The sequence below is a fragment of the Triturus cristatus genome, chromosome 3_1 (assembly GCF_964204655.1).
Source record: "Triturus cristatus chromosome 3_1, aTriCri1.1, whole genome shotgun sequence".
Lineage (NCBI taxonomy): Eukaryota > Metazoa > Chordata > Amphibia > Caudata > Salamandridae > Triturus > Triturus cristatus.
Window position 1 is genome coordinate 112989680 of NC_140583.1, and position 72089 is coordinate 113061768.

At 48.1% G+C, this 72089-nt stretch overlaps 1 protein-coding gene across 1 annotated transcript; it reads right to left on the reverse strand.

The window, feature by feature from the left end:
* Nucleotides 1-21444: 21444 nt before the first annotated feature.
* On the reverse strand, nt 21445-59920 carry LMO2 (LIM domain only 2). The gene is made up of 3 exons (XM_085643520.1): nt 57960-59920; nt 34893-35108; nt 21445-24318 (listed from the first exon to the last, which is right to left on the reverse strand). The coding sequence occupies exons 1-3, from the start codon at nt 58109-58111 to the stop codon at nt 24099-24101; spliced, it is 588 nt and encodes a 195-aa protein (XP_085499646.1). The 5' UTR covers nt 58112-59920; the 3' UTR covers nt 21445-24098.
* Between the last annotated feature and the right edge of the window lie 12169 nt (nt 59921-72089).

A 72089-nucleotide genomic window follows, 5' to 3' on the forward strand; every position in this document is an offset into this window, starting at 1 on the left:
AGTGATGTCATTTCAGATGTCATCAGTGATGTCATCAGTGATGTCACTGACCATGTCATGAGTGATGTAATATGTGACGTCATCAGCAGTGCATTGCGGGGGCGCGAGTTATAGTTAGCTGAACTAACTATAACGGGGGAATTTCTAGGGTTTTGTACGAGGGAAATGTCCAGCTAACTATAACGCCCCTGAAACCTATGGTTTTTTCAGTGAATTTCTAAGGTTTTTTAAATGCTAATTCCTAACTATATCAGGCCTGAAACCTATGGTTTTTTCATTGAATTTCAAAGGTTTTGTAAATGACAATTTTGAATGTATTAATTGTTATACTGATTTTTTTTATACTGATTTACTAAATTTTTAAACTATTTATTTTTAGATAGATTTTTTTTAATTACATTATAATTACATTATACATTACAATACAAAATAAACTTTCTCAGAATGAATTAATTTAGTTTAAATACTTGGCAAATAGGCAACAGACTTTTAAGTACAGTAGTTACAGTTGTTGCAATGGGCAACACAATTTCAAACACAAAGCAACATTGAGCTCAATGTGAATTTCTAGTGAAATGCAATTAGTTACTTTATGGATTACTTTTCTAACCACAGGACTGGATCCTAGATTCAGTCCTATGACATCTCCTGTAAACAGTTGAGTAAAAGCGCTTTGGTTACAGTAGTTATTTTTAAGGAATATTATTGTATTTTAAAAGTTGACACTTAGAAATTTTTTCACATAGAATCACCAATGTTATCCTATGGCAGAAAATTTACTTAGCAGGTAAGTAGTGTTATCATTACTTTTTCTTACTCAGTGGTGGATCCTGGATCCAGCACTGGCCAACCTCCTGTAAACAGTTGAAAGAATGTGTTTAAGTCAGACAGACGATTTTTAGAAATATTTTTAGTTTGTGAAAATAGACACTTAGAAACTTTTCTGGTGAAAACCACACAATGGATTCCTATGGAAGGAAATACAAGTTACTGGTAAGTACGCTTAGAATTACTCTTCCGGGTCAGTGCTGGGCTAAAAGACGCAGCCCTGGGTCCTCTCCTGATAACAGGTGAGTAAATCGGAATTCGTAGTTCGGCTGATTTTAGAGGAATATTTGTACGTTTCAAAAATGGACACTGAACATTTTCTGGTGAAAACCACACAATGGATTCCTATGGAAGAATATACAAGTTACTGGTAAGTACGCTTAGAATTACTTTTCAGGGTCTGTGCTGGGCTAAAAGATGCAGCACCGGGTTCTCTCCTGATAACAGGTGAGTAAATCGGAATTCGTAGTTCGGCTGATTTTTGAGGAATATTTCTACGTTTCAAAAATTGACACTGAAAATTTTCTGGTGAAAACCACACAATGGATTCCTATGGAAGGAACTACAAGTTACTGGTAAGTACGCTTAGAATTACATTTCAGGGTCAGTGCTGGGCTAAAACATGCAGCCCTGGGTTCTCTCCTGATAACAGGTGAGTAAATTGCAATTCATAGTTCGGCTGATTGTAGAGGAATATTTGTACATTTCAAAAATGGACACTTTGAACATTTTCTGCTGAATACCACACAATGGATTCCTATGGAAGGAAATACAAGTTACTGGTAAGTACGCTTAGAATTACTTTTCAGGGTCAGTGCTGGGCTAAAAGATGCAGCACTGGGTCCTCTCCTGATTACAGGTGACTAAATCTGAATTCGTCGTTCGGCTGATTTTAGAGGAATATTTGTACGTTTCAAAAATGGACACTTAGAAACTTTTCTGCTGAAAACCACACAATGGATTCCTATGGAAGGAAATACAAGTTACTGGTAAGTACGCTTAGAATTATTTTTCAGGGTCAGTGCTGGGCTAAAAGATGTAGCCCTGGGTTCTCTCCTGATAACAGGTGAGTAAATCCGAATTCGTAGTTCGGCTGATTTTAGAGGAATATTTGTACAATGGTAAAGGAAGGGGGCGGGGCCTGAGGTGACGTGTGCAAACACGCCCTGCGGCGCGTTTTAAGTTGGGGAATTAATTCCTCTGCAATCCTGCGGTCCCCTGGGGGCCAACTAGCCCACCAGGTACCTCCAGTATGCGTCAGGGAGCTGCGTTGCAGAGCGGTGTTCAGAGGCCACTCCCCTTTTTACAACACTCTGCAACGCATCTCCGTGGCGCTTACTGGAGGTACCTGGTGGGCTAGTTGACCCCTAGGGGACCTCTCGATTGAAGAGGAATGAATTCCCCAACTTAAAACGTGCCACAGGGCGTGTTTGCACAGTATCACCTCAGGCCCCGCCCCCTACCTTCACCACTGTGCAAACGCGCCCCGTGGCGCATTTTAAGTTGGGGGATTAAGTCCCCTTAAATCCTGAGGTTCCCTTGCGGCCAACTAGGCCACCAGATACCTCCAGTAAGCGCCACGGAGCTGCGTTGCAGAGAGGTGTAAAAAGGGGTGTGGCCTCATTACACCTCTCTGCAAAGCAGCCCCCTGGCACATACTGGAGGTTCCTGGTGGGCTAGTTGGCCCACAGGGACCCCCAGTATTCAAGGGGAATTAGTTCCCCCTCTGCAAACGCGCCAGGGGGCGCGTTTGCCGAGTGGTGTAAGGAGGGGGTGTGGCCTCTGGCCCGATCTCGATCTTTTCTGCCGGCATTGCTTTTCGACATGGGGAGCAGCTAACATGCTGCTCCCCATGTGGAAAAGCAATCAGCTTTGCTTCATTGAAGCGAGAGCAGGTTTCCCTGCTCTCGCATCAATGAAGCAAAGCATTTTGCAATGACAGGGTGGGAGCCGCGAGGCTCCCGTCCTGTCATTGCAAACAGCAGTGTCCCAGGGGTGGGCACCCCGGGACACTGCAGGAGCCGGCCCTGGGGGGTGGTGGTCCCCAGGGCCATCATTGGCTCCAGGAGGGGGGCCGCGTGGCCCCCCTCCCACACAGACAAGTTGCCCCGGGGGGTGGCGGTCCCCGGGCTGGGGGTGCCTGAGAGCCCCCCCATCGCAAATACTTTCAAGCCCCGGGGGGTGGCGGTCCCCGGGCCCGGGGGGGCTGCGAGCCCCCCCACCCATTTTCTATAAGCCCGGGGGGTGGTGGTCCCCGGGGCTGTGTGGGGGGGATTGGGACCCCCCCACACTTTTTTATTTCTGCCCCCGGGATTTGGCCCCCCCAGGGGCCAATTACCAAAGAAGCGCGGGAGCCCCGCGCTTCTTTTTTATTTTTTTGGCCGACATTCACGCTGGGTGCGCGAATATCGCAGATTATTTAAAAAACAAACAAACATTTTTTGGCCCTGGGGGTCCTTGTGGGACCCCCTGAGCAGGCCTAGGGGGTCAGGGTGTTTCTACCCTGCCCCCTTGTCGCGATTTGCGCCTTTGTTTTTGTGCTTTCTTGTGCCTCGGTTCTACCGAGGCACAAGATGGCTGCCAACACTTCCTGATTCAGAGTGCTGGCAGCCAATTAGCATTCAGCTCGTGCTCGTGAGGGTTCGGGGAGGGTGCGGGGAGGATCCGCGGATCCTCCCCGGCCATAGATATCACTAACTTTTAACTCTAATTTTCTCAGGAACTACTGAATGGATTTACACCATTTAAGCAAAAGGCACGAGTCTGAATTGAGGACTACCTCCTTGCCAAATTTGGTGTAATTCCGTTCAGCAGTTCGGGCTGTAGCTGCGACAACAGGTCCTGTGGGAAATTGCATGGGGAAAATGCGTTTTGGGACCCCCCTTTTTTCTCGGCCCCCGCTTGACGAATCACCATGAAACTTTCAGGGTAGGAGCGGAGCGGAGCTGGCCAAAAGTTTGGAAAATTTCGCGAAGATTCATCAACCGGCGCCAAAGATATTCCCAATAGAATGTTGCGGATTGCCTATGGAAAATAGGTCCTAACTATAACTATCTACTGGCGACCGCCAGTAGGTAATATATATATATATATATATATATATATATATATATATATATATATATATACACACACACACACAGATGGATATCTTAAACTAGGTATCTCAGGTACTACTTTAGCCTGGATTACCAGTTCTCTGTTTAAACACCAGACAACCAAGCCCATTCATTTTGCATCCCATAGGCCGCCATAGTATAACCCAACCTTTTTTATATCTATATGTGGCCTTTAGTCAAGCTCTTCCATCAACTTGTCCTGAGATTTTACATGTATGATAATGACATACAGCTCATGCTTGGCTTCTCTTAGGATACAAACCACTCCAAAAAAGCTCCTGCCTGATCCTAATTTTCTGGTGAATGTCACAAAAGTATTTGAAACTCAATAGCAGCAAGACTGAAGTGCTCTTGACTTATTCCAAAATCCAGATGTATGATCTTTCTTCTTTAAGCTCCCAAGGTGCCCCTCCTGCTGCAGCCTCAGTGGTAAATACAATCTAAAGATCTATACTTACTAAAAATAATATATCCAAGTTCTGCTTTTTTTCATCTTGTAGGAAAGTAGGATCTGCTTCTATGGTCACCCCATCTTTTTGCCTGGTGCTAAGCTGTTATTGACTCATCTGACTGGGTTCCTGCTAAGCAGGACCCCAGTCTATCTGCTTTCTCCCTAAAATGTTTGTATTCACTACTTAGGTATATCCCATATTGGATACTGGGGTACCCTTATAAGTCCCTAGTATATGGTACTAAGGTACCCAGGGCATAGGTACCCCCGAGGTCTCCCATGGGCTGAAGCATGTATTATGCCACCCACGAGAGACCATTCCAAATGGAACTACAGGCCTGCCATTGCAGCCTGTGGAAGTTGGTGCTAGTACTACTTGCGAAAGATATAGATTTCCTATATGTAGGGTCACTGCACTTAAAACCTATGTCACCCCTATAGCAGGCCTTTGCAATCCTGAAGGCAGGGTGTGTGGTTCTAAGTGTGAGGGTGCCCCTGCATGAGCAGTACACCCCTACAGCCTACAGAGTCCATTCTCCCGGATTGTAAGTGAAGCACCCATATACTACATAGAGGGGCACAGCGTAATTACGCATTGACCATCTCGAAACAGGCTGCATGAATCCTATCATGTTTGGTATCAAACATGTTGGAATCATACCCACACACCGTAAACGGTGTGGGAGGTATGATTCCAAGCACTGGAAGAGCCCTCCACTAGGCTCTCAGTGTTACCGGTACCAGCCTTCTTGACCCGGACAGCACAAAATGGTTGCTGCCGACCAGCGACACAATTCTGCCCTCCTGCTGCTGAGCCAACTCGAACAGAGGAAGGCAGAACAATAGGTATCCTGTCACAGGGAGGTGTGACCACCTCCCAGACAGAATTTAGTGTATTGGGGTAAAGTGGGTGCGCTGGCCAGTGCCACTCAGTCTACATGAGGGGCACATTTGGTGCCTCCTTGCATAGTCCACTTCAAACTAGTCATGGGAGCCGTTGGCTCCCGCTCTGGCGCAAAACTGGCAAAGGACATCAGAGTAACCTCCCCCCGGTCCAGAACCTCCCCTGGCAGTGTCCCCTGAATCGTCCCAACCCTTTCCTTTGGGTACATAAGGGCTTATTTAGGTGTTGGTCCGTAGATTCGTCATGGGACAAGATTCAGATCATCAGACACCACTTCTTTTACCGTCTGGGCACTCTGGACTATGCTGGACTTCGTTTGGGCTCACCTACATCTCCCTTTCAGTCTGCTGCATCGTCTGTGCCTATGCACCATACAGGAACCTTCCAAGGCCTGTGGGCATCAAAGACACCTGCAGAAATCTCCCTTGGAGTGAATGAGTCACTCCTCTGCATTTGTGGGCACTGCAGCTAAATCAACCAGTCTGCTGATCCGGAGCTCCTCCAGACTCCGTAAGGTTCTGCAAAACTGGTGGTGATTTTCCACAGCTCCTGAAGGCCTGCCCTGCCCTCTCACCATGTTTAAGGCCAGTATCCCTCATGGGGGTTGCAATAATCGAACCCCTATGCACTGCATCAACTTGCAGTTGCAAAGGCTTGTTAGCTTCCTTCCAAGAAGATCTTCAAGCTCCAAGTAGCCCCAACCTCGAGCATCTCCAGTGACCAGAATCTTGGGCCACACCACATCGTGTGCATCGTGGCCTGCATTATTTGGTGAGCTGCTTGAGGTCCTCTTGCGACTCCAGTGCCTCCGGCCTGTGGGTCAACTTGAAGGTCACCTTTGTTTCTTTTGGGCTCCCCTGATTTGTCGAGCCTGTCCTGACTCCCCTGCTTGTGGTGAGTCCCCTGGACCTTGCTAGTCCTAACGGTGCTACTTCTTCAACTCCTGCATTGGTTGCATTTGCCAAGGCCTGTTGATGCACTCGCCGGACACCATCCCCTCAGCACTTGACATCCTTAGTGGGACAGCTCGTGCATGGCTCCTGGTCTTTCTCAGCGTCGCCACCTGGTCTTATTAGCTGCAGAGTCAAGGTCACCGTCAACTCTTCTGCAACTCCCGACATTGGTGGGCATTCATCTTCCAGATCTCCTGGTCACTCATGAGTGACATAAACTCTGTCCTCTATGCTTGCAGGTACCTCTCAACTAGAATACACCCTCAGATTCCACCGGACTCTTTCTCCTTCTTCAGAAGCTGCACTTTCCTGAAGTCCGCCATTGGGTTCGACTGCAGTTCCCGACACCACTTCACACCTATGCACCCAGCTTCCCTGGTGTAGGTAACATGGGTATTAGTGTATCTACAGTTGGGGTGGCTCTCAAACCTTCCATCTTCCACTGGGTTTCTTCAGGGTCCACTGGGAAGGGTCCTTAATCTTTAAAAATCCAACCGCGACGTACCCGTAGAGTTGTACGGCGCACGCTGTCATGTTCCCACACTGCACACGCTCTCAGTGGGGTTCCTAGTCACTTACCTTGGGTGGTTCCTTGGGTCCCCAGCACTTATACGTCCTCTCGACATTGTCTTGACCCGAGTCGTGGTTCTTATACCACCTTTTTGGTATATGGTTTGAACCCCCTTGGGGTTCACTGTGTATTTCATGCTATTTACTGTATTTCTATGCAAAGTAATGTGTGCATTGTGCTGATCTCCATGTAGGAGATATCTAAACATGTTAGAGAGTATTATATAAGAAATACATATTTTTATGAATACCTTGTGTGTTTCCTTTTCACTTAATCTATACATATAAGATTGTATTCTGGTAAAACAAGATGCTTTACACTCCTTCTGGAATAAGCCTGAAGGCTGCTGTCCACAGCTACCACTTAGAGAGCTTTCTAAGGTTGTCTAAGACCACTTAAATCACCATAAGGGTTGTCTGGCCTGGTGCAAGGTGTCCACTTACATAAGTGTACATCATATAACAGGTCAGCTTCTCACACATCTGAAAATTATTTTTCCGATGCTTCAAGCTTCCACACATACAGGGGAGCTCCTGTGGGCCTGGATTTTTATCCTGAGTCAAACCACATATGCAGATTATTTATTTTGCCACACTTTTAGCATTAGCTATCCTTCAATGTGAGATTCAGTCAAACTTTCTTTTTAAGCTTAATTAAGGCTGTGATATTTTGGAACTGTTGACCACACCCACTCCCACCCAATCTAATGTTTTGCCGGCTGAGGTTTACCATTAACAGCCTTTCCGGTTATCTTGTTTTCACGCGTCTTTTTACAGGTTTTATACAACATTTGACAAATGTCACTGGTCAGGCTCCCTCAGAGGAAGGAACCCCACAACCTCACGGTTGGGATCGGTTTGCATGGGAGAATGAATAAATACTTGGGAGGTGCCACGCTTGAGCAGTAGTTCAGACCAGCCGAGTGTGTGACTGGCTTCTTTATTGCTGGTGCTGCGTCTCCCTGAATCGTGACCGGGTCATGCTGCTTGGTGCACCCCAAGGAAGAAAAACACTCTAGACAAGTAGAACTTGTACTTGGAAATGTGAGGCACCACACACCGACCAGGGCAGATGATGCTTAATACCATTCCAATTCAGAGGCTGAATCAGAAATGAGGCGCTAAATCATAAAGGGGTGCAAATCCTCAACAATGAGGTGGCTCATCCTGAGGGAACCTCTGGGTCACTCCCTCAAGTTGTTTCACTTGTGAGCCTCAAGGATGGAATCATATGAACATGTCCATGAAACAGAAGCCATGACTGTATGAGTAGAAAGGTTCATCTGTCATGACATCGCCTTGAGAAACGCTCGCACTAGTCATCACAGAGAAAAATGCAACAAGATGGGCATTAACTACTGGTGGGGGAAGGGGGTAGGTAGGGGGAGGGTACAGCTGCAACAAATAACACCTGGTTGAAAATATGAACTCCGTTGATATTGATAAAGTAGCTTTTAAATTGGAATACATGCGTGCCACATGTGGATGACGTCACAAAGTGAGAACGGACAGTGGCCCATCCATTCAAGGCGCTGGCTTTGCCGGATATCTACAGAATATAAACAACCATCCTTTGCTAAACCTTCCCCGCTGGCTTCAAGCCAACAGAGAGGTGGTAAAATCAATTGAAGCTCTCAGTGAAGGGACTTGGGGTAAAAGTAAAAAAATGAAGAGGCTCACTGAACACCCTGGAGACCTGGAACAAAAAACGGAAGCATGTGGATGGGGCGCTCGTCAGCAGTTTTATTAGGCGCTAAACTAATGCCACGATTCCGCCATCCTGCATGGAAACTCACGGCGCTATCCGAATGTGCCGCATGGGCTGAAACTGAAAGCGGAAGTAGGGTGGTAACAACAGATGCTAGGTGTCTCGAGGCAATCTGAAGCAAGCAGCCACCAAGGTCACCCAAAGCAAGTGGCCTGCGGGGAAACCCAGAACTAGTCAAAATGAGCCACTGGTCATTCTGGAGGGTGGATGTGGGCTGAGGTGGGGTGGTCGTAACAGCCCCCGGGCCGCTGGTCGACGGGGAACTAGTTGCGGCCGCTTGGTTAGCATCTGCTAGTGGTGTCGCCAGTTGGCTGCCCCCTTGACCGGTGGCTGGAATGGCTGTTGGTGTGGGGTCTGGCACCAACACTGGGTTAGACCCTGGCCCCGTAGTGTTCCTAGACCCCACCACCCTGGCAGCTGTGATTGCGCAACTTGCCTGCCCCCCCCAAACCTGCAATACTGTGGGTGCCCCCGATGCCGCAGGCGCTACAGCCAGCAATGGAGTTGTTGATGCCATGGCGTCTAGCCGCGTCTGGAATTGCCTCATCAATATCAGGATATTGTCCATCACCTTACCCATTTTCTCAAAGTTCTCGATGCCTGTTGCGATAGTGTTTGGTACGGTCGCCGGTACCCCTGAGGGTTCTGGTTCTCACGGGGTGTTCACTACCCTGCTTTTCGCTGGGGGCATGTCCATAGGAAATTCCTTGATGGTGGGCTGGTGCACCCGCTTAGATGTAGCTGGTCCTTGATCCACGAGCCCTGCCTGTGTCACCTCTGGGATGTCGGCCACCACCCCAGAATCCTCCTGCCCTCGGGCGTCAATGAATCCTTGTGCCCATTCCGGTCCTTTAGCCTTGGCCATGGCCATGGCCATGAAGTTCTCCCATAGTGCCTCCTGCGACATGCTGGGCTGAGACTCGTCTACACAGCTGATCTGTGAGAACAGTGGGGCGGGAGTTCCCTGGCTGTCCATGTCTCTGTATTGTCTAGCCGACTGCCTAGTCGTGCCTTCGCTTCTAGATTCCTGCAACCTAAACTCTTGAACGGTCGCGGGAAGACAGTCGGAGCTGTGGGTAGTCGGCGCACTTGTGGGGGGCGAAGCGCCCACGACAACGGAACCAAGGGTGATTAGGTTGCTGCAATTCAAATAGTAAAATGAGACACTTCACCACAAACCAATTCCATTCCTGAGGGTGCCGCCACACCGCTGGGCCACAGGGAGCCCCATTTCCCATCCCCGGCGCGTGTCCAACCCACTCGTGCCCCAGTACTTACTTCACTTCTGGATTACCGACACCTAAACGCTTGTGCGGTCGCAGGAAGAACATATCGGAGCGGTGGGTGGTCGGTGCGTTTGCGGGGGCGAAGCGTCAACAACTTTCTGGAAAGAAGAACGATTAGCTTGGACATTGCATGGCGGCTTGGTACAAAACCAACCCTCTGCCCTGCCCCTTCACCCTCAGCTGGCCCAACCTCCCCAACTCACTGATTCCGACGCTTGCGCGGCCCGGTGGCTTCCGTCCGTCCTCTTGGTCGGGGTATGGGCGATTTTTCCGTAACCTTGGTGAGAAAATTTACAGAGGTTATGTCCCTACAGGTGCTGCCTCAGTGTCCCCCTGTTTTGGCGGACCCCTGCATGAACTTCTATGCCATGTCTCCAATCCACCCTTGGTGCCCCCCCCACGAAGGGACCCCCCAACTCTGCTTGTCACCCCCGAATACCTCTGTGCGTCTGCAGCCCTGTCCCGCTTTCTGCCTTGCCTTCGGCTGTTAGCCTGAACCTGGAGCCTCCACTCGCTGTACTCGACCATAATCTCTGGGGGGTGGCAAAGACAGCATGTTTTGTTAGGCATTGAAGCATCATGGACTCCCTCTTGAGTCACGTAACATAAGGCGCACCACAGAGAACATGTTTAAAACCTAAAATATTGGCGGGGCAGAGGGCCCAGATAAGGCCCTGCAGGCCACCATGGACAAGCAGTATGTTTGGGCGAGGGGGAGGGGGGGTTGGAAATTACACCACAATCAACACATCCAATGTAACTTGGTGGGGAGCCCCAGGGATCCCCGGTGAGTCACCTCACCTGTATTGCTAAGGCAATGTTGCAAGTAGCCCCCAATGCTCCCCCCCTGGTGAATGGTCCTACAAAGCCTTTACTGGTGAGTAGGATGGGCGCGCTGGACCCAATGGCCCCCCTGGCGAGGACCACCCGGGCAAAGGGGCACGCAAACCATTCTGGGATCGGCAATTGGTGCATGCATATCCCTGCCCCCCGCCCATGCTCGCGCCCCTGCTCTTTTTTTTTTTCTTTGCATCTTTTATATAGCGCGAACTCGAGCCGAAGGAATTGGAGCGCTGTACATGAGCACCGTATTTACATTACATATTCAGGCACGGGGAGATTAAGTGATTTGCCCAGAATCACAGGATGTGGACGCGACCTCGAGCCTCGAACCCTGGTTTCCTGCACCAAAGTCGGCAGTTTAAGCCGACGGACCACTGCATCCCCTCTGCTCTCGGACCACATTTTCAGCAGCCTCCCCCTTCTGCCCCACCCATGCCGCCTCCCTAGCTGGGGCATACCCGCATGACTCCCCACCAATGCACCCGAGATCATTTGAGACACACCCCCGCCAGAGGGACCGTGCCAAAACCATTCATGAAACCATCCCCGGGGGGGGAAATACTCCGCCGCAACCCGCGGCTCACTCTTCCCCCGTGCAACCAGGGTGGGGAGGGTGGAGGAAGGAATCTAACATGTGACCTCCGCCACACGTGCAAATAGAGGCGGGGAGGGCGGAGCAAGAAATGTGCCGTGGGACATCTGCCATCCGCGACTCCAATTTCGTCGGGATGGCGGGAAATCAGTGTGTGAAACAGAGGGCTAGGGGGACTCGATACCTTGCCCATAAGTGTATGGTTAATTCCCACTCAACATATTATCCTACCCCTAAATAGCTGCATGGGCGGACTCAGACATATGAGCCTACGGCCTCGGATCGGGCCCAACCGGCAAACCTCACTGCCTGCAGCACCCGGTGTTTATTCCGAGGCGGTCTGGAACCTGCAGTAGATCGACCTCTGTGACCCCGCGGGTCCGAGATGGACTAATAAATTACCATTTCCTAAACCTTTTAATTGAAGAAATTGAACACTTAACCTTGAGAGTAAGAGACTCAGACCTTAACCACTGGGCCACAGGGGCTCTCGAAAACTCTGGGGCATGAGGGAAAGGGGCGCGCAGCGTGAGGCCGTTTAGCATGGGCCCCCTAATCCGCCCAGGCATAAACCCTACCTCCAGCTCCTACCACGGACATGGCCACAGACCTCCTGTGGGGCCGGGCTAGAGAAATTGCTGCTGAGGTGGGATCCCACACTGCCATAGCCACCATGGTGAGATCAGAAGGGTGGTGAAATATGTTGGGTAGCAACTGTGTTGCATATTTATATAGCGCGCTCGACCCGAAGGTATTGGAGCGCTATCCACGAGCACTGCAATTACCTCAAACCTTCAGGCACGGGGCGAATAAGTAATTTGCCCGCATAACCAGCTGTGGACGCGATCCTGAGGCCCGAACCCTGGTTTCCAGCCCCCTAGTCGGCAGTCTAGCCGACGGACCACATCCCCTCCCCGAGAGTTCTGCAATAGGGACGGGACACAAACCGTATCTGTGCGTGGACAAGTCCGCCCTGTACGTGTGCTATCCGAGCCGTCCCGGGGGGATGAGGGGGGGACTCACCTCACCACCCAGCGAACAAATCGCACGACCCTACCAACAACAAGCCCCCCTGGCCGCACGATCTGGATGGCGTGTTTGGGGCGGAGAGGTAGCTGGGGCAGGCCGCATCCCCACAGGCCTGCTAGCCGCCACCTGCCGGACAGCCTCTATGGCTATACGTGTGCCGGTGCTGGGCTTGACCTGGCTGGAGGAAAGCGGGGCTCAAAAGCTCCCTGGCTGGGACCCGGCTCCCCGGCTTGCCGCCAAGCAACATGGAAACCCCTCTCTCCCTCTGCCCCCATTGAGGTCCCTCACCGCAAGCATGCCAGCGTGGATAACCCCGAGGGCCTCAGTGGTCGGGCCGGCCCGAAACAGATTGAGTGGGGGGCAGAGGTTAAAAGGGGGGGCGGGGGCCAGCACTAACCTCGCTTCCAATGCACCGGGCATGACCAAACAACGACGGACAATCCTCTAGACGGCGTGGACGAACAAACCCTCCAGACGGTGTGGCTGGTGGACAGAGGCCGCCAGGAGGGGCGGGGGAGGCTTATATGCCCTCCCCCCACCTGGCGCACTGGAACTGACGCCACCATGGCGACATGGCGAGTGGGCTCCTGCTGGAACCCCCACCACTAGAACGGGGCAAGTGGCGCCCAAAATGGTACTAAAGGGCCTCCCTCTGTATTGGCCCACTGTGGGGGCCGCGGACAGCCGCATTCTGTCAGACGCATCCCACAGCCCGGGGCCGGGCTCATCCTGATCGGCGGAATAAAATGGGGGCTTGAGGGGCAGCCGAGCACGGCGAGGTCTGCCCCCCGGGCAGATTGGGAAGGGGGGGAGTGGCCGGCTCGCAGCCATTTTGCATGATTTGGGCTACATTGGGAATAGCCCAAATGTAGCCCAATTTGTAGGATGTAGCCCAAGGGGTACTTAACGGTTTTTCGCACTTCCCCAGCCACCATTTTAGGTTTGGTGACCTGGTGCCTGGGAGCGCTTTGTAGGACAGGTTTTTGTCAGGCCTAGTGTTTCTTTGCGTTGGTGGTAGTCGATTTCTGTGCGTGTTTCCAACATGTCTGGTGGCGAATACCGTGCCCTGGAAGCTCTGAGGCTTCTTAGTGAGGCTGGGAGGATGGATCTTGTCATTCGGGATGCGGCGATGGCCGGGATGGCGGCCGCCGTTGCGGCTTGCTCACCCCCACGGAAAGCTGTTGGACATCAGGTGAGTGTACGGGGCCGCGCATATGTCAGGAGCGTGGCCCCGGGTGGTATGGAGGCGGCGGGCATTGTCGCAGGTGGTGCGTGGCTGGGGGGGTTGAGTGGGGATCCGGGGCGCGGGAAGTTATCTTGGCGGGGAGCGCGTCGGGTGTCCCCCCGCCGCGTGCGTGACCTGTTGGGGGCCGCTCGTCTGCCAAAGGAGCGGCCCCGGCGATGGGTGCAAAGGACGTCTTGTCTGGTGGGGGACGCGGGGATGCGAACGGAGCGGCCCCCGCTTTGTTGGTGTCGGCGTCGCTGCGGGGCAGCGCGGTGCAGGGGAGCACTGCCCGGAAGGCTGTGGGGAGGCGGGAGAGCAAGGGGAAGGTTCCGAGGCCTTTAAAGGCGGTGGGATTGAGGCATCGGAGCGGGAGCGCGTCGCGTGGCTCCCCTCCGCGGTGCCAAACTGAGAGGGGCCTCTCTTATGCTAGAAGAGCGGACCCCATTAGGAAGTCAAGGCAGCCAGGTCAGCAGGGGGTACAGGAGGGGCTGCTATGTCATAGGGGTGAGGAGGATTTGAGGGACAGTGGGGTTGGGGGTGAGCAGGCCTCTGTGGTTGTGGGTGCGCAGGGTGGGAGGATTGGAGGGGTGCAGGCCCTTGGAGTAAAGATGGTGGGCTCCACGGCTCAAGGGGGTATGGGGCCTACATCAGGGCAGGAAGGGGGTGGGGCGGCGGGGGGGATTCGCCTTTGTTGATAGAGTCAGACAGGAGTGAGCGGGACTTAGCAGGCCTGGACATTTTTGAGTCCTGGTCGGAAGGGGTGTCTGGGGCGCAGGGGATTGGGGCAGGGGAGGGGTTTGGGGAGGGTGTAGGGTCTGGGGCAGTGAGGGGGGGTGAGGTTGACGCGGGGCGTTTCGCGAATGCAGGGGTGTAGATAGATTGGGGGTGTGATGCGGAGGATGCGGAGGCCGGGCCGAGCTTTCAGGGAGGATATGGGGCAGGGTGTTTGGAGTGGAGTGACAGGGAGGATGAGGTGGGCGACGAGGAGGAGGTGGTTGATCTGGGGGCAGTGGGTCGGGCCTGGGTGGCTAGCACGTTAGGCGCAAGTAAGAGGGGATGGGATGGTAGGCAGAAGAGAGGTGGGCCCAGCACACCAGACCATTCCTTTTTGTTACAGGCGGTGGACCGACAACCTGACCTTCGCGGGGTGCCAGACTTAGTAGGGCTGAGAGCGGCCCAGTGGCACCAAGAAGGGAGGGTGGAGCCTCGGGCGGCGTGCCCAGTACCGGCGGGGGATCCCGGCATGGCTGGTACAACGACGGAGCAACGCCGAAGAGGATTTTTATTTGTTGCGAAGGGTTCAGTCTGCACCACCAGCGGGGAGTGCTGGGGGTTTGAGGCAGGAGGAGCTTGATTATGAGGAAGATAGTATGGAAGAGAGAGAGGTGCGGGATGTTGAAGAGGACAGGGTGAGGGGGCCGAGTAATGTTGTGTCTAGTGTCTTTCAGGTGTCACGATGCCAGGCGAGGCCCACGGGTCGGACATCGAGATGGGAGACCAGCTCCGCCCCTAGGCCAGGACATAGAGTTGAACGGCGGACGGAGTCCTTGGCGCCAGGTAAACTGTCTTTGCTCGGGCGCCTGGTGATGGTATCCGTGGGTGTGGGGGGCACTGACAGAGAGGGGCGGTTGGGGGGAGGTTGCACAAGAGCGCTTATGTGGTGGATGTGGGAGCAGGAACAGAGGACTCGCATAAGGGCAAAGGGTCAGGGAAAGGGGCCAGGGACATGGAGAGCATGTCGGACAAGAAGGTGACGGTGGGTGGACAGGCGGGGGAGGGGGAGACAAAATTGGAGAGTAAGGAGGTGAAAATAAAACGCTTGCCATACATGGGGGTGACAAAACCTTTAGGCGCATATTTGATGCTGTCTACCAAGGAACGGATTTGAAAAGGGGAATATGTAGAGATGCTCCTCGACAGGGAAGTGCCGGTCAAAAGAGGGTTCGAAGGAGGAGGAATTTGAGTTGGCTAAACGGCCTAAGGTTCGGTTGACGATTGAAAATTGGACTGCGGCGTTCCTCATTTACACTAGCGTGTATTGCGAAAAGTTCCCGGAGAGGTCCGTGGCCATGTTTAAATACATGGATGTGATACGGAAGGCACAGATTACGGGGGGCGGATATGCCTGGGCGCAATATGATGAAGAGTTCCGGGCGCGCATGGCGTGGGACCAGCTTGACAAGGGAGTGCGTGAGGGCCGCAAGGCAGGTCCCTTTCGGGAATGGCCGTTGCCAAATTCAATTGTGTCACCCATTGGAGTGGTGCCTAAAAAAGAGGAGGGTCAGTTTCGCCTCATCCAGCATTTCTCGTGGTCGGAAGGAGGGTCGGTGAATGATTTCATTGACGAACGGGAGGCCACTGTATCTTACTCATCTGTTGACGTAGCCATGTCACTAGTGGTGACCGCGGGCGCAACAGCAAAAATGGCAAAGTGCGACATAAAGTCAGCTTTCCGGCTGCTTCCAGTTCACCCTGATGACTGGGATCTTTTGGGCATCCAATTTGGCGGTCACTGGTACGTGGACAAAGCGTTGTCGATGGGCTGCTCCATGTCATGCGCGCTTTTTGAATGTTTCAGCACGTTCCTACAATGGTTATTTACGGAACGGACGGGTCACCAAGGAGTTACGCACTACCTGGATGACTTCTTTTTTGTGGGCACCTCAGGCTCCACGGACTGCCAGAGGCTCTGGACAGTTTCAATGAGATCATGAGGGAACTGGGCGTGCTGTTGGCCCCAGAGAAAACGATGGGACCCAGTAAGGCCCTTGCCTTTCTAGGAATTGAGTTGGATTCACGGTTGATGTAGGCACGCCTTCCTGCGGACAAAAAGCAGCAAATGTTGGGGCTGCTGGAAATCATTTTGGCAAAATCAAAGGTTACGGTTAAGGACATACAGGTTCTGCTGGGCCATCTCAATTTCGCCTGTCGGGTGGTCAGAGTAGGGAGGACGTTCTGTAGGCGACTGTGTCGGGCATTGGCGGGTAGAGGCCTCCACATCATCATGTATGTCTGTCAGCCGGGGTGAGGGAAGACTTGAGGATGTGGCAGTTTTTCTTGCACCATTTCAACAGGATACCTTTGATGAGGGAGGTACACATGGTGTGGGACGTTCAGATTTTTTCAGACGCGGCAGGGAGTACTGGTTTTGGTCTTTACTGGCAGGGGAGGTGATGTGCCGAACCCTGGCCAGTGGAATGGTTGGATGGTGGCAGGAGCATTGCCTTTTTGGAGTTTTTCCCCTGGTGGTGGCCATCACGCTGTGGGGGGCTCTGTTGGCTCACAAGAAGGTCACTTTCAGGATTGACAACATGGTAGTGGTGCATATTGTCAATCGACAGTCTGCTAGAGATGAACAGGTTCTGAAATTGTTGAGAGTCTTCGTGTTGGGGTGCTTGAAGCATGATATTGCTTTTCGCGCGGTGCATGTGCCAGATGTGGACAATGACATTGCGGATGCTTTGTCTCGTTCACAGTGGGGGAGATTCCGTGGGCTCGCCAAGGACGCGGATGGGACCCCGACCAGAATGCGGCACCAGCTGTGGTACGCAGGCAACACAGGATGTTGCAACTGGTTTTAGGCTCATTAGCCCACTCCACGAGGACAGCATATAGGGCAGCATGGGAGGAATTCTTACGTTCCGGGGCACGGCGGCGGGCCTCTTGGGTAGCTCGACAGGAGGATGTGATAAAGTTTATTTTGGACTTGGTGGAGAAGGGTCTTACGAAAGTCACGATTGTGGGCAAGCTGGCGGGAATTGCTTTAGTCGAGAAATTGTTGTTGGGCTATGCCCCCTCCGCGGGTGAACTTGGGGCACGGATTTTGGAGGGCTGGGTGCGGGAATGTTGGCGCGCTACCCGAGTCATGGGAACTGTTGGAAGGTGTGCTGGGGGTGTTGCCTGGGGTGTGTTTTGATACAGGGAAACCAACCCTTTTTTCCACGCTCATGTCCTGGATGTTTTTCGGGGCCTTTAGGGTCTCAGAGTTGTTGGGGTCCAAAGGGGAGCGGGGTTTGTCTTGGGGGGAGGTTTACTTCAGTACAGAGGAGGTCAATATCTGGCTCAGGAAGGCGAAAACGGATCAGAGGGGCAAAGGGAAATGGGTATCTTTGAAAAGGGGGCACACATCGCCAGTTTGTCCCTTCCGGTGGGGTTTGCGGTGGAGATCCCTTTCAGGGGGGTTGGGAGGGTTGGTTTTTGCTCATGGGGATGGGCGGTGCGTCAAGGCTTCACAGCTTTTAGCGGTACAGCGGAAAGCGCTGGGTCGACTGGGGATTGACGGGATGGGGTTTGGGACACATTCTTCTCGGATTGGAGCAGCTTCATAGGCTCTTTCTAGGGGCTGGGAACGAGGGGACATTATGAGGCTGGGCAGGTGGTCCTCGGATTGCTATCAGCATTATGTGTGCAGCGGCTCTGGGGGGGTGGTAGTTTAAAAAAAAAAAAAAAAAAAATGTTTTGTTTGGTGTTTCCTTTTTCTCATTCTTGTTTCTCATTGCAGGTTCGGTTATGGGTCCCCTCGCCAGGGAGATGTCCATCTGGATTGTGGGGCATTCTTTTGTGAAACGGGCGCAGGTCCAGGCCCGCTCGAGCTACTTTGGGGAAAGTTTGGGGTTTAATAAAGATTTATTGTTGGTTGGTTGGCGGGGTAGGGGCGGTATGCGGTGGAAGGAGCTATTATCGGTGCTGAACGGGCTTTTGGTGGATGGTAGGTGCCCGGATGTGTTAGTGGTACATCTAGGGGAAAACGATATGGTCAGGGAGACGGGTTTGAGGCTGATGCGGGCTATGAAAAGGGACTTGTCGTTGATCAAAGCTCGGTGGGAAGGGTGCTCCATTGCTCCATTGCATGGACGGAGTTTGTCCCCGTAGAGTTTGGAGAGGGGCGGTCAATCCTGGGGCAGTTGACAAAGCTAGGCGGAAGTTGAGCACTGAGATGGTGAGATTTTGTCGGCAGTCAGGGATTTGCAGGATTGCCCATAGGGAGATTTGTTACGACACGCCGGATTTTTACAGAGATGATGGGGTCCACTTGTCTCGGCTCGGCATGGACCTGTATCTTTTGGAGTTGCGGGAGGTGTTGGCCCGGTTGTTAGGTGTCTACCGTCGTTAGACAATGGGGACTGTTGGGGGGGGCAAAAAAAGGGGGAGGCGGCGTACACTCCCGCCTTTTTCTGGGTGGCGGGGTGGTTGACAGTTGGCCGGGATTGGCTGGAGTTTGTTGTTATATGTTGGTAGTTTGTGAGTAGGAGCAGGGAAAGGGTAACCAGGTAGAATAAGTTTAGATTAGAGGTTGGTTAGTTACAGTAGCACAAAGGCAGGTATGGATTACGGTCAGGGGAGGTTAGGATTTGGAAAGGCTAGATTGTGTAGGATTGGGTTACATTATGGTTATGGAATGTTATGTTGTATTTTGTGGGGTGGGGGATCTGATGTGGGGATCGTAGGGGTGGGGGGAGGAACAAGAGGTCAGGAAATTCTTGTATAGTGAGGTTTTTAGTTTTGTAAGGCAGTGGCCAAGGGATGAAATTGTGATATGCACCTGTTTCAATAAAGCGGCCTTTTTCGCACACAATAAATTGGTCTCGTGTCGGCTCGCATCCCCCTCCCCCCCCCCCCTCTTTATCTCCCTAGGGAGCTTGTTGCAGCCAAAGTGCCATAGGCCCTCCGAATGTGAGCAACGAAAATGGCGCCCCATTACCTGGTTTGGTAGTTTAAAAACCTCCTATAATAGGGTGTGCAGGAGCTACGCCCCTCGGTTCGCTGGGACTCGGTGCCACTTCACATGCTGAACCATTGACAGCTCAAGCGTCGGTCCAGCACAGTGTGGAGGAGTCCTTTCTTTATTGCGGAGGCCGAATCTACGTGCGGCCTGGACACGAGGGGGTCCTGCCGCGTGGTCCCCACCCAATAGAACTCAGGCCACCCTAGATTTACAGAACTGCACCCGCCTCTGAACCAGAGAATTGCGTCTGTGACAGACAGGAGTGTTATAGTCATTCTGGACAGCAAAGGTGCAACATTTCTTCTACTTTCTTTAACTTCACAAAAATGCAGCCTTTTACCTTGCACCTCTTCTGCTGAAATAGTGTAGACGTTTTTTTTTAACCTTAGGAATTCCGAGAAAAACGTCTGATGATTTGAAGGCAGTCTATCAGCCAACGACAGAGCTCTCTCAGCGATGTTCAACAATCACAGACGGGTGGCCTTGTCACTGTGATACCCTAGGCACAAATTGAAAGTTATGATTCCCGAAAAGTGGCTAATATAATAACAAACAACTGCTACTATATGGAGATGAAGGGCTGGAAGTAGACTCTATATATTATATGGCATATTATAGACAATATGTTGTCCCATTAAACTCGTCATGTTATCAACATTTTTACATTGGTTTCTTAAGTCAAATAAAGGACCGTGAGTGCTTATGCAGTAGGTATCAATAAATGCCAATACATTCTATACCTACAGTGTCTAACCCAGATTCCATCCAATCCACTCTTCCAGGATATCTACATAAGAGAAATGTACCAATCCGAATAAATCTCGTTTACAAAGCCAGTGGTTGTCCTTGATATCTGGCTTGCGACACCCCTGCTATAAAGGGTGAAACGTGCTTTGTAGTGAATCACACAATGCTTGTGTTCAAGTAAAGATGGCAGCCGCGATCAGGCTCAGATCTCCCTATTCCCAGTTGCTCAGTTTAACCAGTGCCCCCTCATTGCCCGATTGCTGCACACAAGAACCGGGGCCTTCCCACTCCTCTCTGAGCCAGGACAACCCAATCTTTTAGGGATGACTTGTAAAGTCCAAGATAATTTCAAAAGAAAAGTGTTCTTGGCCCTTTTAAGACCCCAGTGCTATCTCGAGTGCCCCAGCTGCCTTCTCTGATAGGTGTAAGGAAAACGTATCTGTGCTCTGCAGATGACCCTTCTGGGTGCCGAGCTGGGCTGGGTGGAGCACACCCGGCCGTCTGCAAGGAGGGTGCTGCTGGGAGAGAGATAGCGACAGGGAGGTGCAAAGAGCTGGGCCCCAGGGATAAGAGAAGTCCCTCCGAGGAGCTGCAGATAGCTTGTTGGATGGAGCAGACATGCTGGGCTGGTCTTGCATCCCATGGACAGTGCAGAACGAGTGATAAACCCGAGTATTTTACGGTCGCGCTTCCTTACACTGCATTGTACGCCTCAGTTTCTTGAAAAGCACGTGATGTACATACAAGAAGTTAACAAAAGCAACACAACTCTGTGTATACGCATGCGAATCATTTTTGAAAACTGAAAACACGAATCGAAGAGAAACAGTGATGTGGGTCTATGCTTTGTGTAGTTGTGTGTATGTGTAATGTAATGATCTGCCCTCACAGCAGTAATAGAAAATGGATTTTGATGAATTCTAAACTGATGAGAAACTGTCCCAGGTAGCTAACCAAATCAAACTGCAGCCCAATTCGCTGTAGCAGCAAACAATAGAATGGTGGGTCAAAGTGGTGTGTACAATATATATTCTCAGAAAACACATGCATCTTTTTTTTCTCACCACATTTCGTCGCCAAAGATTTTTCTGAAGACTGTATTTTTTCAAGAGACTGTCAAGGTCGGTTCATCTTTTTATAGGATAACTGGGGGAAAAGATGTTCTAAAGCGCATGCGCGGAGAACATCTATTTCGATTTCAAGATCCTGTTGATGCACTATTTTCAAGACGTGTACTACAGCCTACCCCGAAAAGGAGGCGCATGCGCGTTTGACAAGATGGTCATGGATTGTGACATGAGGAATTACGAAAAATGTGGGTGCCCCCGAATGTTATTCTAATGTATGATGTGGCACGTCTTTAATTTTGTAGGCTCAGACATTAAAAAGAAACAGAGACGTGAGGATGTTCCCAGTAACATTTTATGGGGTTTTTTTCAAAATGCGTCAGAAAGTTCAATGCAGATGAAGTCACATTCAGCGATGTGCTGTTAGTCAACTCCTTCAAAGACACCCGTGTATTAAACAATCCAGTGTAATTGCTGCCCACGTGTGACACAAAACCATGAGAAACATTCAGCCTTGTTATGTCTGCACGGACCAGGCATTCCTTTTATCAAACAGAAAATACATTCTTGGATTCTGGTTAAGATTCAGTAATGGATTATGAAGGAATAGCCAGAAATCCGATAAACAATTGTCAAGACAATGATGAAAGAGGGAGACCAGATTTAGGATGTGGGCAGGAAACAGAAACAAGACAATAACTGATCATTTAGTAGAAATAAATACTTCCGTTCCACACATTGTAGACATATATGTACATCTATTTACATACACCAGGAGCACTGGTTTCTTTTACAAATATACTAAAGTTAATTATTGCCATGCAACCAGGTCCCATTTCTTTCTATTGAAGATACAACGGAGTCCTTCATTTCCTCATCCTGAGCAGCTGGTTTAATATAATACATGTTTTAAAATTGTCATTACACAATCAGAAGTGGTTTTAAACTTGTGGTCTTCAGGGACTAATTGTGGACCAAAGTTTATGCATGTGACTTTATTTGCTAATAGCCCCAGTAATCACTGATTCCAAGTTACTACCACTTAACTAGCACAACCGTGACCAGTGCTAACAGGGCCCATTTATTATGACCTCACGTGACTGCTCGTATTTAACCCCTTGTGCTCTGGATCTAGTTAAACCTATTTGTCTACAGGATACATACACATGATACAAGAGCATGGGGTAAATCAAACATCCAGATCTGCAGAGTGTAATATTATTCATTACATACATGTCAACAGACCCGATTTAGGCAGGTAACACCCGATTTTACAAGCCAAAAAAGGCTTTCTTTTAGCTGTCTCCCATATAAAATTACATTTGCTTCAATAAAAGTCAAATGTACTCCTGCGATTTTGTTTGAAAATCTTTAGGCCGTGGCGGTAAATTCCGTTCCGCTCGTGGAATTTGCGGAATTTGGGTAATTTTGTGTTCCGCGGAGAACGCAGAATTGCCAAAAATTCTGCGATCCGTGGAATTTTTTGCTTGTTTGCGCTTTTAAAATGCGTGTTCGCAAGATATTTCTCCCCGAGCACGCAAACAGGCTTCACGAACAAGAAAAAAGCATCGCGAACGGGTGGAACAAGCAATTCCGCATGTTCGCTGAACTATTGCGTGCTCGCGGAGATTTTTTACCATTTCGTGGAGCTTTGCGTAGCGCGACTACGCAAATTCCGCCCACCCCTAAAATCTTCCACTTCCCTGTTCTGAAATGTTGGCATGTATATTATTATCATTTTATCATTAATCATGTCAGGGCCCAACTGTAAACTAAAACTATCCCCAGGAAATATGTTCAACTCAGGCCCACGCTGCAGGAGGCCGGCCTAGGATGAAATAACAGAGACGCGGTTGGGTCAGGAGGCCCTTTCTGCTCCGAGAGCAGCTCCCGCCAGCAGCCCAGAGTGGCAGAGTCACCAGTCCGGATCACTGGTCCTCCCCACACTCACCAATGGTGATAAACGGGATATAAGGCTAATTGAATTTACAGGTCAATAATGTATGTGTGTGTGTTTTCTAACATTTGAGAGCTAATTGAATAGAGTCCTTGTTTTGTTTTTTGTCATGACTAAAAGGCTAACTGAACACGGTTTATATATCCAAATAGTGTGGATTGCTTTTAACCCCTTGTGTGCCCCGCCCTTTCCCCGCCCTGTGCCGGGCATTGAATTAGCGGGCGGGGTTCATGACGAGATAGTCTCGTCATGGGCACAGCGCAACCGTGGCCCATGACGTGACCATCTCGTCATGGGCACTCAAGGGGTTAAAAGGTGTTTCCCTGCTTAATAAAGAATTTGTTCAGATGCACTTGAAGATTGTTGTCTCCTTTTAGAAGTCATACAGGTTGAAATGTGCAGCTCATGATGTCATAAAGAATTCCCACAGGTTGAATTGTGCAGCTCGTGATGTCATAGAGGAGGTTTTCCAACCACTGCTCTTATGATGACCACCTCCTGCCAGCTCATTATGGACACAGTTTCCAATCCTGGACTTTTGTGTGATAGCCTAATGTACTCGTTTTCTTTACTTGGAACTGACTAAGCACAGCTGAAAACAATAATTTGTAGCTGAAAAGTTCAGGACTGGAGGCAGTGTCTGTTGTGACCTCGGGTGAGGCTGTGGTCGGTCTAATGGCTAATTGTGTAGGAACAATAGCGAAATAAGTAACATACAAATGTTCGGCTATTTCTAGTTGGCTGAAGCCAATAGCACATGTTAGGGTGCATGTGGATAGCTCACATTTCCATTAAGTAGAACATGAAGGTTATATGAAACAATGTTCCGTTCAAGGATGCGTAGACTCCGTTTCGATCGCAGACACTTTCCACTGCTTCGTTCTGAAGTGACTCCCACACGCTGGTTTCGGAAGCATTGTTTTATACATTCTCAGTGAGTCGCTGCACTGATGCTTCCTTTTGGCTCTTTCTAGCGCACATCTGCATCCAGCTGAGAATTAAACCCTATTTGTACTTCAGCTGTCAATCAAGGCCTACATCATTCCATTGATTTTAGTCCATTCAAATATGTCCTGCTCACAGACAATGTCTGAGTTGACCAATAGGTATCTGTCGCCAACACAGAAATGTTTTTGACATGCGGCACATTTGAAGCACTCTAGATGGTAGACCTTGTCTTTCACCCGCATGGTCATCTCGTAAGCCCGGATCCGCTTGTCGCACGAGGCGCACAGGCCATCCTGTCCGAACAGTCTAGGGATGATAAAACAAAATTAAACTTACATTGCAGCAAATTTAAAGGACATAGCATTATTTATTGACTTGTCATTAGTCATGATTAAATTAGTATGGGCCACATCTAATGATCAACTCTATACAATAGAGCATCCATAAGGTAGCCAATAGCTTCAGGCTCCCAGTTTCCTCTCTGTCCACTCCTCACTGCTAGCTTGGGCTACAGCATGCAGACTGCAGGAGGTAAGGTTCTTTATGTTCATTCTTAGTTGTTAAAACACTTTAATATCTAATTTGCTGCTCAACTGTTAAGGCGATGACTTACCATTGCATCTCAAAAGTCCAATTTAAGAGTTTCTTTTACTGCCCCATAAACAATTATAAACTATGGGAAAATGAAGCCCGAACCAGGATGTCCTCAAGTTAACTAGATAGCTAAACCAATACCAGTACCCACGGCAGAGATCTGTGTGCACTGTAGGAAGGTCAAAGATAGACCTTGAGGCATGGCCACAGTCGATAAATCGAATTCCGTTGACTTGGGCGACAGTAGGGTATGTTAAGACTATGTTGTAGGAAAGGACTGCATTCTGTGGAATGCTGAGCGATCTTTCGTTCTATTTGTAGGTCTCCTTAAGAGCTCTTGTACACTGGGAAGCTTCATGTTAGAGAGCTGCCATGTCAGGTAAAGAAGGATGGTATTAAATGTACATGGTCAGTATTTCCACAAGAAGTTGACTACATTGTATGTGCCTAGACAAGGATTTCTCATAAGGACTATACCAGCTCACCTGCAATGTAGGGCTAGACAACTCTGGGCATGTAGACAGACCTTTCAGGCTTACTAATTGTAAACACACGTATAATTTCAAGATTCCTTTACATACCTTATGCTATGTCTCAGACATATGTGCACCTGTATTTATGCGGGAAGTTGGTAGTCTGTTAACACGCACAACATATAGGGTTGTGAGTGATATCTAATCTGTGGTCAGTTTACCCTACTTAGGGCCTTATGGTTTGTGGGAGTGTGTTGAATGCCATAAACTGTGGTCCCCTGCCAGTGTGATGGGGGGAGGTTACGACCTACAGCTCCCTGGCAATATGGCGCCCACCCACAATGCCGAAATAAGACCCTTAATCACAACACATATGATATCACAAGGAATGTGTATCTAGTCACCCATCAGGATGATGAGTTCTCCACCTTCCTATGAAGATTTAATTTGTGATACCTGGATCACGACAAGCGACAGGCATGACTCTGTGATCGGTGCAATGTCTTCAGTTAGATTAACAGTTCAGATTGCAAGACTGCTTACACTGTGTGATGCTTGATTTATGAGATTTCCTTCGTCTATCTGCTGGTGGTTGCAGGTGGTGGGTACTGTTGCCCATTTTTTTGGACACAAAAACTTGTGTTACATTATCAGACTTTGACCCAGAGCAATAGCGAGAGCGGGAGAAAAGGGAGAAAGAACGGTGTAGAGAAGAGCAGTGACAAATATGACATGAGGGATGAAAAAGAACTTGCAAGGTGAGCTAAAGGGGCAGGAAGTGTAGGGTGACAGAAGAAAGAGGCATGAGGTGGGACTAAGAATTTGCAGTTTGGTATTCCTCAGTTTCAGCATTTGGCAGTGCAGGTCATGGGCTCCTTATATTTTGAACTGTACTGAACTGAAAAAATGTATTGAGCGCTGCAGCTAGCCTAAGGGGCATCTTAGTGCTACCAACAGCTACAGCAACAGGAAACACCAGTTTTCTACACAGATGACTGAAATAACCAGGTCTTGACCAGTTTCCTATCAAGAGCATAGTTAATCACGTTATGAATACCTATAGAAAGGAAGTGCCATAACTAAAGAGATATATAAGAGAAGGATCTCCCACTGTTTCTCAAGAGGTCGAACTTGGGTATTATCAACAGAAGGCGGGCAGCAGACCTTATGGCGTGGGCAGGAAGATGGCGCTGCAGCTTCCTCCTAATGGAGAGATGGCCGGAGTCGTGCACTGCTCTGAGAGTGATTCATATCATCTTAAAGATCATACGTTTCTATAATGGGAGCCACGAGTTGAGCTTTGATGGAAGTTCACCTGGGGATGTTCTTCAGGACCCCATCTACACAATTCTGCACTGTATGAACATGCTGCAAACAATGATTAGGGAGGCCTTACATAAAAGGAATTTCCGTAATCCGGTCTGGAAGACATGAGGGCCTGGGTCACGGGATGAGAGGCATAGAAATAAGTTTTCGGCTAACCCAACGTGTTTGGAAACCAACAACTGCAAATCAGGTGATTTCCAGCAAGATAGCTAAATGATCATCAAAGACTAGATTTTTGGCGAAGATAGTGAGGTTGGGTGGAGTACCAAGTATTTTGGTAGACCGTTAATGTGTCCAAACCGGAGGTGGGGGGGGGTTACCAAAGAGGATGGTCTTGGTATTCTCTTTATTAAGTTTTAGGCAGTTCTTGTTCATCCAAGAGGCCTCCTCTGACATACGGACAGAGACTAGAGATGGTCAACGCAGGGTTTTCCCGGATGGACATGATGATTTGCATTTCATTCGTGTAGGAAAATATGTTAAAGCAAAACGTTCTGACGAGGGATGCAGCAGAGGAAATGCATTCATTAAAACGTGAAGGTCTAAGTGACGAGCCCTACGAGCCATCATACTATGGAGATGAGAAGTTGAGCCATAAGGAGTGCAGAAAGAGGTGTGAGTTGGCTCACGTAGAAAGGCACGAAAGCACTGGAGGAGCATGTCAGAATCGAATAGTCTGGGAATGAGCACTGAGTGAGATACGCTGTTGAAAGCTGCTGAAAAGTCTAAAACAACCAGAGCAGCAGCTATCAGTTTGTCCAAGATCTGCCTCAGATCATCAGTCACTCATGGCAAAGCAGACTCGGGGCTATGGAGTGGTCTGAAGCCCAAACGCAAAGTATCGAGCAAGTCATCATCCTCCAGGGATGCGGAGAGTTGAGTGTTGACTTCTTTCTCAACGATGTAGGTTGGAAGAGGTAATAGAAAGATAGGACGATAGTTAGAGAGAAGAGAGGATCAGCAGAGGGTTTCTTCTTCAAGACAGAAACCATAGGTGGTTTCTATTTGGCAGATAACGTGGCAGTTTCTGACCACAGAATATAGATATTAATCAGTTCCGACAAGAACTTCATGGCGCCGAGCTTCAAAATATGAGGGAGGCAGGTATACAAAGGAGATCCGTTTTTAGTTTTGACAACCGGCTTAGAAACCAGAGCTTATAACAGACTGAATTTCTGCAAAGATGAGCCTGTAGGTTACAAATCGTTCTTTCCAAGTGGTAATGTGGCCTCAGTGAGGGAGGTACTCAGGAAGTTACTGTGGATGTTGTTACAAAGCTCCTGCATAGGAAGTGTGTAGCTATGACAAGCTTCAGGACTTCAAAGCTGTTTTACTAGAGATAATACCTCGTGAGTGGTGTTCTTGCTATCACAGGTTACAGACATGCAATTAGTGGCTCTGGTAGACTTCATGGAATTTTTATATTTGTAGATGTCCTCCCTGTAGTGGGTTTTACCTTCCTTACTATAGGTTTCTTGCTACAATTATGTTCCACATTTTTACATTTGCGTTGTAATTTCCAAAGTTCCTTAGAGAACCAGGGTGTAAATGGTCAGCATTTTTTAGGTTTGAATGCTCTCATGGGAGTCATAATTTCATGCTTTAAATTAACATCACCTCTCTTCAAGAGAAAGGGATGATTAGACACCACACTTCCACCCTAACACAACAAGGTGCTCTGAATCAGTTGCTAAAACAGGAGACTTTTGTTCTTAGCTCATAGTACCCAGGTACCCAGCTCAGGCTCCCAGTGGGTCAAAAAAAGATTTGGATGATGTGGCCTCACCCACGTAATGTGGCATGCTTCATCATTGGCCACCTCATCCCACTATGGTAAGATAGTACTTCCAGGGTGGACTCAACCCCAGATAATGGTGGAGTTCTTACGATATTGATGTGTATGGACGATACTGGGATCCAGCTATTAGATTAAAAACACCTTAGGGTATACCACACGGATATCCTTTATATGGTGGTACCCTAGGAATGATTAAAAAGGTAAACAGACCTATTGGATGTCTAGGGGTACTATGGTCTGATATATTTGGAAGGCTCACAGTGCCAATAAGTAGGCCAGCAGTATTCCTCAAGGCAGTGTTGTGAATTGTGTTAGTGTGCCGATTATTGATATATTAAGTGAAGAAAGATGTTTGGTACCTCTCCTTGCATAAGCTTACCAACCTACGGTACAAGCACAGAATTAGACATTATACTCAGTGGCGGAGCCTCCATGAGAGCAGAGGAGCATCTCCCATCCGCTTGACAGCAGGAAACATGAAAAATGAGAAGGTAATAAAACAGATTTATTAGCATTTTATTTTTCGTCCTGGCAGCAGCCAAGTCTGAGGGCGGGGCAGCAGCAGGGAGGAATAGTGTGCACTTTAGTTTAAAGTGCACGTCACTTTGGCCGGCTGTCTTGAGACGGCCAGCCTGACATGCGCACTTTAAACACTCCATACCAAGCTGTGCTAGAATGCTGGCTGGAGAGCAAGCACAGACCCCCAGTTATTTAAGAAGCATCTCACCAGCATGCTCCAGCCAATCCCGGTGCTTGTCTCATGCTGCCGGAGCAGCATGAGATAAGCATCTAGATTGGTATAGGGGAGTTGCTGGCAGGAGCTCTGGTGGCCTGTGCTGCCGAGATGAAGAGAAGCCCCGAGCACAAGGCAGTAAGTACGTCAATCTTTCTGTTTTTTAAAGTTTGTTTAAGTCACTGACAGGCACTGTGAGAGACTCGCAGTGCATTCAGCCTGAACTCCAGAGCTCTCCACCGTGGCCCCTTATAAACACTGTTTAAAACGGACCATGCTTGAGAGCTTTAGCTTTGAGCCTAAGGACACTGCGGGTTTTTATCAGTGCCTGTCATTGGGATATATATTTGGCGGAAGCCCCACCTGGTTTGTTTGCCGCTGGCCACCACTGATTATGCCATCATTGCACATGTTGTAATGGCAGTGGTTCAAGTACAGCACACGTGATACGTAGGATGACACTGCAAAAAACACACATAGATAGACATGCATATTTAAATGGAGCTTCGTGACCACTTTCAAACTCGCTGGTGAGACTTTTCTTAACCTACTATGGCCAGAGATGGGGACTCAAGCCAGGGCCGGCTTTAGGGCGGTGCGACCGGTGCCACCGCACCGGGTGCTGGCTTCCTGGGGGCGCCGTGTTTGAAAGTTTATTAAGCTTTTGAAGCACCTGCTGCAGCGTTTCTTTCCGCCGGCAATTACCAGGCCTCACATAAATGTCATGAAAACCCGTGTGATTAATTATCTTCCTGGAGAGAGATCAGTGTTTTGTAAAGTTGAGGTTTTGACTTAGGTGAAGTTAGTGCAGAGGGTTAATATGCCTGCTGGAACGTGTACCAAGTAGATTACAGAGTGCATATGATGTAAACAGATCAGCAGAATACTGCTTTCAAAAGAGACATCCTTTTGTTACTTGCAATTTATAACTTAGTCCTAATATAGAATAGTGAGCTATTAACTTTCATCCCAGAACTGCATACACACCGCAAAGTATTCATTATTAGAACATTGATTCATGTTGCAAAAAGGGTTAATTTGGCTAGAAATCCATTCTTATTATTAAAGAAAACTCCCAACTATGCTGTTTCTTTTTCGACTCTGCGTTTGTGCTTCTCCACACCAAGCACTCTTAAACTATACTGCCTACCTGTATGGATGACATGTGACTCCCAACACTTTTAGTCCTTAGGCTTATGTAACATTTCCTATACACGGATTTACACACATATGATTGATTGTCTCTGTGTAATGTGTGTGTGATGCAAAGTGCTCTGACACCCTACACTGGTATGAGTGGCGCTATATAACTAATTCAATGCATCTGAGAGAGTGTGGTTATGGTGACTTGGTCACTGTTAAAGAGTGCTAGTGAGAGAATCCGTGGTGGAGGTGGTCATTGGGGGGGCGCCAACAAACATTGCACTAAAGCCGGCCCTTATCACAGGGACCACAAGAGAATTAACGATGGGGTTGGCCATAACCATATGGGCTCCTACTGAATGCCCTCCACCGGGATACCCATGGCAAAGAGTGGAGGAGCTGAATAAAGCAGCGTCGTTGCGTTACAAAGAGAGGGATCCCTTGAGCTCTGAAAATTGTTTTATGATCAAAAGAACAACGGGGTCCCCTTTGGATATTAAGGAAGAACTAACAAAGGATGGCAGAGCAACTAAACACTCTGTCCAATCACTCACTGGAAATCCGCTCCCCCGCCAGACTCTTGGGATCCGTATGGAGCGCGCTGCAGATGGCTGTGCTCTAACTTCCCAACAAAAGAACACCAAAAAGAAGGGAGGAGATGGCATCATTGCCCGATATGCACCCACCTCACCTTGGTGTTTGCTTTTGAACACATCATTATCAACTGCATTCTGGCTGCTAACGTGGAGCAAGGTGCTAAAATCCCCAAAACTGCCGCTAGACTCACAGGTTGAGTAACATCATAACATTTCTAGACCTTGAAGGTGTGTAACCCAACTGAAAACATTTCTAACTCATGGGCCAATTACGGGTGATGAGGAGTACCCCGTAGTATTTCCACACTTTAAAGTACAGATACTTTTCGTATCAGCTCTTCGGAGTTGCTGGAACACTCGCCATTTACAAGATGGCCCCTGAGAAATGGGAAATAACACGCAGGAATCTGTTTTTCATACCTGTTCCCACATGTTATTCCCTATTTGAGGGTGATCTTTCATCTGGACTTTTAATCAATGCATGTTCTTACCTTCCACCTCCTCTCCCTCCCCTCTGACTCACCCTGAGTTCTCCCAAGCAGTTGTTGCCTACAGCGGGATCCCTGTGCAAAGGATCAGTCGATAAAATAAAAATACAGCCTCAATCCATAAAATGGGAAGTCATTATGCCTGATACTGATAGACGGCTAACAGAGGAGAGCCGGGGGTGGCACTGGCTCTATTCAGGAGAACTGTTTTAATAACAATAACGACTGTATAGCGCATTCTACCATTTGTCTCCTATCTAACTGACGATAAAAGGTTTTAATACTAGCCAGTCATTGATACGAGGATTAGAAACGTCATCGATTGGGTCTCACATAGATCTCTATAATAGTGGTATCTCGACCCGGTAATAGAAGCCATAGATGAAATATGGTTTCTCAGAGTAAGGCATTATGTTACCAAATATAGGTATGTTGTAAAAATGTAGAGGTGACCAATATGCAACCCAGGTTTGTCAATTTTCTTTACCCAAATGGGACATAGTTTCATACCAAAAGTACCATTAGAGAAAGATTATTGAATTACCCTGAAAAAAGCGAGCCGCGGCATCCACCGAAACATGGTTTTTCAATGAGAAACTCAAGGCAGGCAAGTACGATCAAAGGCCTTTGACTTGATGATCAAGAGAAGACAAAGTGATAAGCAACAAATGGTCCTACTAAATGGAGTCTATTCTGAAAAGAAACACTATAGCATGTGTTGTCACAGCTAGCTGCCGGCATTGAGAGCGATTAGGTTTTTAATGGGCAAGTGGCGCACAAGACTCCATGTTGCAAGGGTGCCTGCGTTGGCGCCAGTGCTTTATTTGTAAAATAAAATTAAGGGCCAGGGGTCTCGTTAGGAGACCCCTGCAAATTCCACCACACATTGCTCCTGCCATGCTGCCCAATGGTAGTAGCAACACAACTACTAAGCATCACACTCCTACAAGTGAGAGAATTCGGAGTATTCCAGGCCCCCAAAGCTATAAGAATGGCTTGGGGACAGGGAATAGTCATTAGGTCGAGCCTTCAAGACCTCTCTTACATACTTTAGTATATACTTATTATATACTTATATGTGTATGTACTTTGTGGGCTCTGTAGATCAGCCCTAGAACTTGCCTGCTTCCGTTTAGGGACTTAGTTTCTGTTCAACTGCCTATATTTAACTGTCTTGATAGATAACGACCAGCAGAGGTCAGTAAAATACCAGAATTGCTTTCTGCTGAGGGACTTTATTTTTATTTTTCTAGCAACTGCCTCTATTTAACTTTCTTGATAGAAAACGACCAGTAGAGGTCAGTAAAATACCATAATTACTTTAGCATTCTCTAGATTCCAGTCCATAGAAATTGTCTTCCACGAGCACCTGTAGACAATAATATTTTTTTCAAATCTTGTATTTTCACTGATATGACTACAGAAGGCCCAGATTTTATATTAAAAACAGAGCTTTTGGACGATACCATTTCCCACTGAAAGGCAATATTTCTCTCCATGTGTTCCCATACCTGGCGTGTCACACAGTTTGGTGCTTACTTTCCTTTCATGTTAAAGAACAGTAGATGTTTCAGCACACTGGCTAATGTGCTGCATAGCTAAATACATACAAGGTCCCAAAGGCGAGACTGACTGCATTGCAAATGCTTGTCTTTAATGTGTACTGAATTATTAATTGACTGTTGTTGTGGTCATCTCAGACAGCGCCACCTTGTAGCAGACTGCCACATGCGCCGGTGTTGACAATTAAGTACTGGTGCAGGGCACCGGAAACCACCGGCTCAAATTAAGCACTGTTTGGTACTAGGCTGCCTGAAGTGTGCCAGCGCTATGAGAGAGCAGAAGTGTTCCATATCTTAGTGCGTATGGTACATATCTTCTCTTTCCTTTTACACACAATGCAGTGCAACAAGTTGCCTTGCTTCGTAGCGTTGATGAAAGGGTGATGAATCTGGCCAGTAGTCTTCAATCCAGAACGTCTGACTGCCTCAATGCTTTCCATTCTCCCCAGCGCAAATCATTTACGAATGAAATCATCTACTTTCCTGCCTACTCAGTGATTGGCCATCTACCTGTCCCTATACTATTTCCCTCTGACCCTCTTCACAAATCACCATCAGCCACAAATCCTGGAGTAATCTTCAGCACAGCCTTGAACTTGGAATCATTTGTAACCACCACGCCTAAGGCTGCTGGATTCAAAGTACTTGAACTCAGCAGAATCTACCCTTGGATACCTTTCATCACTGCAAGAGCAGTACTCTCAGCTCTTGCCTTCAACTGAGTTATTTCAACCACCTATAGGATGGTCTCCCCTTTACTCATTGTAGCCTTTAAAGAAGTACTGAACTTTGCAATAAGTAGTCTGTGCAACCTCCACAGACAGTGCCCTAGCTCCGGATACTGGCTTCAAACCAGTTCGTTCTTTCCAAAATGTAGAGTTTTATGAAACTACTCCCATTGTTGGCCATAAATGAACTATGACCTACCTACCTATCGCAAATGATTACTAGATACTCGCTATCACACAACCTCAGATCATCAGTGTGAACATTACAGTCGACCTTAAATCTTCCTGTGCCACCTCCTGGTTTTCCCTCTTTAATCTACTTGGACCGCATCTCTGGAAGGGTGTGCACCTCGAATATTGACACCAGAATATCGATGGGACACAATATTGAGGACAAAATATAGAAAAGAAAATATTGACAGGTAAGTAAGTTAGATTTTCTATACTTAACTTCACATTATGTACCATGGGGATATATATATATATATATATATGAGTAGATCCGTAAGCTTGCTGCGAACGCCACTCCACACCATCACAGCATAAACGGACACGGACCAAAGTTAAGTGCTGGTTATTTTATTTTGTGCCTTTCTGCCGCCATAACGTTTCGGCTCCTCCGAGCCTTGATCACATTATATATATATAATTTGTATACAAAACAAGGCTGCGGAGACAGCATGCTCCTGAACGCAGGCGAGCTGTACGAGCTGTACGAGCACCGCTGCAGTTCAGAAGCACGTTGCCTCCGAAACCTTGTTTTGGTTAAGAATGTTTAAACAGCGTGCCCACTGTGGCATCGCATCAAGAACAGAAGAGACCGGAGACAAGGTACGCAAGCTGGTGGTTGGAAGTGGCGTGTAAGGGGCCTCTAATGTATCAGTCTGAGGAGGTAGCCAGTATGGGTCTGAAAAGGGCACACCACTGGGGTGACATGTCTGCCTTTGGAGTGTGCAATCTCTGTTTCATTCTTCTCTCTAGCTGAAGTTGGCACTGGGATGAATCAGTTAGGCATTTGATGTTGCAACTGAGCTCTTTGTTGGTGCTACGGATAATGCAAAGGATTTGCCCTGTGATATTAGGGTGAAATACTCAATTTTCAGATCGCTTGGATCACGAAGTCTGACCACCGACTTACGGTATAGGAGGGTTATATATATATATTTTTTTTAAAGGTTTTCATTTAACGCAAGGAGATCCACTACTCAACCCTGGCTGGCAAGTTCTGAAGTCAGTCAATGTTTGGTACAGTGTAGACCCTGAGCTAGAGGTGAATATCATCTACACACTCGTGGACACTGAACCCATCCTTTTCACTACTGGAGCGCGCATGGCTCCATGGACAGGTTGAAGATTATAAGAGCGAGCTCTGAGGAATCCTGAAGATGCCTGCATAGGTGCAGCATGCCTAGGGCAGAGTGAGTGGGCATTAAACATACCTGAGGTAGTCCCTCCTGCACAGCTTGCGGCCCAGCTTGTAGTACAGCCTACGTCCCACCTCGCCGAGCCGGCATCCACACAGGTCACAGCTGAGGCAGTCCTCGTGCCAGTACTGATCGATGGCCTTCAGGAAGTAGCGGTCGCCAATGCTCTGCTGGCACCCCCCGCATGTCAGCAGCGAAGGGGGGATCTGGAGCACTTCATCCACCGGCTCCCTATGAATGAGGAGAGATAGTTACCCCAAGGAACACCACCGAAGCAGAACACAGAGACATGTACAACTTTTATCATAAATTTGATTCAATTTTAGAGGGAAAATGTAGATCTCACCTTTCTAAAACTGTCTTGGGCTTTAAAACAGCATGAATTGCTGGGCAGAAATTACTTCAAAAATATGTTTTTCCACAACACAGGAGCCAAAACATGCGCTTTCACAATGTGAAACTTACATATATATCTACCTACTAACATTTCAGGTTGCTCTTATTCACACTCCCCCACACCTTCACCAACCCCTAATTGGAATTAAAATGGTAAAGTCACCCCTTCCTAAAATGTGTACAAAGTGAGTCCGACTGGGTTAGGAATGTAAAGGACATTGGCATTTTCATAGGGAGTAATATATGTAAGGTCAAGATTCTGGTAGTCTATATTTTGGAATTTAATGGGCTATTCGCAAAGGCATTTTGGAGTTTGTAAAGTTGAATTCCTGCAGCACTCTTCTATGTATTGCTACATACCTTTGTGCATTGTACCCAAAACAATTAAAAGTGGATTGAAATGCAAATAGTAAGGGGATTTCCATATATAATTAGTGCAAATAGAGCGGACTGTGCCCTTTTGAGGTCTCGCCCAGCAACGCAGCAAAGCTGCTCGCTAGCGAGGTCTATTGTCGCCGACTTGCTTTGCAATGCGGGACAGGATAGGTGCACGCACTTGAAAGACATCTGCTGTGAACGCATACGGTGGCGTTAGCTGAAGTGGCAGGACAGGACATGTGCACTGCGTGTGCCCATGGCACCCGGACAGCCCATGTGCACGCTCACGGCGTCTCTTTCAGACAGCTGATGTGCACCCGCAGCGTCTCTTCTCTGGCGACCTCAGCACTTTTGCGCGCTCGCCCACGCTTTCAGTTTCGCAAGCGCGGCTCGCCTCTCTGCTGTTAAAGCGTGTCACCCGTGCCAGCGCTCAGCGTGCCTGCTGCCTCCTCAGCACAGCCTGCTCCTGTGCCTTCCTCTACAGAGCCGCTGAGATGCAGCACGCGCTCCTCGCCTCCTCACTCGGTCCGGGGAACCTAAGCCCACACGGCACTGAACTTCATCGCCGGGCAAGGGACCCCCAGCCTCGGGTCGCTGTGAACCATCCCGGCGCGCCCTGCTGCCGAGCCCCGTGATGGAGGAGGCTGACCTGCTTTGGGAGCAGCTCAGGCCATCACAGTAAATGCTGGTCTGGCTTTCGCTTTCCCTCCTGTCTTTTCTGTTGCCGTCATGTGTTGACATCCAGTTCTCGCCCTCCTCCCGATGTCCGCATTGCAAATGCTTGTTGTTTGTGCATTTGATCGCGGGCGTCCAAGCGCGATGCAGCGCTTCATCAGTGAAGGGTAAGAAACTGCAATGCGTTTAACTTGTCTAAACATTTTCACATGCTGTTTCCGTTTTTCTTTGAAATACATTTTTATAATCCCTTGATTACTTAAATTCCGTCTCTCAAGCACTTTTACATATCGTGATCTTTTGTCGGCTGTGTCATTCTGCAGAAGATGGTAATTATTTTATCCCTGCACTTCTTCTCATGGTTAGGTAGTGAAGAAATGTTCACACATGATTCTATCCATGTTACGTTTTATTTAACTCCCATCCGGTTATTTCATGCGGTTATCGTTGTGCAGTTGACACAACCAAGGCACTCGCAGGCCTGGCACGCTGTCAGAAGTACAATGTATAAATACATTTTCCATATTATTCTGTCGCTCCCGCAGCAGAAGATCAGAAACACGAACCATTGTATTTTACCAGTGTCAGTCAGTATCCCCTTAAAACGTTCCAAGCACCAATTCTCATAGGGTTTTTTTTTTTATTGTGAGCGTAACTCTTTTCATATAAAAAGGCAAAGCGAGTAACAACAGTATACCATGCACGCCTGTTACAATACATCTGGAGGGAGAAACCGCATTGATTAGCTGTCCTAAATAAGTATGGTGGGAGACCTAGTAAGATACATCGAGAACTGCAATCAGAGTGGAATAAAAAGGGCTGGAACGACAGGAGTGTAACATGGCAAATTAAGCGGCTCATAGGGAGAGGATGTGGTCCGTCGGCTTGACTGCCGACTTTGGTGCTAGAAACCAGGGATCGAGCCTCCGGGTTGCGTCCACATCCTGTGATTCTGGGAAAATCACTTAATCTCCCCGTGCCTGAATGTGTAATGTAAATACGGTGCTCATGTAAAGCACTCCAATACCTTCTGGCCGAGTTTGCGCTATATAAATATGCAACAACACCTATAAAAAACCAGCATTTGCAATGCAATAGGTCTCGCAGTTACGCCAGCTTGAGCTATTTACATTGCAAATAACAATGCCATTTATTTTTGTTTTCGTTTTGAAAACACAAATAAAAGGCATTGTCATTTACAATGCCAATAGCTTAAACTTGCGTAACTGCGAGACCTATTGCATTGCAAATGCTTGTTACATTTTTACTACAACGTTGTTGGACTTTTCAGGGCTGACTCGCCAAGGCTGGTAAGAGTACATAAAAGCGTGCTGGTGCAGTACTACTTCCTGTACTCATAAATGCCTCTGTGAATCAACCCTGTTGTTTTTGCAAAAGATGCTTTTGTCATCGATGGTTTCACACGGAGCCCTATCACAGGCTCTGTAGGCTGTTTGCTGGTAGTGAACTGTGCTGGCATCAGATGTTTGTTAGCTGCACTGGGAGTACATGTACCCAGCCACGAAGACAGCGTGTATGAGAGCAGACAAATCACAGTGTCTTCAATGCTTTTCAGACTGCTAGGAGCTGAGCAAGAGACGTCCACTGCCCGGCAGCCTACACTGAAAAGAGACATTCCTTTCTTCCAGAAAAGGACAGAGCGGGGGGTGCGCATAGACGATATCAATGGGCAGAACTTTATCCTCAGGGTGTGACGTGACCTTGACATTCACACTCTGATCATAAAAGAGAGCCAGCGAAGGGACATCAAAGCGATGGGACTGAATCTCTTTTAAGTAAGATGAGTGGTCGCATTTTGCATGGGTAACAATCAAAAAGGATACCTTCTTCAATATTATTGACTTGCAACTAATATCTACCCATGAAATTATCTACATTCAAAGACGGGATTAAACCCCCTATTTAGTACTCGCCCCAAAATATGTTAGGACTAGAGTCAGAGTATCAGGCTAGCCCAGCTCTAACTGAAGTGGCAAGTGCTCTTTACAGAGACTTAAGATATAAGTAGTAGCATGTTGGGCAGATATTAAGTGTTTATTGACATTAATGATGTTATTGGTGTAGATGGTACTGGAGTAGCTATTTATGCCGCAATCAATCAGTAGTATTGTAGAGCACGTCTTATCCCCCGTGAGGGTATCCCGTCATGGGATTTATATTTATATTTCTGCCCTGACCATTGGGTAAACTCACAGCCCACCTCAGATTTTATCACAGAGACCACAACATTCTGCTGGAATAAAAGGCAGCATTGAATGGAGCTGGCGTACCTAGGAGTTCAAGCAGTGGACTCCAAGGTTTGAGTCGTGCTTGGCAAACACAGTGCTGTGTAGGACGTAGAGGGAGTTAATGGGTAAGCACCATGTCCCCAGTACAGACAGGCTCTTCTTCATCTCACCCATGATTGAGCCACATATTATACCCTTTAATAAGTGACATACTACACCTATTGAGAAGCCTTTTACTACGCTCTTTAGTATAGTTGGCTGTGCACCAAATAATAAGCTGGATACTACACCCAATAAGTTAGACACTGCATCCATGATTTACCTATAGATTGCATCTGTAATAAGTTAAATACCACACTCATTAATAAGGCACACGCTACAACCATTAACACGTTAGTTAATATTCCATTATTGAAGTAGATACTACTCATGCTAATGGGTTTCCCCTACATCTGTTGAGGTGCTACAAATTACGCCTGTGAATGGGTGAGGTGCTACATCTGTTGTTGAGTTGGATGATGCACCTATTTATAAGCTGGTCCCCAGACCTGCTGAAAAACAGCATAGTGCACCCATTAGCAAACTAGAATCTTCCACGGTTAGTTGCCTGGATGCTTCAATCCCTACAGAGATAAATATTACACCTATTTAATGAGAGAGATACAACCACCAACCATCAGCTAACCACAACACACATTATTGAGCAGGTTCTTATCATCTTTCACAATGTATAATACTACACCATTAAACATGCACACTAAACCGCGCTGTGCTATGCCCATTAAGGGGCTAGGTAATATGCAAATAAAAAGCCCACTAGTTGGTTGCCTGCTACATTCATTGATGAGGCAGATGGATCAACCATTAATTGGATAAAAGCTGCCACAATTAATGATGAGCCGGATACTGAACACAGAAGGCACATGGATGACAAACTAATATACACGGTGGTTTAACGGGTAAAGCAGCGAGTCCTGCTGCCGTAACAGCTCGGTTCATCAGCAAGTCCTTGCTGGGAGCATATATGCACTCCAATGCACTCCACAGTAGTGGGTCAGATTAAAAGGTCAGATAGATGGAAGCCAGTCAGTTCAATGACGCCCACAGGCTGGGATTAGTCCACGGAGAGTTACAGAGTTTGATGACTTGGGGAAGAATGTATGGTCACCTCGTACAATACATTCCGTATAGCGGCGTAGGTGAAGGACACATGAGACAGGAGGATTGTAAAATGCCTTGACACAAAAAAAGCCAACATGTCTTTGCTGTCCTAGAATGGATAATTAGGTCATTGTGGGGTCTGAGCGGTGGAAGATGAGGGACCAACCCATTTCAAACGGAGACTTTACCCCAAGGACGGTGGAGTAGGTTGCCCCTCCAGTGGATATGGTTAGGGCTACCACCCATCTGCACATCATAAGGATATGTCGTGTCCAGGCCTGAGCTTGTCTCCTGTAGGTCATTGTTATCAAGTGTTAGGCCAAAGACCTCAATGGAAGCAAATCAAGGCTACAACTCCCAGAACATATTTTCACACAATTTTATGGCCCTAGAAACAGGAATATGCCTTGTGGGGTGCTAAGACCACGTTCCCAAACAGGAAGAAGAATATAAAACACAGGATTATTCAGTATGAAGTGTATGGATCAACTGCATAAGCAGTGTAAGGAGCTAAAGTGACATGGACTAAATTTAAGGTCCCTGGGACAGGCAGCAGCAGATATTGGATCACACAGACAGGTTCAGACAGTGTCAGGAGCTTGGACCTCATGATCACCAGACACCTCATGATCACCAGACAATGTGAGGAGCTTAGGATACAGGGGTACCAGGTAGTGTGCTGAGCCTAAAATAGAGGGGCATGCTCCACGAGGAGCCTGGACCATGTGACAGACAGAGAAGGAAGCTTGGGTGGAATTGACAGAGAGTAAGGAGCTTGGTTGCCATGGACACAGAGTATGGAGCTTGGTTGGCATGGACAGAGAGTATGGAGCTTGGTTGGCATGGACAGGGAGTTAGAAGCCTGGTTGGCATGGACAGAGTGTAAGGAGCTTGGACACTGGTGAAAGGCAGTGTAAAGAGAGTGAACCACATGCACGGACGGTGAAAATAGGTTGTGTGAACCACGTGAACAATCAATGTAAGGGACTCGGACACTTGAACTGACAGTGTGAGGAGACTGGAAAGTGGACACCAGTGTGCATAGCTTGGACACAGTGACAGGCAGTATGGTGAGCTATGGTTACATGAACATAGAGTGTAAGGAGCTTAGATCACAGGATCAGACACCAGGGATGAACTTCATCACAATAGAAAACAGTGCCAGGTGCTTGGACAGAGGGTGGATGGGCTCGGATCACTTGCACATACAGACAATTATTTGAGCACGTGGTTGTAGGTGGGGCCCAGCAGCACTCATTTTTGGAAACTGGCACTAATATTTCCTCACCAGACTATGAACCAAGGAGAGAAAAACACAGCAGGGGTGAAAGAAGAAGGACGGAAAAACAGTGACAAAGAATAGAAAACAGATGAAAAAGAACCTGAAAGAGTAAGATATAGGGTCAGGCTGGTGGATGAAAGAGACATGAGACGGAGTCAAGATTACGCAGTCGTGGTATTTGGCACTTCAGCAATGGACTTCTGGCCATGACTCTGGGCACCGCCAATTTTTATACAAATTAAGCACTGTCAACAATGTGAGGTGATGGGTTTACATGGGTACTGTGAAGTGCATAGACTCCAGAACAGGAAGTGTGAGTAGCATTGATACAAAAACAGTGTATTGAGCTTGGGTCACAAGGATATTTAGTGTGAAGAGCTTGGGCACAGTAACATGCAATGTGAAGAGTCTGGACATGGGATCAGTCAGTGTGAGATTGCACTATGTGAACAGACATTGTGAAGAGCTTGTGTCAAGTAGACATCACTGTGAGGAGCTTCAACACACGCAGTGTGAACAGATTGGGGAACATCAAAAGACAGTGTGAGGAGCTTGGCACACATGGACAGGCAGTGTGAGGAGTTTGGAGCACATGGACAGGCAGTGTGAGGAGGTTGGGGCACATGGACATGCAGTGTGAGTAGCTGCAATGCACAGACAGACAGTGTGAACAGATTGAGGAGCTGTGGGCACATGGATATGCAGTGTGATAAGCTTGGAGCACATGGACAGGCGGTGTGTGGAGCTTGGGGCACCTGGACGTTCAGTGTGAGGAGTTTGTGGCAGATGGACATGCAATGTGAGGAGCTTGTGCACATCAGCATACAATGTGAGGAGTTTGGGGCACATGGGCGTTCAGTGTGAGGAGTTTGGGGCACATAGACATGCAGTGGGAACTGCTTTGGGCACATGGACAGGCAGTGCGAGGAGCTTGGGGGCACCTGGATATGCAGTGTGAGGAGCTTGGGGCACATAGATAGTCAGTGTGAGGAATTTGGGGGCACAAAGACATGCAGTGTGAACTGCTCGGGTCACATGGACAGGCAGTGTGAGGTGCTTCAACACACAGACCCGCAGTGTGAGCACCTTGGGTCACATCAACAGACAGTGTAGCTTGAGTAACATGGACATGCAGTGCGAGGAGCATGGGATGCATGGGCATGCAGTGTGAGGAGCTTGGGTTACATGGGCATGCAGTGTGAGGAGCTTGGGTTACATAGACATGTAGTGTGAGGAACTTGGGTTACATGGGCATGCAGTGTGAGGAGCTTGGGTCACATGGACATGCAGTGTGAGGAGCTTGGGTCACATGGACATGCAGTGTGAGGAGCATGGGGTGCATGGACATGCAGTGGGAGGAGCTTGGGGCACATAGACATGCAGTGGGAACTGCTTGGGGCACATAGAGAGGCCTGTGAGGAGCTTGGGCACATGGACGTTCAGTGTGAGGAGTTTGGGGCACATAGACATGCAGTGGGAACTGCTTTGGGCACATGGACAGGCAGTGTGAGGAGCTGGAGGCACCTGGAAATGCAGTGGGAGGAGGTTGGGTCACATAGACATGCAGTGTGAGGAGGTTGGGGTACATAGATAGGCAGTGTGAGTAATTTGGGGGCACAAAGACATGCAGTGTGAACTGCTTGGGTCACATGGACAGGCAGTGTGATGAGCTTCAACACACAGACCGGCAGTGTGAGCAGCTTGGGTCACATCAACAGACAGTGTGATGAGCTTGGGTTACATGGACATGCAGTGTGAGGAGCTTGGGATACATGGGCATGCAGTGTGAGGAGCTTGGGTCACATGGACATGCAGTGGGAACTGCTTGGGGCACATGGGCATGCAGTGTGAGGAGCTTGGGGCACATGGACATGCAGTGTGAGGAGCTTGGGTTACATGGACATCCAGTGTGAGGAGCTTGGGTTACATGGGCATGCAGTGTGAGGAGCTTGGGTAACATGGACATGCAGTGTGAGGAGCTTGGGTAACATGGACATGCAGTGTGAGGAGCTTGGGTCGCATGGACATGCAGTGTGAGGAGCTTGGGCACATGGACATGCAGTGTGAGGAGCTTGGGTTACATGGACATGCAGTGTGAGGAGCTTGGGTTACATGGGCATGCAGTGTGAGGAGCTTGGGGCACATGGACATGCAGCGTGAGGAGCTTGGGTCACATGGACGTGCAGTGTGAGGAGCTTGGGTTTCATGGGCATGCAGTGTGAGGAGCTTGGGGCACATGGACATGCAGTGTGAGGAGCTTGGGTTACATGGGCATGCAGTGTGAGCAGCTTGGGTAACATGGACATGCAGTGTGAGCAGCTTGGGTAACATGGACATGCAGTGTGAGGAGCTTGGGTCACATGGACATGCAGTGTGAGGAGCTTGATTTGCTTGCTGGAATTCGGTGTATTGCACTGCGCCACTTTAAAGGTCATTGGATGCCACTGAGTGTGATGAGTTTGGGCGACGTTGCAGGACATTGTGTGGAGCTTAGAGCTCATGGACAGACAACGGAGAGGGTGGAGGGCGTAAGTCCTGTGATGAGCATGGACTGACTGCCTCAAGATCCAGGAGCACTCAGAAGAGTGATGTAGAGAGCTAGCGGCATATGAGCAGATAGTGTGAGGAACTAGGGGCGCGTATGTCAGAGCGGTGACAAGGTGGGGCAGAAAGAGCATCATGTCCCAGGCCCGCGCTTTTATAGTCAGCTCTGCTCCAGCAACATTTATTTAGAGGTTTTTAACTGCAAGCAAGCAATGGCACAGGTGACAGGCCAACCCAAGCAAGACTTCATGTTTTCTCTTTCAGTGGCATACATAATTTTTAGTATTTAGAATACTTTAATACTTAGGAACAGGTGCTTTTAGCACCCCTAAAACAAAAGAAGCATCCAGAGGTCCCCGTATTAAGTTATGGTCTCAGGCCCCACAAGACTTTCTGACAAGCCTGGCGTGTATATGGTGCACTGGACTTGTGCTACATGGACAGACAGGGGACAGGCAGAGGATCAAGAGTTTGGTGCACATCTGTAGGGGGAGCAGCGTGTGGCACGTGAACAGACAGTGTGAGAAGCTTTGGGGCTGTGACCAGATTGAGGAGTTTGGAACACATGGACAGATGTTGTAATGACCTTGGGAACATGAGCAGGCACTGTGAGGTGCTTGGAGCAGGAGAGGATACTGAGGAGCTTGAGGGCAATGGACAGAGTGTGAGTGCCTTCCGGCTCATAAAGAGACAGTGTGAGGAGCTTTGGGGCTGTGACCAGATTGAGGAGTTTGGAACACATGGACAGATGTTGTAATGACCTTGGGAACATGAGCAGGCACTGTGAGGTGCTTGGAGAAGGAGAGGATACTGAGGAGCTTGAGAGCAATGGACAGAGTGTGAGTGCCTTCCGGCTCATAAAGAGACAGTGTGAGGAGCTTTGGGGCTGTGACCAGATTGAGGAGTTTGGGACACATGGACATATCTTGCAATGACCTTGGGAACATGAGCAGGCACTGTGAGGTGCTTGGAGCAGGAGAGGATACTGAGGAGCTTGAGGGCAATGGACAGAGTATGAGTGCCTTCCGGCTCATGAAGAGACAATGTGAGGAGCAGTGGGGCTGTGAACAGATTGAGGAGTTTGGGACACATGGACAGATCTTGCAATGACCTTGGGAACATGAGCAGGCACTGTGAGGTGCTTGGAGCAGGAGAGGATACTGAGGAGCTTGAGGGCAATGGACAGAGTGTGAGTGCCTTCCGGCTCATGAAGAGACCGTGTGAGGAGCAGTGGGTACACGGACACTATGTGAGGGGGTTGAACAAACACGGAGGGCCTCAGCTTCCAGTGCTTTGAATACTTCACCATTTATGGACACGGAAATCCAAGCACTGTGAGACAACCTGCCTCTAAAGGTGCCATTGAGTGCATACAAATAACACAGCTCTTTTTGTCCAGTCCTGCAGTTCTTACAATCATCATCAACAGGGTTCTAGAATGTTGCTGTGTTGGATGATGTCAGCTGGGGTTTTGAAATCTATTGTGACATCATTCAGCGCATGGCCCCGCAAAAGGCAGTTCGGCTCACAGTGCGCTCCAGATGCGAGTATACCCTGTTACTAGTTCAGACAGGTAACACCACTGGTGATTTACCAAAGCTGCATGATTGTAGTGTTATGAACTGTAACCTTTCTAAAGAGCTTACTACCGCTATGTGGGACGCAGAAGCGCTTGCCTACTTGGGTAGCATGCTTCACTGTGTATGATGTTTGGTTCGAAGTGTGTTGTCTTTGTTTTGATCATGTGTGGGAAGTGTTTCCATGTTGTGCGTGAGGACCACCGCGGGGCAGCTATAGTGTCATGGGATGCAGTTCTTAGCAGTGTGATGGATGTAGAACTGTGCAGAGACAGGCGAACAGTTTATGATTTCCAGTAAAGGGACAACTTTGGGCAGATCTTCAGGTCCCTTTTTAGTATTGTTCATGTTCATAGACCACGCAGTCGATTACTGTACTGACCTGTCCATTCCGAGATATTTTGTTTAAAGTTTATAGTCCTGAGCAGACATATGTTAAAGGGAGAAGTGGTGAAAAGATCAGCTGGGATAGACTTTGTTAATATCATCCCAAATCTGATTGTCATTCTGAGATGCAAAGAAGTGGCCTTAGTATTTTGCAGGTCGGATCCTACAATGTTGGACAAAAATTAGAATCTTCTTTTGGCCAGCAGTAGATCACAGATCTCCGCAGTTATTCTGATCCTGTTCAATTGATGATGAGGGGTTTGCCGTTGTTGGCTGGTATAGAACTGGGTTATGGAAATGACCCTTAACAGTTTCATCTTATGTGAATTTCAGAGTGTCAAGATGTGAAAGGGAATGACTAAGCAGCCTGTGTGAACTACAATTCACTATCTGACTGCTGAGTATTATAGCATTAGTTTTAGTGTGAGTTATATATTGGATTGTAATATTGCATTATATAACCTGATGAGGCATTCTTTTGATTTTGCCCTGGAGCAGCGTCCCAGGGTTAGTGTTTTTGTAGTTGTAGTTGTTACTGGCATTAGTCTTGTGCTCTACAGAAACTTTTCCATGGCTTTACTCCAGTTCCTATGTGTCAGATTACATTAGTAGCAATTATATGTGCTCTTTACTGGGAGTGGAGGAAATTTGGAATTTCATCTATCGTCAAAAATTGAAATTAGGCAAAAAAGGAGTTAATTTTCCTCATTTGGGTTTATATTATAACACTTTGTCCTAAAACAATCAGTATAATAAATCTTGAGTTAATGGCACCCCCTTTCTTCCCTTGTAAGTAGATATTGAATAATACCTTAATAATGATTCTGTCATTGAACAAAATGAATCCTCCTGTCAAAAAACCTTCTCTATATCTTTACCAATTACTATCAGAATACAATATCCAGGTTAATCTCCTAGCACATGCCACAGCCACCAAAAATTGAGGTTGTGCACCAAAGGAAACATGAACTACAAAAACATTTAATGATATTAACAAAGTACATACCCAGATTGCCCATTTCATCGATATCCTTTCCTCTATCCCTGAAGTAATTATCAATTATAAGTCGTTGAATTATTTTATTGATAAAATACCAAAACATAATGAGTCTCTGGGGGCAAAAGGTTGATATGTGTTGGCCTGTTCCCACTTAGAATAACACCTGGTTTAAACTTCATAAATCATCTTCTGCTACTAAAGATCACAAACGGTATTCTTTGTATAAAGCAGACTGATAATAACACCATGGGGCACTGACAAAAAATGAATATTGATATACCTGGGCTCTGCTGGTCATGTAGTAATAACACTGCTGAGTTGAGGCATGTGCTGTTTGCTTGTCTGAATATTTTTGGTTTTTGGCAAAAGGTCCGGAACTAAATAAATTAAATGTTTCAAATGAATGTACTATTTAAACTTACTAATATATTTGCAGGCAGTCTTTCAGATCGATGGATATGTGACCTGTAAGGTCAGAATAAACGAACGTTTATTAAAAGTTGCTTTTTCAGCAAATCAAAAACACTGGAAAATGTTCTTTTCAAGCATGGTGGTATTGATTTTGTTATAATCACAGACTTGACAGAGCAAATGAGTCAATTGCCACACTTGCTGTTAAAAGAAACATGATCTGGTCTCCCATAATCTCTTTTCTTTCCCATATATCTTGAATGTCTAATGTACATCAACCAAGATCGGAAGTAGTACAGAAGCCACTTTAATTACCTTTCATTTTCAAAAGAGCTAGATTATAAAGAGGTTATTACACTTCAATGTAAATTGCTGCGCATGTCATGATTACATGATGCAGTGAGGATTCCTATAGGAACCATACTTGTAATTCAGTTATCTTGACACTAAATATTACTCTACTCTAGCTTGATCTTGTCTACATTAATATCCCTTTTTCCTTTCTTTTTTCTCTCCTTCCAACCCTTTCTTTCTTCCTTTCTCCCTCTCTTCTTTTCATATCTTTTACAGATATTAGGAGTATTTATTAATTTCTAATATTTATTAGAAAACGTATTGGCGCTCTCTCATGACTGTATTTGACATGCCATTTAGGGTAATTTTTCATTTGTTTATTTATTTATTTATTTATTTATTTATTTATTTAAAGAGTTTTATATAGCGCTGGCTAGACCCGAAGGTATCAGAGCGCTTTACATAAGGTTCAACAATGTTACAACAATGATAACAATTACACGTTACATCAAATATATGAAGAACATGTTTACAAAGCATATATGTTTAGGCCTTGTTTATAAAACTTAAAAAAATACTTTAGAAACTCTGGAAAATGCTAATGGCTTCATGCTGACATTTGTCACAGGTGTTAAGCAGCATTTGTAGGCTGCTAACCCTTCTTGGCAGCATCATCTTATGGTGAAAGGGGTAAGACTCATAATAGTACCTTATCAATGTGACAATATGCTGTGTAAGCGCACTGGGTCGACACACCTATTTTATGCACTAGAAGAGGATTTTCCATTCTATGAAATCTGTGAAGTATACTAGGTTATGAAACCCTAGTCTTGCCTTCATAATTGCTGTACTTAAATAAAACCCAATCCGAGATGGCTGCTGATGTGCAAGCATGCGTCAATGAGCAGGAGGGAACAGAGGGAGAGAGGGCGTATTGGGGCAACATGGGGAAAAAAGAGCTATGATGCAGCCAGCACTTTTTTAGCAGTGGGAGGGGGGCAACACAGACAAAGGAGGGAGGGTGGGTGTATGCCAAGGGCAACGTGGACAATGGTGGTGTAGGGAGTAAGGGGGCAACATGAACAACGGCGGGACGGCAGGTGGGGATTTAACATGGACAATAGAGGGCTGGCGAGTGGGTGGACAACATGGCAGACAGAGGAGGATAGGACTGTAGGAGGAACATGAAGTGGGGAGAAGTACACCGCGAAAACAGCTGAAAAAGCCCCCCTCTGAATGAGTGCTGAAACACATAGAAAAAGTAACCCCTACATAAAATGAGCAGTGGAAGGACACGAGAATGTGTTTATGCTCCATGGAGGGACAAACACACAAAAAAGAAGAAGCCTATGGCAGCTGACCAATAAGAAGCAAGGAAATTAGAGTAACAATGAAGCCAACCATTCAGTGGCGGCTCCTCCGCTATGGCAGAGGAGCGTCGCCCCACTGCTTTCAAGCAGTGCAAAAGTAGAAACATAAAATGATGGCTGTGCTTCCTGTTCCTCGAGGAGAGCAGGAGCGAAGACGTGGAACCCGGCGGCAAGGTCATTTATTATTTTTTTATTTTGCGTATCCTCCCGCAATTGCGACCTGCCGCATGACCCCTCCAAGGCCCCCCGCACCCGCCCCTCTACCCACGAGCCATGACGGCTGCCACTGCAACCAATGGTAAGCAAAAGGCAGCGTGTAAGCCCACTGCTAGAAAAAAAAATTCTTGCAAGAGAGAATGCATGCGCTATCTTAGGGGAGACCTAAAAATGAGTCTCCGCAAGTAAGCAGTGAAAATATACAATTCAGCACATCAGAACCATGTGATCCTGTGCTTGACAAACCCAAGAATAGGGAGGAAAGTTACAGAATCATGAGCACGCAACCGAGGTAGACAACTGAGTATACTGTAAACTGTAGGTCTGCCTATCATTTCAAACAATAGGTCTGCCGTCTATTGGAAACAATAGGTTTGTCTACAGTTGTAGCTGATTATAGACCAGACCTAATTATAAGAGCAGCACTGTAAAGCCAAGAGGCAACTCACTGTCTGGTGAGACCAGTGCTTACTTTGAGCCGGTGGTTTCCGGCAGGGTACCAGCGCTATGACAGCTTGCCACAGGGTGGCACTGTCTGTCTAATTCAGGTATGCGCATGACCACAGCAGTTTATTAATTCAATCTACATTAACATTGACTAATACCTGCAACCCAAGGAATAATATGAAGTGTCACTCTTGTAAGAGTGTGACGCCAGCAGTTGTGTCGGTACTGTCACTGGCAGAACTGGCAGGGGCAATGGATGGTGCAAGCTGCAGTGTCCTCCTGACTGACTGGCACTTTTTCCTATACAAATAAAGGACTGTGTGAGTGAGACCTGTATGAGGGACTAATATCAATAGACTGCACTGATAAAGCCAGGAGGAGGCCCTCAAGCGCCAGAGAGACAGGCCTACAACACACCACCGTGCAGGCCTCAGAAGCACGGATGCATTCTGGGTAACGCAGACAGCACTGAAGGACAGTGGCGCGCACGGGGGATTACAGGAAGGATGACAGGCCTCTGACATCATCCTGGCAGCCCTCCATCAGTGACCTAAGACACGTCGGCGTCCTTCCTCGGCCGCGGCGGCCCTCGGCGGGCCTGAAAGCACAGAGTAATGACATTTCCCAGTGCCCGTCGTCCTGCCTGAGACCTATTGTCGGGAAGCCGCGGGTACACGGCCCCCCAGCGCGCTGGCCTCTTTTCAACCCTAGCTGCCGGGTGCAGTGTACACGCCAGCTTCGCATACACTACTATACCCCTGACGACAGCTATACGTGTCAGAAAGATACTCACACGCCCTCAACCAGAGCTTCAAACTACCAGCTTTACAGGCGGCGTGAAATCACCCTGCACCCCCATACTTCCTGCTGACACGGCGTGGGGGGCAGTCATGCCTGGTCATCTTCACCTAGGTCCCGGTACCTGTAGCTAATGAACAGGCTCAGAAACGACAAAACTGCAGTATGAAAAACGACGCTGTTTTGAAAAGTTATCATTAATAGAATTGTTATCATAGAAAATGCTCTGACCACCATAACAACAAAGAATTATTGATTACAATAAGAATTGTGAGCCTAAACGGCTCTGTTGGGGTCGTGAGCCTGGGTTTTCCTGAACTCGAGGAAGTCTCCCTAACCTCATTACTCCCCCGGCAGACACGGTGCACGTTATGCGGCAGCGCGGCGTGGAATGGTACGGCATGTATTGCCGTGCATGGGTACTTTATACTGTAAGTTGGAGGAGTGTGGCTCAATGATTAGAGCGGCAGACCCTGATGCAGAGGTCTAGCCCGGGACCAGGGTTCAATTCCCCGCCTCGGCGGGTCTTGGGCTCAAAAATTCCACGGACCTGATAATTCTCGCCTCGGTGCCATTCCAATCATGGAGTCCCACTCTGCAACTCTGGGCAATAGCTTGCTTAATCTCCACAACGGCCCCCACAACGCTAAGGATGCCTGGCATCCACCTTGGGGGTGCCCAGGAGTGGACGCCTCACAGGGAAAGCCAGGATGGGTTCCACAGCGGTATTCGTACAAGCGCCTTGAGACCCAGCTACCTCTCTGCAGCTCTGTATTTGCCCCCACAACAGGATAACACCGCACCGCGTGGCCTCTGCTTGACATGGACAGGATCATATGGCACTTCCACGAGCAAGGTTCACTAGAGCCCCAAATGTGGACTAAAAACACACGTGTGTTCCTGATGCAGCGCAGATGTCAAGAAATAGTTACATTTTGTTGCTGAACAGAACCGGGGCTACGCAGAGGGACTGCACAGTTCTATGCACACTCTGAATCCAAGAGCCCCCACTGCATATGCACACTCTGAATCCAAGGGCCCCCACTGCATAAGCGCACTGTGAATCCAGGAGCCCCCACTGCATAAGCACTCTCTCACTCCAGGGGCCCCCACTGCATAAGCACACTCTCAGTCCAAGGGCCCCGACTGCATAAGCACACTCTGAATCCAGGGCACCCCACTGCATAAGCACACTCTCACTCCAAGGGCCCCCACTGCATAAGCACACTCTCAATCCAAGGCCCCCCACTGCATTAAGCACACTCTCACTCCAGGGGCCCCAATGCATAAACACACTCCGAATTCAGGGCCCCCTACTGCATAAGCACACTCTCACTCCAAGGACCCCACTGCATAAGCACACTCAATCCGAGGGCCCCCACTGCTTAAGCACACTCTCTCTCCGAGGGCCCCCACTGCATCAGCACAATCTCACTCCGAGGGCCCACACTGCATAAGCACACTCTCAATCCGAGGGCCCCCACTGCATAAACACACTCAATCCGAGGGCCCCCACTGCTTAAGCACACTCTCTCTCCGAGGGCCCCCACTGCATCAGCACAATCTCACTCCGAGGGCCCACACTGCATAAGCACACTCTCACTTCGAGGGTTCCCACTGCACATTTACATTCACACTTAGACTCTCACTCCGAGGCCCCCCACTGCACATTTACATTCACACATAAACTCTCACTCTGCAGGTCCCTACTGCACATTTACATTCACACATATGCACACTCTCACTCTAAAGCCCCCCACTGCACATGTACATTCACACATATGCACACTCTAGCCTAAGAGCCCCCACTGCACATTTACAATCACATATATGGACACTAACTCGGTGGGCCCCCGTTGCATATTTACATTCACACATATGCACAACCTCACCCTGAAGGCCTCTGCTACACATTTACATTCACACATACACACACTTTCCCTCAGAGGGCTCCCACTGCACATTTACATTCACAAATAGACTCTCCCTCTGAGGGCCCCAGCTTTACATTTACATTCACATATATGCACAGACTCACACCGAAGGCCACCTCTAAAACTGAAGGCCCGACTGCACATTTCCATTCACATATATGCACACTCTCACTTTGAGGGCTCTGATTGCACATTCACACATATACACACTCTCGCTCTGACGTCCCCCCACTGGACATCACCTTTCATATATAAGTAAACTTTCACTCTGGGGCCCCCGCTGCACATCTCCTTTCACATATATGCACACTCTCACTCTGGGGCCCCCGCTGTACAGCTCCTTTCACATATATGCACACTCTCACTCTGGGGCCCCAGCTGCACCGCTCCTTTCACATATAGGCACACTCTCACTCTGGTGCCCCCACTGCACCTCTCCTTTCACATATATGCACACTCTCACGTTGGGCCCCAGATGCACCTCTCTTTTCACATATATGCATACTCTCACTCTGGGGTCCCTGCTGCACCTCTCCTTTCACATATATGCACACTCTCACTCTGGGGCCACCGCTGCACATCTCCTCCTACATATATGCACACTCTCACTATGGAGGACCCCGCTGCACATCTCCTTTCACATATATGCACACTCTCACTCTGGAGGATTCCGCTGCACATCTCCTTTCCCATATATGCACACTCTCACTCTGGTGCCCCGCTGAACCTCTCCTTTCACATATATGCACAGTCTCGCTCAAGGCCCCCGCTGCACAGCTCCTTTCACATATATGCACACTCTCACTCTAAGACCCCCGCTGCACAGCTCCTTTCACATATATGCACACTCTCAGTCTGGGGCCTCTCTTTGCACATCTCCTTTTGCATATATGCACACTTTCACACTGGACCCCTGCTGCACATCTCCTTTCACATATATGCACACTCTCACTCTGGGGCCCCCGCTGAACAGCTCCTTTCACATATATGCACACTCTCACTCTGGGGCCCCCGCTGCACATCTCCTTTCGCATATATGCACACCCTAACTCTGGGGCCCCCGCTACACATCTTCTTTCACATATATGCACACTCTCACTCTGGAGCCCCCGCTGCACATCTCCATTCCCATATATGCACACTCTCACTCTGGGGTCCCTGTTGCACATCTCCTTTAACATGTATGCACACTCTCACTCTGGGGTCCCTGCTGCACATCTCCTTTCACATATATGCACACTCTCTCTCTGGAGGACCCCGCTGCACATCTCATTTCACATATATTCACACTCTCACTCTGGGTTCCCTGCTGCACATCTCCTTTCACATATATGCACAACCTCACTCTGGGGTCCCTGCTGCACATCTCCTTTCACATATATGCACACTCTCACTCTGGGGTCCCTGCTGCACATCTCCTTTCACATATATGCACACCCTCACTCTGGGGTCCCTGCTGCACATCTCCTTTCACATATATGCACACTCTGACTCTGGGGTCCCTGCTGCACATCTCCTTTCACATATATGCACACCCTCACTCTGGGGTCCCTGCTGCACATCTCCTTTCACATATATGCACACTCTCCCTCTGGGGCTCCTGCTGCACATCTCCATTCACATATATGCAAACTCTCACTCTGGGGTCCCTGCTGCACATCTCGTTTAACATATATGCACACTCTCACTCTGGGGTCCCTGCTGCACATCTCCTTTCACATATATGCACACCCTCACTCTGGGGTCTCTGCTGCACACCTCCTTTCACATATATGCACACTCTCTCTCTGGGCCCCAGCTGCACATCTCCTTTCACCAATATACACACTTTCACTGTGGGGCCCCCAATGCACCTCTCCTTTCACATAAATGCACACTCTCACTATGGTGCCCCTGCTGAACCTCTCCTTTCACATATATGCACACGCTCATTCTAGGGCCCACACTGCACAGCTCCTTTCACATATATGCACACTCTTACTCTGGAGGACCCCGCTGCACATCTCTATTCACACTCTCCTACTCTGAGGGCTCTTACATTAACATGCATGCTCCTACTCTGAGGGCTCTCTTATTAACATGCACTCTCTTACTCTGAGGGCTCTCACATTCACGTGCACGCTCCTATCACGCTCCTACTCTGAGGGCTCTCACATGCACGTGCACGCTCCTACTCTGAGGGCACTCACATTAACAGGCACACTCCTACTCTGAGAGCTCTCACATTAATGTGCACGCCCCTACTCTGAGGGCTCTCACATTCACATGCACTCTCCTACTCTGAGGGCTCTCACATTCACATGCACGCTCCTACTCTGAGAGCTCTCACATTTACAATGCACGCTCCTACTCTGAGGGATCTCACATTCACATGCACGCTCTTACTCTGAGGAATCTCACGTTAACGTGCACGCTCCTACTCTGAGGGCGCTCATATTCACATGCACGCTCCTACTCTGAGGCCTCTCACATTCACATGCACGCTCTTACTCTGAGAGCTCTCGCATTAATGTGCACGCTCCTACTCTGAGGGATCTCACATTCACAAGCACGCTCCTACTATGAGGCCTCTCACATGCACGCTCTTACTCTGAGAGCTCTCACATTAATGTGCACGCTCCTATTCTGAGAGCCCTCACGTTAACGTGCATGCTCCTGCTCTGAGGGCTCTCACATTTTCCTGCACGCTCTTACTCTGAGAGCTCTCATATTAACATGCACGATCCAACTCTGAGGCGCCTCACACTCACATGCACGCTCTTACTCTGAGGGGTCTCACATTCACATGCACGTTCCTACTCTGAGAGCTCTCAAATTCACGTGCACGCTCCTACTCTGAGGGATCTCACATTCACGTGCACGCTCCTACTCTGAGGGCTCTCACATTCACATGCACGCTCTTACTCTGAGAGCTCTCACATTAACATGCACGCTCCTACCCTGAGGCCTCTCGCATTCACGTGCACGCTCTTACTCTGAGGGCTCTCACATTAACGTGCAGACATTTACTCTGATGGTTCCCACTATTCACACATACACTCTTATTGTACTTTCTTATGCACATGACATGTGTTCCATACACTTACTCTGAGGGGAGTCGCGGGAAACCCACATATATGCTTTCAGCCTGTAGCCCCCCCTGCACACTTCATTCATATATCATCTTACTCTGAAGGCCTTCAGTGTGCCTCTCCAGTTAAATTTCCCTCTTACTGTGAGGGACCTCACTGCACATTTCATCCACATGCACACTTTTACTCTCCGTGCTTCCATTTCACATTCCTATTCACATGCACACTTATCATCTGACCTTTTTCACTATTCCCGATGCACACTTTTGCTCTGAGGGGTCTCATGCACATTCCCATTCACTTACCCTCTGACCTCTTCCACTATTCCCATGCACGCTCTTCCTCTGATGGGTCTCATGAACATTCACATGCACACCTTTACTCTGACCTGTTTTCTATTCCCATGCAGACTCTTGCTCTGAGGGGTCTCATGCACATTCCTATTCACATCAACACTCGTAGGGCTTCCACTGCACATTCCCATTCACATGCACACTGTTTCTCTGAGGGTTCTCACCGTTCACATGCAGACTTTCACTTTGGGGCACTCCCTATTCACACGCACATTCTTAGTCTGAGGGTTCTCATTGTGCATTCCTATTCACATGAAGAGCCTTAGTGTGCACATTTTCATCCACATGCACACCTTGTGTGAGGGTCCCTCCAGCACATTTCATCCACGTGCACACTTTTACTCTCAGTGCTTCCACTGCACATTCCCATCATATGCACACTTTTACTCTGAGCACTTTCCAATTTCCCATGTTTACTCTTACTCTGAGGGGCCTCATGTGCATTCCTATTCACATCAACACTCTTAGTGTGCCCATTTTTATCCACATGCACAACTGGTATGAGGGCCCCTTGCTGCACATTTCATCCACATGCACACTTTCACTCACTCGAAAGCTCTCATTGAACAATTCCATTCATGTGCACACTTTTATGCTGCGGGCTCTCTCTAGTCACATGCACACGCTTACCCAGAAGGCTGTCCTTGGAAACCCACACTCACATGTATACTTTTACTTTGATCGCCCTCACTGCACATGTCATGCACGTGACCCTCTTACTATAGCTTTTAATAGCACGTGGAGTGGGATTTCAAACTATGAAGCTGACACACAAACTCTTTTGTTCTTTGTCAGTATCCCATATTGGATCAGATAAGGGAGTGTCTGACTACATAGAGAGTTGCTTAAGGGGGCCCTCACTGCAGATTTCTTTCACATGTCGCTCCTCAGGGGGCCTCACTGCTCATTTCATTCACATGCTGTTGTTACTCTGAGGACCCTCACTGCACATTTTATTCACATGGCGGTCTTCAGGGGGGCCTCACTGCATATTTCATTCACATGTCACTGTTTAGGGAGCCCATACTGCACATTTCATTCACATGTCGCTCCTCTGAGGGCCCTCACTGCACATTTAATTCACATGTCACTCCTCTGGGGGCCCTCACTGTACATTCCATCCACTTGTCGCTCTTCCACTGAGGGCCCTCACTGCACATTTCATTCACATGTCTCTCTTCAGAGGGTCTTCACTGCACATTTCATTCACATGTGGCTCTTCAGGGGTCTTACTGCTCATTTCCATCACATGTCGTACTTCAGGGGTCTCACTGCATATTTCATTCACATGTGTTTCTTCAGTGGTCTCACTGCACATTTCATTCACATGTGCTTCTACAGTGGTCTCACTGCACATTTCATTCACATGTCGCTCTACAGGGGGCCTCACTACACATTTCATTCACGTCATTCTTCAGGGGGCCTCACTGCACATTGCATTCACATGTGCTTCTTCAGTGGTCTCACTGCACATTTCATTCACATGTCGCTCTACAGGGGGCCTCACTACACATTTCATTCACGTCATTCTTCAGGGGGCCTCACTGCACATTTCATTCACATGTCGTTCTTCAGGGGGCCTCACTGCACATTTCATTCACATTTTGCTCTTCAGGGGACCCTCACTGTACATTTTATTCACATGTGCCTCTTCAGGGGTCTCACTGCACATTTCATTCACCTATCGCTCTTCAGGGGGCCTCACTACACATTTCATTCACATGTCGTTCTTCAAGGGGCCTCACTGCTCGTTTAAATCTCGTCAGTCTTAATCTGAGGTCCCTCACTGCACATTTCATTCACATGTTGCTGTTCAGGGGTCTTCACTGCACATTTCGTTCACATGTCGCTCTTTAGGGGGCCCTCACTGCACATTTCATTCACATGTCGCTGTTCAGAGGGCCTCACTGCACATTACATACACATGTGGCTCTTCTAGGGGCCCTCACTGCACATTTAATTCACATGTGGCTCTTCAGGGCCCTCACTGCACATTTCATTCACATGTTGCTCTTCAGGGGGCCGCACTACACATTTCATTCACATGTCGCTCTTCGGGGGGCCTCACTGCACATTTCATTCACATGTCGCTCTTCAGGGGGCCTCACTGTACATTACATACACATGTCGCTCTTCTAGGAGATCTCACTGCACATTTCATTCACATGTCGCTCTTCAGGGGGCCGCACTACACATTTCATTCACATGTCGCTCTTCGGGGGGCCTCACTGCACATTTCATTCACATGTCGCTCTTCAGGGGGCCTCACTGCACATTTCATTCCCATGTCGCTGTTCAGAGGGCCTCACTGCACATTACATACACATGTCGCTCTTCTAGGAGATCTCACTGCACATTTCATTCACATGTGGCTCTTCTGGGTCTCACTGCACATTTCATTCACATGTCGCTCTTCAGGGGGCCTCACTGCACATTTCATTCACATGTCGCTCTTCAGGGAGCCCTAGCTGCTCATGTCATTGCTATGTCGCTCCTCTGACGGCGCTGGCTACAAGGTTCAGTCACACGTGGCTCTTACTCTGAGGGGTCCAGGCTCTTCCTCTCGATGGCTGATGACATCGGCAGGTCCCTCGCTTGGTTCCCCGGCTGGGGACCCCTGGGCTGGGGCGCACCACCTCTGCCCTGCTCCGGGGTGCCGCTGGCTCCTGGCTCCGTCTGGGGCTGTGACATACAGTGAGTGCGGCGGGCACCCTGCTCTGCAACATGCAGGGGACAGCGGGCTGGTGCCAGCGGTGGAGCCCCCTCTGTGCTGGACCACCGTTAGACCCCCCTCCTCAGCATCCAGGGTGTGTGCCCCGCTCCTCAGGGCGCAGATGTGTTTGGGGCTATCAAAGATGCTCTACCCTGCGCCCCTCCAGCCTCAGATGCCCTGCTCCTCAACACACAGCAGGCTGTGTGTCTCTGTCCCAGCTCAGATGCCCTGCTCCTCAGCATCCAGGGTGTGTGCCCCGCTCCTCAGGGCGCAGATGTGTTTGGGGCTATCAAAGATGCTCTACCCTGCGCCCCTCCAGCCTCAGGTGCCCTGCTCCTCAGCACACAGCAGGCTGTGTGTCTCTGTCCCAGCTCAGATGCCCTGCTCCTCAGCATCCAGGGTGTGTGCCCCGCTCCTCAGGGCGCAGATGTGTTTGGGGCTATCAAAGATGCTCTACCCTGCGCCCCTCCAGCCTCAGATGCCCTGCTCCTCAGCATCCAGGGTGTGTGCCCCGCTCCTCAGGGCGCAGATGTGTTTGGGGCTATCAAAGATGCTCTCCCCTGCGCCTCTCCAGCCTCAGATGCCCTGCTCCTCAGCATCCAGGGTGTGTGCCCCGCTCCTCAGGGCGCAGATGTGTTTGGGGCTATCAAAGATCCTCTCCCCTGCGCCTCTCCAGCCTCAGATGCCCTGCCCCTCAGCATCCAGGGTGTGTGCCCCGCTCCTCAAGGCGCAGATGTGTTTGGGGCTATCAAAGATGCTCTCCCCTGCGCCTCTCCAGCCTCAGATGCCCTGCCCCTCAGCATCCAGGGTGTGTGTCCCGCTCCTCAGGGCGCAGATGTGTTTGGGGCTATCAGAGATGCTTTCCTTTGCGCCCCTCCGGCCTCGTGTGCCCTGCTTCTCAGCACACAGCGGACTGGGTGTCACGGCCACAGCTCAGATGCCCTGCTCGTCAGCACACAGCAGGATGGGTGTCACTGCCACAGCTACTGTCACAGTTCAGATGCCCTGCCCCTCGGCACGCAGCAGGCTGGGTGTCTCTGTCACAGCTCTGATGCCCTGCCCCTCGGCACACAGCAGGCTCTGTGTCACTGCCACAGCTACTGCCACAGCTCAGATGCCCTGCTCCTCAGCATACAGCTGCCTGGGTGTCACTGCCACAGCTCGGATGCGCAGCTCCTCAGCACACTGCAGGCTGTGTGTCACTGTCCAAGCTCAGACGCGCAGCTCCTCAGAACACAGCAGGCTGCGTGTCACTGTCACTGTCACTGTTCAGACGTCCAGCTCCTCAGAACACAGCAGGCTCTGTGTCAGGTGCGCAGCTCCTCGGCACACAGCAGGCAGTGCGTGAATGCCACAGCCAGGCGCGCAGCTCCTCTGCACACAGCAGGCAGTGCGTGACTGTCACAGCTCAGGATGCGAAGCTCCTCTGCACACAGCAGGCAGTGCGTGAATGCCAAAGCTCAGGTGCGCAGCTCCTCTGCACACAGCAGGCAGTACGTGACTGTCACAGCTCAGGTGCGCAGCTCCACGGCACACGGCCTGCTTCTGTGTCACTATGACTGCCTCTCTGTCTCCTGCGCCCTCAGATGCCCTGCCTCCTGTCTCCCGTCATCCTTAGTCCTCCCCCTCGTTGCTGCATCAGCAGCCACCGCTCTGCAGACACCTTCCCTCCTCTGTCACCGCACACAGAGGTTTCCCAGGCTGCGGGGCTGCCCTGCCCCCCCGGGGCTTTATAGCACTCAGGATCTCTCGACAGGTCTCCTCCCCGGCTCTGCCCCCTCTCTGCGCTGCTTTCATTTCCTCTTTCCTGGTCACGACTCGGCTACAATAGGAGGAAATATCTAATTTAAAGAGACAGCCCTTCCTAATGGAGTAGCGCTGAGGCGTCACGACCGCTAGGGCTCTGCCCTCTCGGGGCTCCCATGGGCACCCTTGTATCAACACAACAGCTTCGTGACAGAGAGTCACACAAATACGCACGCGCTGTCACACTCACAGAAAACATGCGAAGGCAGCCGGTCACAGCCTCACAAACATGTACACACAGGCAGCCTGGAGCCACCACATACTCATACAATACTGACTCAGACACGCACACACAGTCGGCACAAAGACAGTCAAACAATCGTACAAATACACACACACAAAGCACACCTTTTTGTACTTATAGAGCGTGAAAATGCCAACAAGCATTGGCAAAGCCAATAGGTCGAGCCTTTGTGAGTTATTGGTTTTGCCACAGCTTGTTGTCGGGCTCTTTCAGACACTGTGAAACATCTTAAAAAAATAAAAGGTGTGAGGTCAGTTCAGTTCAGTTCACAAAACTTTATTCGAATAAACATAGTATCCATAAAAGTACGAAAATGGTTAAAAATGACAGGGAAAAAAGTAACAATACATAATAGTTAGATTTACAGTTGTATAAACAGAATATCATAAAATTCGGATGACAGAATAAAACAAGAGTCCTCAATAATAAATAAATCACTAATATATAAAACTAATCCAATCAATGGCTAAGAACTGTCCGTACGTGAATAAAACTCAGTGATTAGACATTGTCTTACGCGCCCTGGTGGCAATTCTCAAAAATGTGCTTAGACGAAAAACCAGGTCTTCATCAGCCAAGGCAACCATACATGAATAAGCAGAAACCAAACTAATAGGCCTGCTTTTATTAAAAAATGGGAAAAGAAGCCACTTGATATATTTCATGTAATATTTGCAGAAAAACAGAAAGTGTTGAATTGATTGGCCACTCACCCCGTCACATGGGCAGGATAGTGAATCGAGTTTCGGATGATAACCCAATGGGAAACACAAACAAATTTAACTGTCCCAGCCCTCAGGCGGAATAAGAGACTCCTTCCCACCGACTCATAGGTAAGGTGAGATAATTTGGTAGGGGGTAGCAGTGCCGTTCGTAGGCCATATAACTGGAAACAGTAGGTTTATTTGATTCCGACACAGTTCTTACGGTGTTATATAATGAATAAAGAGAGCTTCTAAGTTCTCTTTTATTTACAGTTTCTGCTTCACTAGCATTTAAGAAAATGCAGCCCTTATTGACGCTGCATAAGCTTTGATACACTCCAGCTAGCCAAGGAATATCCACCCCCTTCTCACACTTCAGTCTGTTATGATGTTTTTAGTTAAGGTAGCTGCCTGATTCTTCCAGACTGACAGCCAGAAGAGAGCTGGGTGAGCGCGTATAAAATCAGATATATAATTTAAATTCAATTCCTTGTGGCAAATGTATTGTGGGGTCGAGATTGGGATACTCAACAGCTTTCTACAAAACCGGTTTTCTTCCTGCTGAATGCAGGAACTATCTGCGGTGCCCCAAATCTCAGCTCCGTATGTGGCCACAGGGACACATTGTAATTTAAAAAAAATTTAAATAGCTAAAATAGCACCTGTGTTCTTTGGGCGGGGAAAACTAAAAATAGAATTAATAGTCTTTGAAAACTTGCTGTCATGACAGCTCCTGTTGAATGTGCCATTTGCTTTCATTTTTTATTTACAAATCCAAGACTACTACACTACTTGTGTCGGGTAAATAAAAACAATACTATTTTTTAGCCCAAAAGTGCAAATTTAAAAAAACGACCATGAGACTTTGAGTAAAAGCAGCGTAAAAAGGAGCTAGTGGGGGCGAGATGGTAAAAAGCATCACATGAGGGAGAGAACAGGCGGCAGCGGAGAAGCACGAGAGAGGAACACAGAGCGCAGGGAGACAAGAACATGCAGCTTGTTGGTGAGAGAAGCACACAAAGTGACAGAGAGGTTGGGAGAGGGAGAGAGGCACACAAGAACAACACTGAGCTCAAGCGGGCTGGGAGTAGCATAAGAGAGAGACGGAGACAAGGTGCACAGAGTCAGTGCTTAATTTGAGCCGGTGGCTTCCGGTCCTCGGCACCCACACTTAATTGTCAACATTGGTGCTTGTGGTAGTCTGCCACAAGCTAGTGCTGTCTGACTAATTTAGAGATGACCACAACAACAGGTAATTATTAATTGAATATACATTAAAAATGACTATTACCTGCCAGCCTCGCACTCTTTATAGGAGCATAAGGCAGCCCACCCAGCCCATTGTCATCCTGTCCATATAAAACGAAAATATGGTTACTGCTTTTTTATTTATTTTTTGCAACTAACATCCATTGACAAAGCTAATAGTCCTGGCTTGTTGTAGTTCTAATGTTACTGGATGCAATGATAGAAACAGCAAAATACCAGTTGGGCAGCACATTATGCTCGGCATATATTTTAAGGTGAGATGTTTTAAGCCACGCCCTTAATTACATCAGACACACCCCTTGGAGAGACCCCCAGATTTTTCATCCCACTTAAAGCCCTGGAAACAACACCATGTCACAGTCACCTTGCATCCTGGCACTGTGCATCATGCATGACTCATGACTTCCAAGTTTTCCGTTTGCCTATGTGCAGGGGCATAGTGAACCCTTCCCTACCCCACCCCTTGCTTTAGGAACGACAGCGTGGGTGGAATTCTAGATGGGCCTTTTCTGTCTGCAACTGGATGGGTGGGTGGATGGGTGAAGGATGGGTGGCTAAGTGAAAGGGGAATGGAGAGCGAAAGGGAGGATGGATGGATGAATTAATGATAGCATGGGTGAATGAGTGACAGAGTGGATGGGCAAATGGGTGCATGGATGAGTGAAAAGAAGAATGTAAAGATAGATGAGTGAAACAATACATATATGAGTGAAAGGGAGGGTGGAGAGCTCGGAGAAAGGATGGATGGATGGATGGATGAATGAAAGGGTGAATGGGTCGATGGATGAGTGACTGGGTGGATGGATGAGTAAGTGAAAGGATGGCTGGATGGGTGAAAGGGCAAATGATTGGATGGATGAGTGAGTGAATGAATGGATGGATGGAAGAGTGGATGATGAGTGAAAGGATGGCTTGGGCGAAAGGGTAAATGGTTGGATGGATGATTGAATGGATGGATGGGCTGGAAGAGTGAATGGATGAGTGGAAAGATGGATTGGGTGAAAGGGTGGATGGATGGATGGATTAGTGAAAATGATGGATGGAAGGAGAGATGATGGATAGGTGTGCAAATGATTGAAAAGCTTTGGATATGTATGGGCACACAGATGGAAGGACAGAATGAATGGTGAAAGACTGAATGATGGATGAAGACTTTATAGATGACATTTTGAGTGACTACTCCTACTGCTACTTGAATGTTACACTAGTAATTGTAAATGTTTGCATGTTTTGTTTCAGGTATAAGATTTTAGGGACAGTCTCACATTGCCTTGAGCTGTGCTTTAGATGTATATTGTGTTTGTAGCAATAGGCAAGGCGTCAAAAATAAACTATGTAATAGTTTATTGACAGTGCATTCTTTAAGAAAGTTGCAGTTAAAAGCACCTTCATGACTTCCGTCAGCTTGTGCGACTCTCTGCAAAGTCCCGATAAGCAAAGTTAGATTCCATATTTTTAGTTCCACTTGCTGAAACACCCATAATGCGTTCCCTATAGTGGGTTCACCACAGCAATCCTCCCTTTAGTTCACCTATGCGTGCCGCTTTACATCTCACAATGGCACTCAGATATGAGATGCTAGTAACAAAGTCTATCCGACCAGATCTTCCTGAACACTTCTCTCACCAAACATGCCTGCTCAAGACCATGAGTTGTAAACAAAATTTCAGACTGGACAACACAGTGCAGTAACCAAATAAATAGATTATTATCATATGAAATACCACAAAAAGACCTGCACAGTTGCTCATAGCTGCACGCATACTGAAAAACCGTGAAGTGCACGATTGTCTCAACCTAAGATAAAACTTATTTTGACTTGTACTTAATTGGCTGCCTATTTACGTACTTTTATACTATTGCGCAACTTCCTCTGATGTGTCTGTAAGACTTACCTTTTGTCCCAAAGTTTTGTCCTGAATTTTGACCTTCTGTCCTGCATTTTTGTTCAGAATTCTGACTCTCTATCCTGAATTTTTACACTTACCGTCCTGAATTTGCACCCATGCCAGTTGGTCACACTACCTTGGGGGCCTAAAATGGTCCGAATTCTCACACTTGCAGAAGTGTGATGGTTACTAGTTGTGTTGTTGCTATCAATGGCAGCACGGCAGGGACAACGTGTGGTGCAAGCTGCAGTGAAACATTCCCAATGTTCACTGTTCTTCAGATTTAGAGCCGTAATAATATCTGAAAAGATGTATAGCATGATAGTATACAAAACACAAAAATGTAAGCTTATGTGCATCACATATGTCCCACGCACTCAGATCTTGTTTGTCATTTATTGTCAACTAAGTATGGATGTTTTGAAATGGTCAAATCAGATCTATTTGTATTAGAAACAATTTTATTGTCTTTCATCTGAACCAGAGAAACAGGCGATCCTTGTTTTGCAAAGAGGTTTTAGAAATCTCATAGTCTTCAAAGTCTTGTCAGAACGTGCAGTCACAAGCACAGGTGTAACACAGAGATCTACACAAACAACATGCACAGATAGCCACACAGGTGTAACACAAACACACACACGCACGCTCTCACACACACTAAAAATGCGAATGCAGTCACTCACACAAACGTGGGCAGCATGCCTTCCTCTAAAAAGCACCATGGTTACTGCTCATATCACTTCTAGGACGTGAATATTACCTGCATGGTGTGCAGTTGTATTCTTCTGCCCGAGTGCTAGACTGCGTTTATCTGTTATCCTGTGTTTGATTTTGGCCCTAGCCTCATAGTGTATGCACAGAGGCCTATGTTTGGCCCTTGATATGCGTGTGGTCCTGGACCAGTCCAGTGACCTGGGGGTGTGCATCAAAGTCCCCTCTTCAAACCAACAGTAGACTACTTTCCATCATGGGTTTAGCACAGAAGCAACCTACTTTGTTTTACAAATTCGTAGTTGTCACAAGACCTTTTTATCTGTGTCACTAGAGAGGAGGCCTACTGGCCCACTTCTATGCAAGCACTCAGATCCTAACACTAACATCCCTTAGGGTATGTTTGCCCGTGTTGTGTATGTGGCCTGTGTCGTACAAGCATGTTGTTTGTAAGTGAGCCACAGTAGTGGCGACCTCCAGGATCCATTTTGTATGCCCCAAGCCTGACTTGCTGTACAAGATGGAGGTGAGGTTGTTTTTCCAGACACTGGAAGTGTCTTGCTCACACTCCTGAAGTTGGAAGGAGGATACGGATACACCGAAGCGAGAGAAGAAGATAAGGCTTCTTTGGAAATTCAATGTGGTCTTTTGCTGAGCAAGGAACTGCTTATTAGTCTTCCTGAAGTATGCAAAAAAGTGATGGATGGAATACTGGAATAAATCTCAGGCACTGGTAATTACTCTGGACTGTATCCCAATCCATCATTATTTTGCACACCATGCCCCCTCAGTATGGACCCACCCATATGCAAATCAGTCTTGTCCCTCCTCCAATAGGAACAGTCCAGTCTGAACTAAAGGCCAGGTAGTTCCTGTACTAGAACACAAGCCACTCAGGGCAGGTTCGCCCTAGTTAGGGCTCATCAGCCAGGTATAACTTGATTCTAGTTACAAAGTATACATTGGACCCACATGTCATCATAAGCATCCCACTTAGGACACACACTACAGTATACACAAAACATTGATGGATAGAATGCTTGAATGAGTCTAAGCCACTGGTATTTACTCGGACCGCACCACAATCCATTGTTATTTTGAACGCCTCCTTGGTTCGTGTCCCCCTCCAAATGGTGTTTGACAACAACTGAGATACTTGACATCTAGCATCATTTTATTCATTGGATAGCATCTTTGCCCAGCGCATGTTCTAAGGTCTTCTCTGATTACCTCTTATTGGTGTGCAACCCTGATGGAACAGCAAAGACACCCCCTACAAGTCTACATAATCATTAAATTAAGCTGCATTACAGACAAAGCACTAGATCTGGCAACCCCTAAACCACAAGTATTTGCACGGAAATTAACTACTTCAGGTGGTTAGTACCACACCAGAAGCCTGGGCAGCACCAGGCTAGAAACAAAAACAATCAAAACAGACGAAACCAAAGATAAGCCTTCTCTTCAACACTTCTAGGATCAGTACCAACAGGCCCCGCCCTTCCCTAACTCATAATGGAGAAGACCCGCCTCTCTGTGGAACGCCACACCTCCGCGCAATAGTGTTTATCACCCACACACATCCTGCTTCATCATACACGATCCTGAATCAAAGTCAGGGCTCCACCCCATGTTCAGGTGTCTGAGGCTCTCTAGCTGGGTTCCCCCCTACAAATAGCTGTACATAGATAATCTGAACTTTCTGTCCCCCTCCCCCATCACACACACACAAATGGTATGGTACCTTGTCTGACAAAAGTGATTTGTGTCATCAGAATCGTCTACAAAAATATTGCCGAACTGCAGTGAGTAATAGAAAACCTACAGCCATTAAGACAATAATATTGTAAACCATATTTGGAGCACAGTTTCTGTCAGAGAAAATTGTTAAGATATTCGTACAATCCTCTCCTTGGCAGCTGTCCAGAAAAGGTGAGACAACATCTGCACTTCTCTGGGGTTGGATTTCCTGAAATTGGGTGGGCTTCCAAAGTGGGTAAAGTTCTTCACAGGCCCTGAGCCCACTTACTTTGGTGCAGACACCACACAGAGAAGGAAATGAGCAAAGCTGACCCCGCTTCTTTATTTTCATGGAGTCGATAAACTCCGTGTCGCAGGAGCGCGTGAAACTTCCGGTTTAGCTTTTGGATGCTTCCTCCTTTAGGAAATATTGAAATTCGGCAAGAGGACATCCATCTTTGGACCTCAGCGGTCTACTGCGGCAGCTCATTCCAATCGGACCGGCTCCCTGGAAAGGTGCCCTTAGCAGGGAACCTGCAGGCATCACAGAGCACGTGTAAGAAGTGGGCAATAAACAAGCACAAAGGAAACACAGAGAGAAAATTACAATATATTTATTTCACTCTGCATGTACTGTTTATGACCATGCTGCGTATCCGGTGCTCGGTGTGAGCAGACACACATACCACAGGAAGGAGCCAGTGAGACATTGGAAGACTTCCTGCCACGTGAAAGGTTCCTTGAGTGCTTCCTGATCGACCCGGGTCATCTCCATGTTACCTTACCATAACTGTCTGGTGCATCTGTAGATTTATCTAACCAGACTTAAAAAATGAAGGCTCAGGGAAACCTGTATCTTGAGACCGGTAAACATTACCACTTGTCTAACACCTTATATATTGGAAACAAGCTGCGCGTGCGCGGAATATGCTGCAGATCCCGTTCCAGTGACCTCTGAGAAATGTTTACATCGAATCTTTGATGGCTCGTCGTAAACAGCTGCAGACGCCTCTTAAATAGCACACGGATGTCAGAGCTAGCTCGCCACAGTGCGCAGACATCAAAGGCCTTCACAGCAGCAGCTCATTGGCTCCACTACTTGTTGTTCTATTTCATGTTCAAAAGATGGCAGGCTTTACACAGCCTGTCCTTGTTTACACGACTCTCACGAAGTGCACTATTTTCTAGAAATAGTCACAGTCATTATATTTTGAATATTTAACGTCGTCACTTATGTTTCATTCCCCACACTGTGCAGCTAGATTTGCACTTATGAATACCATTAATAAGATGAAATATTGGCCCCAAAAGCTGAACAGTCCATCAGGGATACAGATTAATGTAGCGGTGTGCATCGAGCAGACCCAAAGGCTGCATTTCTTGTGGCCCTCTGTGAGGAAGTGGCTCTGTATATACTGTTTCCAAATAGGTACAGTGTGTACAGAGTCCACAGTCCCCAGAGGTTTGGCAGAGGCTAAAGTTAGATATAACCTTACTCTCTAAAGTGGTAGCTTGGTCGAGCAGTAAGGCAATATCAGAGGACAGTGTAAAGCATTTGTTGTGCACACTCAGTCAGCAAATGGTCTCACACACTCAATAACTGAACTCTAGGCCAATGGTTTATATAAAAAATATGTTTGTTTTATTTTAGAACCAACAATAGGTATTAAAATATACTTTCTCAGAATGAGAGGCTTTAGGTAAATACTTTTGCAATATGCAATTGGCTTTTGTAAATACTGTATACAGGTTGTTGCAATAGGCAACACAATTTGAAACACAATAATGCATTGAGTTCAATGGAAGTTTAAAGTTATTTGCAATAGATTACTTTCAGGATTACTTTTGTAACTCCAGGACTGGATCCTAGATTCAGTCCTGGAACAGTTCTTAGAAACAAGTGATAAAAGTCGACTTAGTTACTGTTGTGATTTTTAGGCAATATTTTGCTATTTTAAAAGTTGACAGAAGAAATTTCATAGAAAAACAGTCAATGATTCCCTACGGGAGAAAATTCAAGTTGCAGGTAAGTATGTTCTCGTTACTTTTGTAATACAGTACTGGGTTCCTAGACTCAGTACTGGGACCTCTATCTAAAACAGGTAAGTAATTACTTTTTCACAGTTGGTGCGATTTTTAAAGAATATTTGAAGTTTGCAAAAATCGACAGAAGAAATTTCACAGAAAAACAGTCAATGATTTCCTATGGAAGAAAATTGGGTTTCTGGTAAGTACGGTTGTGAATATTTTTCAGGGTCAGTGCTGGGCACCAAGATCCAGCACTGGGATCTCTCCTAATAGCAGGTGAGTATTTTCGTTTTCGTTACTCAGTTGATTATTGGTGAATATTTTAAGTTTTAGAAACTCCACACTTAGAAGAAATTTCAGAAGAAACCAGTCAATGTTACCCTATGGAGGAAAATTAGGTTATCGGCTTTTGGGTAAGTACTCGACTGGCAGAGTTAAGGTTCTGGGCACAGACTCAGGGGTCTCCCAGGGTCAGGTAAGTACAGTTGTTACACCCTCAGCGGCACAGGGGCAGCCGGGTGCAGAGTGAGTTAGGCCCAATGTTATCCTATGGGAGGCAGGGGGGCCTTGGTTGGTGGCTGCTGACTAGCAGGCCACGCGGCTGTGGGAGCTGGTCTCCTGGTCACTTGCTCAGGGGAAATGGGGAAGTAGATAGGTGTAGAGGTTACACTGCCAGGGCCACTCGGGCGGCTGGGTGCAGGGTGCTTTTGAGCCTTCGGGTGCTCAATGGATTTCAATGGGAAAGCTCCTGGTTGAAAAAAGGCTGCAAGCTCGGGGACGAAGATTCTTCAGGTGCCACCACCACTTTGAGAGGTAAGTTGGGTATTTGGAGGATAGGCAGGTACCCAGGAGTTGGGCACAGATGGCCGCAGGGTGCTGGGTGCAGGGGTGCCTTTTGGTGTCGGGAAATCTTACCCTCTGTTGATCGCGGTTGGGGGGTACCTGGTTCTGAGGCTGCAGGTGTCGTCAGGAGTGTCGAGGTGAGTCCTTGGGTGCCGGATTCGGGGTCACAGTTGCCGGGGGGACGTCCTCGGGGTCTTTGTTCACTCCGGCACAGGCCAGGCTTGGCGGATGCAGAGTGTGCAGGGTTCGCAGTTCCGGGCTGATGCCAGGGGTTAGAAGCTGGTTTTGAGCAGAGCATCTGCTCATGGGAGTCCCAGGTGCTTAGAGCCAAAAGGTAGCTAGGTCCTTCGGGGTTTGTGAGGTTGCTGGCCACAAGAGGTGCCGGGATGGAGCAGGAGCAGGTTCGAGGGTCGACAGGCCGGTAGGGCTGGGGCCAAAGCAGTTTGTGTCTTCCTCTTCTCAGCAGCTGCACGGCAGGTCTTCTTTCTTCTTGCTCTTCTTGGTTTTTCGGAATCTGGAATCTAAGGAAGGAAGGATCAGGGCGCCCCTAAATACTAGATTTAGGGGCGTTACAGGTAGGTAAAGCGCAGGGACCAATGGGTCCCTACCCTGGGGTGGGTACACCCCCTATCCTGCCACTCTCCTGTGGGAGGGGGGCAGTAGCCTAGTCCTGATTGGGCAGGGCCTCCCATCTTCAAGATGGCGAGCGCCCGGAGATGTGCTTCACCTCGCCTCCCCCACCTGAGGGGTGGGGTTGGCAGGTTGGCACATCCCCTGTCCTTATTTGGGGTTTCCGGCCAGGCTTCCCGCCAGAGTGGGGGTAGAAAGTGGCCTGGGGAAGCTCACAGAGGCGGCATGCCTTTGAAGCTTCCCCTGTCCATCCTGGAGGAGAAGACCTAGCACCTCGCCCAGGATGTGCATTGTTGCAGGCCCAGGAGAGCGGGGGCTCTCCTACCCAGGGGTCCAGCAACATGTCTGCTGTGTGGCAGCCTCCCAGACCAGACGTGGATTGTAGGTTAGGTTTCAGGGGGCATCTCTAAGATGCCTTCTGGGGTGCTTGGTACATTAAATCCCACACTGGCATCAGTGCGGGTTTAATGTGCTGAGAAGTTTGATACCAAACTTCCCAGCCTTCAGTGTTGCCATTATGGTGCTGTGGAGTTCGTGTTTGATGAGCTCTCAGCACCATGTACTCTTAAATGGCAGCACTGTACTTACAGTGCCCAGGAATGGACCTGGGTACTGTAGGGGCACAGGGCTCATGCTCCTGTGCCCACACCACTGGCATAGGGCACCCAGCGAGAGGGGTGGCTGATGTATGCCAGGGCAGTGTAGGTGGTGGGCATGGCACACAGGGATGTGTGCCATGTCGACTATTTGTTTTGTCTTGTACCCAGACACTCAGCCTGCCAGGGCAGTGTGTGTGTGTTAGGGTGCAGGGCCTCTAAGGGTGGCACAATGAGTGCTGCAGCCCTTAGAGGCCTTCCCTGGTCACAAGGCCCTGGGTACCTAGGGTACCATTTACCAGGGGCTGACATGTGGCCAGGGCTTGCCAATTTTGGTTTGAGGTTTTTAGGGAAGGAACGTAGGCCCTGGGCACCTGATTGGCAGGAGTCCAGGGCACACTCCGTCAAAGTACATTCAGCAATTCAGCAAAAAGTGGGGGCATACCATGCAAGAAAGATGGCACTTTCTCACACAAGGTGAGCAAAAAAACGATCGCTATAGGCCCATATCTCTGTACTGGGGTGAAGGTATGACATTTTTCTGTATTCTGTCCATCAATTGTTCAAATGTATATGTCACCCCGAGTGGAACGGGTATGCCCAGACGTGGGTCCCGTGCTCTCCAAGCTTCTGGAGTCAAGCTATCCTGAATGATAAGGGGTGAAACACCGAAACAAGTCCTAGGATGCTTGTTTCCAGTCCAGGGAGGACCTGGCCTAGCAGTACGGGCTACACTGTTCCCATTGGGCGCAGGGCCAAGACTGATTTGCCTATGGCTGGGTCCATACTTTAGTGGCATTGTGAGTAGAAAAACAATGGATTTAGGCCCAGATCCCTGTACTGGGGTGAATGTATGACATTGTTCTGCATTCTGTCCATCAATTGTTCTTTTTGTATTTGTTACCCCGAGTGGAATGGGTATGCCCAGACGTGGGTCCTGTGCTCTCTATTCCACTGGAGTCAAGCTATCCTGAATGATAAGGGGTGAAACCCCGAAACGTTCTAGGATGCTTGTGTCCAGTCCAAGGGAGGACCTGGCCTAGCAGTACGGGCTGGACTGTTACCATTGGGCGCAGGGTCAAGACTGATTTGCATATGGCTGGGTCCATACTGGAATGGCATGGTGAGCAAAAAACGATGGATTTAGGCCCAGATCTCTGTAATGTGGTGAATCTATGACATTGTTCTGCATTCTGTCCATCAATTGTTCTTTTTACTGTTTGCTTTGTAAACCTGTGAATAAAATTATGCTTTGTTGAACAGCCTTGAAAGACTAAACCACATGTCCGGGTTTCGTGATTGTTGATGTGTTGTACAGATGGCTCTAATAATACATAATGTGTTTCAGAAATACACAAAGACATTTATGGTTGAGACTTACACCCTCAAATGTCTTGACGTCCAAATGTAAATTCATTTTTGAAATTTGCAAACTCTAAATTTTTAAATATTTATTCATGGGTAACATTGCCACAGTGAGTAAATCACTTACCAGG

Excerpts from the sequence above, each read along its gene's own strand:
- LMO2 (XM_085643520.1), bottom strand. The coding sequence starts at position 58,111 with ATGTCACAGCCCCAGACGGAGCCAGGAGCCAGCGGCACCCCGGAGCAG. Across the intron at positions 35,109-57,959 it reads AAGAGCCTGGACCCCTCAGA|GGAGCCGGTGGATGAAGTGC; the intron begins GTAAGAGCCACG and ends CCTCATTCATAG. Across the intron at positions 24,319-34,892 it reads TGCAGGAGGGACTACCTCAG|ACTGTTCGGACAGGATGGCC; the intron begins GTATGTTTAATG and ends TATCATCCCTAG.